The 61,901-nt window shown below is 34.8% G+C and overlaps 5 protein-coding genes and 1 pseudogene across 9 annotated transcripts; 4 read left to right on the forward strand and 2 right to left on the reverse strand.

Annotated features, from left to right (window-relative positions):
- Positions 1-14,021: 14,021 nt before the first annotated feature.
- On the forward strand, positions 14,022-18,250 carry LOC140886524 (beta-galactosidase 8-like; annotated as a pseudogene).
- A 2,575-nt stretch (positions 18,251-20,825) lies between these two features.
- LOC140890561 (beta-galactosidase 8-like) lies at positions 20,826-26,642 on the forward strand. The gene is made up of 19 exons (XM_073298436.1): positions 20,826-21,173; positions 21,513-21,608; positions 21,732-21,844; positions 21,947-22,013; positions 22,102-22,194; positions 22,292-22,435; positions 22,627-22,715; positions 22,828-22,933; positions 23,008-23,095; positions 23,319-23,437; positions 23,867-24,031; positions 24,259-24,434; positions 24,517-24,626; positions 24,721-24,824; positions 24,902-25,015; positions 25,184-25,285; positions 25,573-25,784; positions 25,871-26,207; positions 26,306-26,642. Exons 1-19 carry the CDS (start codon positions 21,003-21,005, stop codon positions 26,411-26,413), a joined length of 2,514 nt encoding a protein of 837 aa, XP_073154537.1. The 5' UTR covers positions 20,826-21,002; the 3' UTR covers positions 26,414-26,642.
- Positions 26,643-27,419: 777 nt separating this feature from the next.
- On the reverse strand, positions 27,420-32,472 carry LOC140890730 (probable pyridoxal 5'-phosphate synthase subunit PDX2). The gene is made up of 7 exons (XM_073298743.1): positions 32,334-32,472; positions 31,380-31,507; positions 29,899-29,986; positions 29,570-29,643; positions 28,760-28,948; positions 27,854-27,951; positions 27,420-27,778 (listed from the first exon to the last, which is right to left on the reverse strand). Exons 1-7 carry the CDS (start codon positions 32,383-32,385, stop codon positions 27,652-27,654), a joined length of 756 nt encoding a protein of 251 aa, XP_073154844.1. The 5' UTR covers positions 32,386-32,472; the 3' UTR covers positions 27,420-27,651.
- A 2,007-nt stretch (positions 32,473-34,479) lies between these two features.
- LOC140887032 (serine/threonine-protein kinase GRIK2-like) lies at positions 34,480-41,207 on the forward strand. Of its 5 annotated transcripts, none has more exons than XM_073294036.1 (12): positions 34,480-34,797; positions 35,178-35,421; positions 35,546-35,929; positions 37,067-37,141; positions 37,232-37,276; positions 37,892-37,966; positions 38,435-38,522; positions 38,601-38,725; positions 39,484-39,579; positions 40,109-40,291; positions 40,449-40,527; positions 40,641-41,207. In XM_073294036.1, the coding sequence occupies exons 3-12, from the start codon at positions 35,612-35,614 to the stop codon at positions 40,790-40,792; spliced, it is 1,236 nt and encodes a 411-aa protein (XP_073150137.1). In that variant the 5' UTR covers positions 34,480-34,797; positions 35,178-35,421; positions 35,546-35,611; the 3' UTR covers positions 40,793-41,207. The 5 variants fall into 5 exon arrangements, with proteins under 5 accessions (XP_073150137.1, XP_073150136.1, XP_073150140.1 ...); XM_073294035.1 differs by having other exon boundaries at positions 35,178-35,362; XM_073294039.1 differs by having other exon boundaries at positions 35,363-35,421.
- Positions 41,208-45,050: 3,843 nt separating this feature from the next.
- On the forward strand, positions 45,051-47,279 carry LOC140890824 (F-box/kelch-repeat protein At5g60570-like). The gene is given in 3 exon segments (XM_073298925.1): positions 45,051-45,314; positions 45,440-46,001; positions 46,003-47,279. Coding segments are annotated over 2 exon segments (1,191 nt in total). The 5' UTR covers positions 45,051-45,314; positions 45,440-45,873; the 3' UTR covers positions 47,066-47,279.
- Positions 47,280-48,976: 1,697 nt separating this feature from the next.
- Positions 48,977-51,052, reverse strand: LOC140891554 (uncharacterized). Its single transcript, XM_073300106.1, has 2 exons — positions 50,757-51,052; positions 48,977-50,646 (listed from the first exon to the last, which is right to left on the reverse strand). Exon 2 carries the CDS (start codon positions 50,574-50,576, stop codon positions 49,185-49,187), a length of 1,392 nt encoding a protein of 463 aa, XP_073156207.1. The 5' UTR covers positions 50,577-50,646; positions 50,757-51,052; the 3' UTR covers positions 48,977-49,184.
- Positions 51,053-61,901: the final 10,849 nt, after the last annotated feature.

Below are 61,901 nucleotides of genomic sequence, written 5' to 3' on the forward strand. Positions count from 1 at the left end.
TTAAAGGATTTGATTGATCCATATTGAAACGTTTAAGGACCTTCTCTGTATAATTAGACTGGTGAACAAAAATTTCACATTCTTTTTGTTCAATTTGTAAACCAAGACAATACTTGGTTTTTCCAAGGTCTTTCATTTCAAATTCTTCCTTCAAGTATAACATCACTTCTTGAATTTCTTTATTCGTTCCAATGATGTTTAAATCATCAACATATACAGCAATAATCACACATCCCGATGTTGTTTTCTTGATGAAAACACAAGGGCATATTGGATCATTTACATATCCCTTTTTCATCAAGTGTTCACTTAGCCGATTATACCACATTCGGCCGGATTGCTTTAACTCATACAATGATCTTTGTAATTTCACAGAATAAAATTCTCTGGGTTCTGAACTTTGTGCTTCTAGCATCTTAAATCCTTCAGGGATTTTCATGTATATATCACTATCAAGTGATCCGTATAAATAAGCTGTAACAACATCCATTAGACGCATGTCCAAGTTTTCAGACACTGCTAAACTGATCAAATACCGAAACGTAATTGCATCCATAACAGGAGAATATGTTTCTTCATAATCAATTCCAGGTCTTTGAGAAAAACCTTGTGCAACAAGTCGAGCTTTATATCTCACTATTTCATTTTTCTCATTTCTCTTTCGAATAAAAACCCATTTGTACCCAACAGGTTTAACACCTTTAGGTGTAAGGACTATAGGTCCAAAAACACTACGTTTATTTAGCGAATTTAATTCAACCTGGATGGCATCTTTCCATTTTGACCAATCCTTTCGAGTTTTGCATTCACCAAAAGATTTTGGTTCATTATCTTCATTTACGATGTCACATGCCACATTGTACGAAAATATCTCATCAATATCTTGTACATTCTTTCGGTTCCATATTTTTCCAGTATTAATATAATTGATAGAGATTTCATGATTCTCGTCAGTTTGTGGTTCTGACAGAATATTTTCATCATCGTGTGTTTCTTCTGGAACACCATTTTCTATTTTCTGATCATCATTTTTCTCTATGTATTTTCTTTTCCGAGGATTTTTATCCTTTGAACCGATTGGCCTTCCACGCTTCAGGCGTTTTATGACATCATGAATGTCTTCATTTTGTTTCTTTGGAATTTCAACTCGAGCAGGGGCATTTACAGCAGGTATATATGATTTTGTTACCCCTTTTGTGTCTACAAATGCATCTGGCATTTGATTTGCTATTCTTTGCAAATGCACAATTTGCTGTACATCTTTATCACATTGTTTAGTTCTAGGATCCAAATGTAATAATGATGGTACATACCATGTGATTTTTTTTTCGATGTGTTTCTTTTCTCCCCCTAACATTGGGAAGTTATTTTCATCAAAATGACAATCAGCAAACCGTGCTGTAAACACATCGCCTGTCTGAGCCTCAAGATATCTAATGATTGATGGACTATCATAGCCGATATAAATACCATTCTTTCTTTGAGGTCCCATTTTTGTTCTTTGAGGTGGTGCAATAGGCACATACACCATACATCCAAAAATTCTCAAATGAGAAATATCTGGTTCTTTGCCAAATACAAGCTGCAATGGGGAGTGTTTATGATATGCACTTGGCCTGATGCGAATCAATGCAGCAGCATGTAAAATTGCATGTCCCCATATAGAAATAGGGAGTTTCGTTCTCATAATCATTGGTCTAGCAATCAACTGCAGACGTTTAATCAATGATTCAGCTAATCCATTTTGTGTATGAACATGAGCTACAGGATGTTCAACAGTAATTCCCATCGACATACAATAGTCGTTAAAAGTCTGGGAAGTAAATTCTCCAGCATTATCAAGTCTTATTTTCTTGATCGTATATTCGGGAAATTGATTTCGCAATTTTATTATTTGAGCCATCAATTTTGCAAATGCCACATTCCGAGTGGACAATAAACATACATGTGACCATCTGCTAGAGGCATCGATCAATACCATAAAGTATCGAAATGGTCCACATGGTGGATGAATTGGCCCACAAATATCACCTTGAATACGTTCAAGAAATATGGGTGATTCCTTTTGGATTTTAGCTGGTGATGGTCTTATAATAAGTTTCCCCAGAGAACATGCCTTACACTGAAACTTATTATTCTGAAAGATCTTCTGGTCTTTCAGTGGATGACCACTTGTATTTTCTATAATCCTTCGCATCATTATTGAACCAAGATGTCCCAATCGATCATGCCAATTTGTTAGTATTGAAGAATTTCCAATAACCATATTTGATTCGATTGGACTTATATGTGTATAATGCAATCCAGTAGGGAGCATTGATAATTTCTCAACTACATATTTATTTCCTGATTTATATGTAGTAAGACACATATATTTCTCATTTCCTTCGGTTATTGTTTTCGTATCATAATCATGAGAATATATATCATTAAAACTCAACAAATTTCTTTGTGATCGTGGTGAATATAAAGCACTATTTATCAAAAATTTTGTACCATTAGGTAACAAAAATTGTGCTTTGCCACATCCTTCAATCAAGTCTACAGGACCTGATATTGTATTCACCATTGTTTTTGTTGGTTTTAATTCCAAGAAATATTTTTCATTTCTGAGGATAGTGTGCGTTGTACCACTATCTGGTATGCAAACTTCCAGTGCATTATTTCCATCTTTGATCATAGCATTTTCCATAATGATCTTCAAAAACAATATGCAATAAAATGAATTAAGAAAGATACATGCAAACAATACATGCAAAATATAATATGTTTTATAAAATAAAAATTACATTGTTACATTCTTTTCCCACCAGTATATTTAATCAATATCTTCGAAATCATTCAAAAAGTAGGCAGCATCTAAATTCATTGAACCACTTGCATGGTCAATGTTTTCAGTAAAATTGGTCTCTTTTTCTTTCCCCTTTATTGAATCTTTATAGAGCTTACACAGATGCTCAGGGGCTCGACAAGTTCTTGACCAATGTCCTGGAGTGCCACATCTATAACAAACACTCTCAGTTCTTTTTGGATGATTTTCATTTTCACCCGTATTATCATGCTGCCTCTTTTGTGGGTGGTTCGTGACGTTCCTTTGAGATGAGTTATTGAAATAACTATCTCTTTTATTTTCAAATCCACGGCCTCGACCACGACCGCGATCATTTCTACGCCCACGTCCACGCCCACGTCCTCGTCCACGACCTCGACCAAAATCTTGTCTATATCTTTGATTTTGGTTTTCATTTTTACTTACGACATTTGCTTCAGGAAATGCCGTTGAACCAGTAGGTCTGGACTGATGATTTCTCATGAGCAATTCATTATTCTTTTCCGCCACGAGTAAACATGCGATGAGTTCTGAGTATCTTGAAAATCCACGCACTCTATATTGCTGTTGTAGAGTTATATTTGATGCGTGGAATGTGGAAAATGTCTTTTCAAGCATTTCCATCTCAGTAATATTATGCCCACAAAATTTCAGCTGTGAGACAATTCGATACATTGCAGAATTATAATCACTCACCTTTTTAAAATCTTGGAATCTTAAAGTATTCCATTCATCTCGTGCGGTCGGAAGTATAACTTCCCGTATATGCTCAAAACGTTCTGTTAAACCCTTTCCACAAAATCATTGGGTCTTTTTCGGTCAAATATTCACATTTCAACCCCTCATCAAGATGTCTGCGTAAAAATATCATCGCTTTTGCTTTATCTTGTGAGGATGATATGTTATTTTCTTTGATAGTTTCGTTAAGACCCAATGACTCGAGATGCATTTCTACATCGAGGGTCCATGGCATATAATTCTTTCCGGTTATATCAAGTGCAATGAATTCGAGTTTCGCCAAGTTCGACATGGTGGTACTAGAAAATAACAATGCATTTTATTAGTTAATTTCCATAAATATGACAATACAAAATAATGGAAGAACGTAAATTACAAGTGCGTATACAAATAGAGAAAAAATATGTGTTGGAAAATCGCTGGTGAGTAAAAGACTCGTGAGCATGATGATCATAGTCGTTATGAAAAATATCCTTATAAATGTCATCATCTCCATCTTCGAAAAAACCGAGGATAAAATATTTTGAGAGAAAGAATGAATTTGGTGTGATTGAAAATGAGTTTGAGTGAACATATTTATAGGGCAAAAACTAGCCGTTTTGTTACCGTTTGTGACCGTTGGGGGTAAAGAAAAAATTGAGTATGTGTTGAATAAAAATTCGTGATAATCATGTAATGCATATAATGATAATCATAATTAAATAATTATGTATATCATATCACATTATTATAAGGTCAGTGTCGTAGACAGCTTTTTATATAATGTTGTGAAATTATACCAATATAGTTAGTATAAAGTCAGGTATAGTATATCATATCACATTATTATAAGATCGGTGTCGTAGACAACCTTTTATATAATAACATGAGATTATACAAATATGGTTAGTATATAAATACACAATAATATATATCATATCACGTTATTATAAGGTCAGTGTCATAGACAACCTTTTATATAATAACATGAAATTATATATTAATATAGTTAATATATATACATAATAAATATATATCACGTTATTGTTTAAAAACCTTAGAGGCTTTTATACTTGTCGTATCCCTTACCGGGAGTGTGGGATGTCGTCTTAACATCCTCCCAGGATTTATAACAAGTTTTGAAAAAAACTTATTTTTTCATAACATGATATTATATATTAATATATACACAATAAAAATATATAAAAAGTAAAATAAAAATTCTTACTTGTTGAATATTTTTGACTTCTTCTTGTATTTTGGAGCGTCGGAAAATATAGAGAACCTTCGAGCGATCGTGCTGATAACGTGTTGTGAAAAAGTAAAAATTTACGGTAAAAAGTAAAAACTCAAAAACTCAAAATTTATAAAATTCTACACTTTATAAAATTTTTCTCTCTTCACAATTGTGTTTTTCTACACAAATGGAGAGACCTATTTATAGATCTCAATTGAAGATTAGTCAAAAATTAATACATCATTAATTACATCATCACACACTAATTTTCAATATTTTACAACTCAATTTTCAACTTTCAACCTTCAACATTCAACAATAAATAATAATATATATTTATATATATTTTCAACACTATGTAATTAATTATTGACATTATTAATAGTTAGAAGACAATAATAATACATGAGAAATAAGACACTATTAGTTGGGGAGGTGATTTCAAATCTTGCAATTCCAGTATATTTAGACTTTAGTTATGACGCTCGGAAAAAACCAAATTTTGCATCAAAGAATTTTAATTTTAAAAATAAATAAGAAATTGGTAACATTTGCATGCATGCGTTGTATATATTTTTCTTTGTTAAAAATTTATTTGAAATTTTATGTAAAAAATCTAACATTATAATAATAATTAAAAGCATTTAGAATGATTTGTCATTAGATTTTAATAATTAAATATAATTATAATATGATAAATTCCAATTTCTGGTTTATAATAAATTTTACGTATGGTTGATAATAAGAGTCAATTGTGAATAAATCCCTAAACCCAAACCTAACTTTTTTGTAAATCCCTACAATAAAAATTCTTTCTTAAAACTCCCTAGGACCATTAAACTTGGTCAAATCCAATGTTTAATTCTTGTACCCAATTTATGCATTTATGTACTCCATTTATGCAATGTTTGTGCTCAATTATGGTACTTGAATCATCCGCAAAAATGGTATCAGAGCTTTAGGTTAAATATTCAGACTTAATATTATTCGTTAACTCATACTTTTCTTTGTTGAGGAGAAGATTTTTTACAAAAGATGACTTCAAACGAAGGTTTGAATCAAGAGGATTTTATTTATATGAAATCCTATAAACAAGTTAATTTGTTCACAATAGATTACTTACGACAGAAAAATGATTTCTAACTCTCAATTTTTAGAAATTACCCCAGATTCCTCTAAACTCTCCGGAGATCTTAGAGAAATTCAAAAGACGGTACAATATTACAGCAATCAGCTGTATGAAATACCTCGGCAGATTGAAGGAATCCTTAAGAAACAAGAAGAAATTCTTGTAACCCTAAAGGATCTTCAAACTAAAATCACAAATCTAGAACAAACTTCAGGTTCTAGAAAAGAAAATACAGGAGGAAGGTTACCACTCTCGTTTGGTACCGAACCGTTGTTACATCAGAAAGATAAAACCAAAATGGTTCAAAAACCTTTAACTGATGATGAAAGGATGATTAATCTTATAAAAGCAGTATCAGAGAAAAACACTATCTGATGACTACTTTAGAGAGATTAAATCTCGAGGATCTACAAGATCTCGCGGATTCTTTTGCGAATCTCAAAGTAGTAGATCTAAAAATGAACTCCTCTGAGGGTGAACAACCCATTGGGAATCCCCCAATATATGTGGTTAAAACAGAAGAACCACATAGTGAGTTTCAGGTTGGAGAAAATTCACATCCAGCAGGAACCAGATCAAGAAGGAGTAAAATCCCACTCCATCAAACTCCTTACGGAAAAACTGTTTTAGATCCAATACATCCTTACGGGATTATGTTAAACCTTGATGTTTTGGACTTCAAAAACAGAGAAGATCTTATAGATGATTGGACGTCAGCTATGAGAATTGCAGCAGGGACATTAGATCTCAATAAAGAAGGATTCATTAAACTTCTAGAAATGAGTCTAATGGGATCTGTCAAGATTGCTTGGGAGATGACTATGCTAGATACGAAGGAATCAATCTTAGCAGGAGAATCCCTCAGCGAAATTGGAGAAAGAATGGCCACCCTATTTAAAGCACAATTCATAGGAGTAGACTATTTCAACAATCAAGATACAGAGAAAAAGAGAAGATATACTCAAGCTCTGTATAGCCTCGAGTTACATGATATCTGTTTAGTTGATGAATACATTATGTTATTCACTAAATACAGATGGAATTCAGGAGTCGAGGAAAATATAGCTATTCAGCTATTTTTCGCAAAAATGCCAAGTCCCTGGAGAGAAATGTTGATTAAAGAATACGTTTCAGGTCATCTTGATACTTTGGCAAGACGCGCGTCCTTTTTGAAAGGAAAATTGGCAGAATTATGCCATATGGCAGCATTACAGAAGAACTACAAGAAAATAAGGGGTATAAATAAACGTACACCTTTATGTTGTAAAGATAATGATCTTCCAACGATCATTGGAAACAGATCACAGGGATTTAAAAGGAAGAAATTCAGAAGTAATCCCTACAATAAAAGAATGAAAAGTTCTTGGAAACCAAGAACAATTTGGTCCAAACAAAAGGCCAGATCTTATAGGTCAGAAAAAAGAAGTGGACCTACAAGAACATCCCCAGTAACAAACTCATCACAAAGCAGGGGAAGAACACCATCAAGAAGAACTTTCAGAAGAACTCATACAAGAGCAAGTGAAAGTTTCAAGGATTGCAACTGCTGGACATGTGGAGCAAGAGGACATATATCTACAAATTGTCCAGAAAACGAGAAAAAAGGAGTTAAACTCTTTGAAGCAACACCAGATATGGATGATGCGGTCTTCTTTCAAGATCTAGTCCAAGTATATCAATTTGAGGATATCCTCTCAGATGAAAGCATATACGAAGAAGAGATATTGTTTAGTCAAGAAGATTCTGAGGATGGATCAGAATCAGAATCAGAATAAAGAAGAAGTATTTCGGCATGAAACACATGAAAGTTTGGCTGGATTCTTTAGCCAAACTACGATATCTCATAATATGGTCCAAAGGATTATGAGAGAAAATCCAACGTTACAAAAGTACCAGGGATTTTTGGCAGGACAAGTAGAAAGAGTCTTAGGCAATCTAGGGCTTAGACAAAGAAGACATAATTTGATTTACAAAGTATCCATAAGGGAAATGGCAATCCCCATGGAGTTAACAAGTAATCAAATAGAGATGCAGTTAATTCCTTTTGAAGAAATAAGAGAGGAATTGCAAAAGTTGAAAGATGAGGTAGCAAGGACGATGTTTTGGATTCATATTGGAGCAATCCAAATAATGATCAACGCAACTTTTAAAGAAGGAATAGATTCACCCATAGATATCGTAGTATGCGATAAAAGAATGGAAAATATTCAAGATGTTGTCCTGGGTACTATCTCAGGAAATCTTTGTGCAGAAAAAATTGTAGGAGTTATCTATCCAAGAATAGCCTACAATTTAGCTGACAGGAACTTTAGTCGAGCCTTGACCTTGCATCAAAACTTCAAGGAAAAGAGACTGATGAAGGAAGGTAATAGACCATATTCTATTACATATCAAATTTCATATGCTCTTTCTAATACTCATCATTCTGAATTATTTATTAGAAATGAGTTCATTGAAATTCCAGAGATCTTTGGAAAAGTTGCTCATGCAATATACCCAGAAAGAATCGAGTTTCCTTTAATTCAGGAAACAGACATTCAAATTCAAGACAGACCGATTCTATATAGAGACCTTAAAATAGAACTTCGAAGGTTATCTTTTCAAGGAAACCGAATGACAAGTAGGAGATGGGACAAATCTCCTATTCAAGAAATTCCACCAGAAGAAAAAGAGTTTTCTATAATAGGAAAACTTAGATCTCCAGAAGGATGGAAAGAAGTGAAAATAGTATTCGATATTACAAGTCATCGGAACCAGCTCCCTTGTAACTCGATTTACTATTTGGAACAACATGAAAAAGTAACTTACCAAGGATTGATAAATATTGGAGAATTGGAAGTTCAAATATGTGGAATTCCAGGAAAAGATGTGGATCAGCTCATTCTTGGCCTAGAGTTTCTGGAGGATCATAAACCATGGAAACGCCTTGAAAAGGGAATAGAGTTCATGGCAAAAGAAAAGACTTGGAGGATTCAATAAGAATTCTACGAAATGGAAAACCAAGAGAATTGGATAAGGGACAATCCCTTAATCAGATTCGAAAACTCTGTTTACAAACAGAGGAAGAAGCAACTGTTGAAATTAGTAAGTCATGAACATGATTTACTAGAACGCATTGAAGAGGTAGAAAGGAGTAACCATACTCTACCTTCTGAAGCCTTAGGAAGACTAAAGGTGAATAGTCTTAATCGGATTACTGAGTTACAACACAGTCTATTAAAAATGGCAGGGCCATTTAGTAATCCCTTTAAAAAATGACAATAAGTCCTTTCTCCATATACATTCCGATAGGGATGTTGTATGAACGATATAAGGCTGAATACTTTGCAGCTTATATCGATTCGGGAGCAGGAATTTGTACAGCAAAAAGAGGAGTCTTCCCTGAAGAATGTGAAGAAGATTTGCCAAAAATTGCTGGACGAGATTTCTCTCGAAGAATTTTAATTCTTTGCAAAGGAATAAAACAAGCAGAGATCCTTATGGAAGGAGCAGGGCAGACACCTTGGTACAAGGTAAAGACACCACCAATCTATTTCCATGATACAGGAGCTGATATCCTGTTAGGAAATAACTTCTTACAAATGTTTAAGAAGTACACACAAGACAATGAGTCAAGAAGACTTATGTTCACTACAATTTGTGATCATAAAATTATCGTTCAAAGACTCAAAGTTGCTTTTTATCGACAACTGCCGATAATATTTCGCAGCCAGCGTGGTGATAAAGGACAACTTTTTCAACCAAAAATGAAAGATCCAAGGAGGTTTGGAGAAACCATGTTGAAAATAACAACAGAACAAGAACTCCAAACAGAGGATATGGAGTTTCTCAAGGTAACTCTACATCACAGAGATATAGAGTTAGAAAATAAGGTATCCCTTGAAGATGTCAAAAAGAGGCTCAAAGAAAGTTACAACGAGCACCCTTTGGCATGGTGGGATAGAAATCAACTCAAAGTCAGTCTTACTCTAAAGGAAGGCAAAGAGTATGAATTCGTTAAGCCTATCCCGATGAACATAACAGATCAAAGGGATATGAGAATGATTATCAAGGAACATTTGGACCTTGGTCTAATCAAAGAAGGAGTTTCACCATATAGCAACCCAGGATTTCTGGTCAGAAATCATGGTGAAATAAAAAGAGGAAAACCCAGGTTAGTTATTAATTACCGAGGTAATTAATAAAATCCTGGAGTTTGATGGGTACTTCATATCCAGTAGAGAACATTTAATTAGCTGTGTACGAAATGCTAGAGTGTTCTCAAAATTTGATTGTAAGTCTGGATTCTACCAGATAAGAATGGAAGAAGGCAGTAAGAAATTCACAGCTTTCTCTACTCCACAAGGACACTATATTTGGGAAGTTATGCCTATGGGATTGGCCAATGCACCCCAAATATTTCAAAGAAAGATGGATAATCTTTTTAAAGATTATTTCAACTTTATGTTTGTTTATATTGATGATATTCTTATAGCATCAAAAAACATAAACGAACATGTTAAACACTTAGAGATTTTCTCTAAGATTTGTAAAAAAAAAGGACTGGTTTTATCTGAAAAGAAAGCAGTCATAGCAACAAGGAAAATTGAATTCCTTGGTATTGAGATTGATGAAACTGGAATAATTCTACAACCCCATATTGTGGAAAAGGTAAAGAATTTTTCAGATAAACTCAAAGATGTAAAACAACTCCAGAGTTTTCTAGGAGTAGTTAATTTTGCAGGGATGTTCATAAACAACCTAGCAATGTACAGAAAGGTGTTCAGTCCTTTGTTAAAAAAGGATGTCAGGTTTATATGGACCGATGACCATACTAAAGGGGTAAACCAATTAAAGGAGATATGTAAGAATCTCCCAAAAATGGTTATACCCATAGATGAAGATGATCTGATATTATTCACAGATGCCAGTGATGATTGGTGGGCAGCTGTCCTTACCAAGATCACTCCAGATGGAGAAATACCATGCAGATACTGTAGCGGTCTTTTTTCAGAATCAGAGGCCATCAGATGGCATATCAACGAAAAGGAATTTTATGCAGTTAAAAGGGCTTTTGAAAAATGGCCATTATTTTTACTTGCTAAAAAATTCACGCTGAAGGTTGATAACACCCAGGTAAAAGCTTTCTTAAGAAATAAGATTGAATCTAAACCTGAGAAAGCTAGGTTATTAAGATGGCAAGCATTATGTCAAAATTATATTTTTGATATTGTTATTATTAAATCTCATGAAAATATTCTTGCAGATTTCTTAACAAGAGATGGAAGGCAGTGACGTGGATTCCATCATGAAAATACAGAGGCATCTCAGGGAACACCTTGGGTTGCTTCAAACCGAGTTCAACCAGTTAGTCATTAATGCTAAAATGGCTGGCAGGTTACAACAAGCTGATCGGATCAAAGTATCTAATCGAATTACTGGATGTATGCAAGTTCAAACTCAACTATGGGCTGCTATTCAAGGGCCAATTGTTAAGGCTATAGAGAAACCATTGGTTTCTCATAAACAGAAAAAGTTAAAACCATTGGTTTTACAAGAAGAAAAAACACAACCACTGGTTGTAGAACAAAGGGTTGAAGATTCCAAAACCCAAGAAACAAGTGCTAATCTATCATCAGCTTTTGATAAATTGGATGAAGCAACAATTGATGAGAATAATTCATCAAGTCAACCCTCCGCCTCTGGGGTAAAAGAGGAAGAGATCAATTTTAGGCCCAACACTGATAAGGGTAAATCTAAGATTTATACTAATCCAGCTATTATTTCTCCATTCCAAGTTTATCAACAGAAGTGGGAGAAATTAAAGACAAGGAGTGAAATCAACCCAAACACTTGCAGGGTTGATGTTGCAGGAATATATCCAAGGGTTTGGCTAAAAAACAATGTCAATCCTAAGGATGTAAAATTCTGGTATGAATTTGGGGCTTTGGCCTCAGTTTATACAACGTCACCAAGCTTTCCGGAGATATCACAGTTACCAAAATGGATCCAGAAAGCAGTCCAAGAAATATGGACAAATAATGATCATTTGTCCAGAGGAGATGTGCTAGAACTATATTTCTTCAGTACAGCTCCAGAGCCAATAGGGAAAGGATCACATGAACCCTTTCATTTCATCAAGCTAAGGAGACCTGATATGACGGGCCATAAATTTATCAAGGATCCTAAAGCTGAAGAAATACCTTTGGTGTCCACTTTTGGAGAAAATGAAATCTCAACCAGAAGGGCAAGGGGTATTTGGGTCAGTCTCACCGAGATGGACAAAGTCAAATTTCCGTTCAAATTCTACCAGAATTCTGTGAATGGATCGTTCCTGTTAAATACAATGACAGGAAAAACTACAGCTTTCGCGGAAGAACTCTTCGAAAAGAAGAGAAACTTTTTGTGGAACAACAAGCTGCCGGGGAGTAAAGAAACTCGCCGAAAATTTTGTAACATGGCTCACATAGGAAGATGGTCTGAGGTTATCTGCCCAGAATGTCCTGATCAGAAGGAGCCAGAGTTCGGAAAAACATTCAAACCCCGAACGGATCGAAAAGATTTTTCCGAGACAAGCAAAGGTGGACAGGGACCACCAAAGATGCGTTTTTTCAAGGGACCACTGCAAAAGCAGAAGATGCCCCGACAACAATAAAGAAGACATGTGAGGAGCATAAATCCAAAAGAAAAAGGACGACATGTGACTCCTCCACCAACAAACGATGCCATCAATAATGGCATAACAGGACAAGGTGAATAACGGGTGACTCATCCACTAGCTAAAGATGTCATTAATAATGGCATAAAAGGACAAGACAAACAGCTGTAAGATTCCCTGAAGTTTCTCGGTGAAACGAGTGGAACCTCAGCTATAAATACAAGCGTTCAAGGAAGCTGAAGATATCGATCATTCCCTTCAGTTTTCTTACAAATAAATTGTTGTAATATTTCTCTTTCTATTGATATAAGTTTTCGTTTATGTATTTCAAGAACAAGGCTACTATGAGTAGCTAAACAAGTTGTCTTCTCCTCTTCAAAGGAGTTGATTTATGTAATAATATTATGTTTGAATAATTTTTCTAAAGTCTCTTGTTCTTTCATGCTCATATTTTATAATTAAATTCATATATCATACGCCTTAAAGTAAAAAATGAATTAAGGCTGTGCTGAGTGTCGTTGAAGGAGCTTGTGCAGAAACCATCTGTTGCGACTGCGTGGTTGGAGTGTGAGGAGCACTTCGTAAAACTCGACATGTATGACCCGACGACACTATGGTCAAAGAGGTTTTTGAATTTAATTCATCTTACGGAAGCATGTTGGACCCTAATTCAGAGTATCGGCTGGAAACCTTGCGTAACCGATAGTTCGGCTTAGCCTGAACTGGTTCGATAGGTAAAACAATATCACGTAGAAAGGATTAAATGCTAAACACTTTATTAAGACAAATTTGGGGACCACTAGGGAGTTGAAACAAAAAAATTGGAGTGTAGGGAGTTAAGAAAAAAAAATGTTTGGGTTTGGGGATTTTAAAATAATTTGACCATATAATAATCATTTGCATAGATTATTTCATAAAAGAATTATATTTTAATTAAAAAAATAATAATAGTAAAAGAAAAATCAATTTCATCCTCTCGTAAAAAAAAAAAAAAAAAAAAGTTCCAGGCATGTTTTCTGCACCGGCGACTCGAAAAGGAGAAAGAAAATCTTATCGAAATACAGATAGAATCATTCCCCATTGCAGTAATTCAATGCCGTCACGAATGTGCCACCCCTCGCGTACGTTAGTATATAGCACTGTGCTTAAGCTGCAGAGAACAGCACCAGCTGAAGAAGAAGATTATTGTTGTTGTTTAATTTCTGTAATGCAATGCGAAGTTTGGAAGTGAGTCCAGAAACCACGATGCAATAAATCGTACTGGGAATATTGGGAATATGGGAAGTGCCGGTGGGGGAATGTCGGCGGTGGCGGTGCTTCTTTTTTTTGAAACTCAGAATTTTTTTTTCTTAGATACATTGACATGGAACATATACTTTTTATTTTGTGGTTTTATTAATCGGGTAATTTTCTTGCCCCCTGAAAATCGTTAAAATGGGAAATTTCTTCTATGGCTTATATCAGTGGATTTCCCCTTTGGTTGCATTTCATACCTGGGATCGTGTTTCGAACTGATAATGAGCCATTCAAGGTCATATTGCTGATTCTTGAACTTTTTCCTTTATTGTTAAAAATCTGTGTAATGCAATTGATTATATGAGGATTTTCTTTTCAGGCTGAAATGAAGCGGTTTACAGCTAAGATTGTGGACTTGATGAAGGGAGAAAAACTTTATGCATCCCAAGGAGGGCCTATAGTTCTATCTCAGGTATTTTTTCATAAAACAGGAAGTTTTAATTAGCTGATTGAATAACAATTGTAATGAAAAATTGGATACTCACTTCCAGATTGAAAATGAGTATGGAAATGTCCAGTCTGATTATGGCAGCGGTGCCGAGCCTTACATCAAATGTGCTGCAGCAATGGCTGTTTCCTTGGATACAGGGGTGCCCTGGGTTATGTGCCGGCAGGATAATGCTCCCGATCCTATTGTGAGTTGTCTTCTGACTTTTTTCCGGTTTCACCTTAGCCCAACTGATTTTATCGGTTTAAAATGGACTAGTGACTAATTGATTTCTTGTACATGTGTTTACAGATGAGTACTCTGGAAAAAGAATTTTGAAACTTAATGTGTAAATTTTCGAACTATAAAATTCATTTCCCAACATCTTTAAAATCAGGCCACCTCGACCACCTGGTCTCATGTCTCCCCCCATCCCCCCTGTTCTATACCTCGTTGATTGGTGTCTGGATGAACCTTCTATTTATCGTGTTGAATGACTACAGATTAACACTTGCAATGGGTTTTACTGCTATGATTTCACTCCAAATTCAAATAAAAAACCAAAAATGTGGACAGAGAATTGGAGTGGATGGTACGGCATTTCATATCATATTCATTTCAGTTTAATCATTTCTTGTTTCAAGATGCTTATGATTCATCTTAAAAACCTAGGTTCTCTACTTTTGGTGATCCTGTCCCGTACAGACCAGCAGAAGACCTTGCTTTGGCAGTGGCACGTTTTTACCAGCGCGGTGGAACCTTGCAGAACTATTACATGGTAATTACAATTGACCATTTCCAATATTTAATGTTATGCAAGTATAAAAACACTAGGTCAACTTTTTCAATGTTTTTTTCACAGTATCATGGCGGGACGAACTTTGGCCGGAGTACTGGCGGACCTTTCATTACAACAAGCTATGATTTTGATGCGCCGATTGACGAATATGGTATCGGGTTTTGCATATATCTCTCTCTTATTCTCGGTGTTTCAGCAACTAAGAGCATCCTACTGATTCACATCCAAGATTTAAGTTTTCATGGTTACTCAGTTTGAAAATAGTTTAAACAAATTGCCCAACCCATGAGACAATATAAATCAACTGATATTTCAAAATGATCGTTCTTTATATGGATATTTTCGAGTTTGGATTTTATTGTGTTCTAGGCCTTTTAAGGCAGCCAAAATGGGGTCACTTGAAAGATTTGCACAAGGCTATAAAGCTTTGTGAAAACGCAATGGTGGCAACTGATCCTCAAACTATTTCTCTTGGTTCAAATTTGGAGGTATAACAGCTTTCCACATTTCTTTTGTTTTTGTAACGTGACATTCCTAGAATTGGCTTATTTTCCGAGGACAAAACTTCTAATAGGTTCCAGTGTTTTATTCGAATCCTCCACCTGAAGTTCAAAGAGAAGTTTAGAGATTTTAAACTCCTGTTGTCTTTTGTCATCTCTTTTCATTGATACTTTATCTATGCCAGGCCACTGTTTATAAAACTGAACCAGGGCTATGTGCTGCTTTTCTCGTAAATGTGAATACTCAATCTGATGTGACTGTAACATTCAATGGCAATTCATACAACTTGCCTGCTTGGTCTGTCAGCATCTTACCTGACTGCAAAAACGTGGCCCTCAATACCGCAAAAGTATGCTTCATAATCTCTGCATTACGTTTTCCTATCCAAAGTTATTGAATATCCAATTCTTGTAGTCTCTATAATTTGTATCCTCCAAAAACCTTGGAAGCAATAATATAGATGTTGATACGAACTAAGATACAAGTATTTTTGTCCAAATGGCAGATTAATTCTGTGGCCACGATCTCAAAATTTGCTCGCCAACCCTCAAAAGACGGTAGTACAGCTTCTGATGCATTTATATCAGGTTGGAGTTGGATTACTGAACCAGTGGGTATATCTAGTGCTAATGCATTCACAAAACTTGGGTTGCTGGAACAAATAAATACTACAGCTGATAAAAGTGATTATCTATGGTATTCTTTAAGGTAAAAAACCATTTGGAAACACTATTCTTCTGCTACAGACGTCAGGTTTTGATGTTTCTGATTGTCTCAGTGTTGAAATCAATGGAAATGAATCAAAGACAGTTCTTCACGTTGATTCTCTTGGCCACATGCTCCATGTTTTTATCAACGGAAAACTTGCAGGTAAATTTGGAATAAATGCTGCTAACTGAACCTCTCTGTGTTATATTTTCTCTGTTGTTTAACTCAGCCTTCAAATTCGTTGAAAACTGAATTTTTGTGTGATGTTATATAAACATGGTTCTAAAATATGGTGTGTAACAAGAAAAAAACACATTCTAATCTAGGCAATCAAATATTTAAAAACTTGAGCTTTTATCACTGGAAGATGGGAATGATGCCACCTGTTAAACAGGGGGCAGGAGAAGAAGCAATAGTCTTCGTGAAGTTTCAATAGATGTTCCTATCAGCCTTGTACCGGGGCAAAATAAGATCGATCTGTTGAGTTTGACCGTGCGGTTACAGGTGCTTGTTTTCGGGGCAAATTCTCGTTGCAAACTATTATTATTCCCTAACATAAAGCTATGCCGATTTAGAACTATGGAGCATACTTTGATACAGTGGGAGCCGGTGTTACTGGCCCTGTGCAGTTAAAAGGTTTACAAAATGGATCTACAGTCGATCTATCATCACAGCAATGGACATATCAGGTATTAATGTAAAAATTTTCTTGAATAGCCGTACCAGTATTAAGTTAATCATACATTTGATATAGTTAAACATACATACGGACATTGTCTTCCGTGATCATCAATGATTTAATGTGTGGTTTAATCTGTTGTTATTTCATTTTGGAATCCGTGGCAACAGATTGGTTTGAAAGGAGAAGAATTGGGCCTATCTAGTGAAAGTTCCTCTCTTTGGGTTTCACAGCCTGCTTTGCCTAAGAATCAACCATTGGTATGGTACAAGGTAAATGAACACATATTTTCTCTGTTCTAGATCATGTGTTTAAATCTAAAATAACCAAACGCCAAACTTATTCTTCTCTGTTCTTTGTGATATAGACAACCTCTGATGCCCCAACCGGAACCAGCCCAGTCGCTCTGAACTTCACAGGAATGGGGAAGGGTCAGGCATGGGTAAATGGACAGAGCATAGGGCGTTATTGGCCAACTAACACGGCTCCAAGTAGTGGTTGCACTGATTCTTGCAACTACAGACGTGTTTATAAAACAAGTAATTGTCTGAAAAATTGTGGAGCAGCAACTCAACAGCTGTATGTTTCGTTACCTGAACTTGTATTCTAAAATTGTTCTACTTTTCATATTTGATATGGTCGAAAAATCATGCAGCTATCATGTTCCCCGTGGTTGGCTACAGCCAACTGGAAATGTCATCGTAATATTCGAGGAAACAGGAGGCGATCCAACGCAGTTATTTTTTCGTTACAAAAGAGACGCAAAGTGTATGCTCAAGAATTTCGGAGACTCACCCAATCCCGGTTGATTTGTGGACTTCTGACGAAGAAACAAGGAAGAAAACTGGACCAACTTTGTCACTTTATTGCCCTTTCCCGAATCAGATCATATCCGAGATAAAATTCGCCAGTTTTGGAACTCCTCGTGGGCAATGTGGGAGTTTTAGCCATGGCCCATGCAGCAGCAGAAGGGCCCTCTCAATCGTGCAAAAGGTTCAATTCTGTTGATCCATTTGATCAGGCAAAAATCTTCGGGCGCAAAGACGCGGTTTTCCGACTTACAATTTGCATTGTTTGCAGGCTTGCATAGGATTGAGAAAGTGCAGCATTGGAGTATCAGTGGATACATTTGGTGATCCCTGTTCAGGAGTGGCCAAAAGTTTAGTGGTTGATGCCTCCTGTACATGAACAAAATAGCTCACTATATAATACCACAAATTAATAAAAGCTTGATTATATTCAACCTTAACACTACATAATATTTACAAGCCAAATTTTTTTATCACTATAAATCAAGAATCACCAATATTCTAGCTGTTATCAAAATCCTCTCCTCCCAAGGGGTTCTTAAAAATAGCCTTTCTGTATTAAATGTGATTGTACGATTTAATTACCCTTATCAATCTAAAATTCTCATAATTTCATCAACGGTTAATTATAATTCAGTCCCCAAACCTAAACAAAAATTAGTGATCAGTCCCTGTCAGAAAAAAACTTTGTTTAAACTCCCTGGGCCCACATATTTTGTTTCGGATAAAATTCGGTACAAAACATGAAAAATATGGTACAAGTATATGATATTTGAGTATCAACTGTTTCAAATCTAGTACTAATATATGATTTTCGAGTACTAAAAAAATAGTGATATTAATAAAATATTTATCTTATTTGGATGGAAATCGGTACAAAACATTAAAAATATGGTACACATATATGATATTTGAGTACCCAATGTGTTAGATCTGGTACAAATATATGATTTTTGAGTACTCAAACATATGTTGCAAGTTTACATTAATAAAGATGTTTAGATTTTATATTCAAAATCTTATTTTTTGTACTCGATCTTGAATAATTAGTGCTCAAATATCATATAATTGTACCATATTTTTAATTTTTTGTACTCAATTTTATCCGAGAAAAATAATGTGGGCCCAGGGAGTGCAAACAACTTTTTTCTGACAAGGGACTGATTCTTAATTTGATTTTTGGTTTAGGGACTGAAAACCAATTCACTCTTTCATCAAATAATGATGTGATTCTTTCTGACCAATTACACGCGTACACGTAAAGGTTCGTAACTACGGGTTTAGTACGTCACCCGCAGGGTACTACCCTGCGGGTGACGTGGCGGATCATGAGTGGGTAAAATCAGTGGGTCCCATGTGGGGTCCACTGATTTTACCCAATCATAATCTACCACGTCACCCACAGGGTAGTATCATGCTGGTGACATCGACCTTACCGTAACTACGGACTGCCATTTATATGGAAAACTTTTGAATTTTTAAGATTAAGATTTAACCATTTTATGACAGGTTTTATCCCTATATGTAAACAAATAAATATTTATCAATTTTTTATGACATTTTTAATAATTAATTTTGTTTGTATCATTAACTTACGTGATATTTCGTACTTTTTATTCAACATATGAAGTATTAATAGATAAATTTGGAGAAATATATATAAAAAAAATTATCGTGTACCGCACTAATTTTATGATTTTTTCCCCTCGATACATACTATGTATTTTACTTTTATTCTAAAATAGTTGTAAGAAATAGGTCAATGTTCAATTAGTAAATTGCTTAAATAAAGACTTGCCGTAGCATACGTGCTGCTCTTTACAATTTATGTAGTACGTTGATTCTTGGATATTTAGCAATTTAACGTGGAGTTATATATGTAGCTTTGTATGTGAGAAAAACTATATCTTTAGATGTATCGTCGAGGGATTACTAGCATGAAATTTTATTTTTTCCTTACGTAGGAGATAGTTGATTTTATGTCGACGTAAAGGTTTATATATAGTCAAATCAATTAAAATTGGATCTTAAATGTAATATAACGATAATATAAATATTTATGCTAACATCCCATCAACCTTTTTTAAAAAATATATATATCCCATCAACCTAAAACAACATAAGATTTTTTTAAAAATTATCATCTTATTAAAATAACTGTGTACATTAATTATTAAAAAAATAATCTTAAGCTCTTAATTTTAATATTTAGCAGCGATTCGAAGCACACGATGCATATATAACATAATAATAAAAAAAAAACTACGTACGTAACTAAAAAAAATTGAATAAGATTAAGAATAAATAAATATATGAAGTAGAAATTAGAATTTGATAACAGTTTCTTTAATTATATTGGAGATGATAATGAATTCTAGATCATTAGAATTTTACTTTTTGATTTTTAAAAAACAAGTTGGAGCTAGTATGCGTGTTATGTTGCACACTAATGTACATGTTAGTAACACTATATATATTGATGTATTGATGCACGTGTTGCATGATTGTATAATATTAATTATATATATAATTAATTTGATTTATATTTAAATAAGAGTAATATCATAGTTATAAAAATTATCAAAAGACTAAACTGTAATTTGAAATGTCGAAATATATATAAAAAAAACAAAAGAAAACAAAAACTTAATATCTATGTGACAATTTTGGTAAAAAAAAAATTAAAAACAATTTTGGTATTAAAAAAAAGTAATAAACATAAAAAAAAAAAAAAAAAAAACAGATAATGTGTAAGGGAACATATTCTTTATATACAAGCTGCTAGTAGAGAGGTAGATATATATTTATCGGATAAAGTGTAATTTGAGGCGCGGTAAATGAACGAAGTAAACCACAAATATAGATTAATTTTGGATGAACATAAAGTATATTAATGTGTATTATATATATTCATGAAGAACGGATCATCAAACGTACGTAAGTTGATTAATAAAACAAAGAGATGCAAGAAAAAATGCGCACCAAACATTCAGAGAAATTCACTCCCCAAATTCCTATATAAAAAACCACACCCCCTTTCTCTTATGATCACATGTAATTAATTAAGTCAGCCGTTTTGTCAGCCTGTTGAGTTTGTATATATCGATCTCAAGAGGCTTATAATAAGCGCAAAACGACTACGTATCTCCTTTTTTTTTTCCTTGTAATTAATATATATTCAATTTGTGAATAAAACAATATATAAATTTGTGATATATATATTTGTATTCGAAATGGGAAGCAATACTATATCGCGGGCGCTGATCGCGTCTCTTGTTCTGGCTGCAACGGTGTCGCTTTGTATAGCCGTGGACGTGACGTACGACCGGCGGGGGCTGGTGATCGATGGCAAGCGTCGGGTTTTGGTCTCTGGTTCCATTCATTATCCACGCAGTACCCCAGAGGTAATTAGTGTATATATGGATTAAATATGATTTTTTTAATTAAAAAAAATACATACGAAAATATAATAATTTTAAGCTTCATTATAGTTTATTTAAAATTCGTAGCTAAAATGTACTGTAAAATAATGCATGCACAATTATACTTTGAAGCGAATAGCTAGATATGAAATTATATCGAACTTTGAAGTATATTAATTAAACATTTTAAATATTTGTGACATAAAGATTTTACACAAAATATCGATTTCATTTTGTTTGATAACTTTATAATTAATTTCAACTAATTCAAATCCAAAATATGATTATAATTAAGACGTTGCATGCATGAATTAATTGCAGATGTGGCCAGATTTGATCCAGAAATCAAAGGAGGGTGGTTTGGACATCATCGAGACCTACGTCTTCTGGGACATGCATGAACCTGCACGAGGCCAGGTGAGATAAGATGATTAGTTCTCAAATGTTTTTTTTTTTATTAGATCATATTAATTCGATTTACAAATTAATTGTATCCCATTGGAGTAAAATAAAATATAATGACATATTTCGATCTTGCAGTATGATTTTACTGGGAGAAAAGATTTGGTGAAGTTCTTAAAATTAGTAGGTGAAGCTGGTTTGTATGTTCATCTCCGAATCGGACCTTACGTTTGCGCTGAATGGAATTATGGGTAAGCAAGCGCTTCCATTTTTATTTTTATTTTTATTTGTTCTTCCTTTATGATTAGAGATAGGTTGCTTATTGATTTTATGGTTTTGTAATTGTATCACAGTGGGTTCCCTCTTTGGTTGCATTTTATCCCCGGGATTCAGCTTCGAACGGACAACGAGCCGTACAAGGTTTCTTTTTATTTTCCTTCCCTTTCTTCGATTTGGAGAATCAATTAAGTTATTGTTTACAAATGTTCATTGCATGAATGTTTTTTAGGCGGAAATGAAGCGATTCGTGACCAAGATTGTGGAATTGATGAAGCAAGAAAATTTGTATGCATCCCAAGGAGGACCCATCATTCTGTCTCAGGTATGGTTAATGAGAGATCTTGATACAAAGAAAATGTCTATTAGTTTCTTAGTGCTTTTGTTTTGAGGAATATATTTAATGAATCTCTGAATGGCAGATTGAAAACGAATATGGCAACATTGATTGGGAGTATGGCCCAAAAGCCAAAAGTTACATTGAATGGGCAGCAGAATTGGCTATATCCATGAACGCTGAGGTTCCATGGGTGATGTGCCAGCAAAATAATGCCCCTCAATCTATGGTGAGTTCTTGATTTCTTGGAGCCTACGTCCTCGCGCTAACTAAGGCGATGCAATCTTAAGTCTAGGCTAAGTGGATGGTTCTTATGAAAATAATAATGAATTAAATATTTTGTCCCTTCTCATTGGATCTTGGTTCCGATTTGAGTCGTTGTTCGAACTAACACTTACTCTTGTCATATCTGTCTTGTAGATAAACACTTGCAATGGCTTTTATTGTGACCAGTTCTCTCCAAATTCTGATCAGAAGCCCAAATTTTGGACAGAGCTCTGGAGTGGATGGTAACTTGTCAATCCCTTGAGATGCATGTTTTATTTTAATTTCGCATACATTTGTGCTCAGATTTTGGTATCTGATTGCTGATGATTATTCATTGGTGTCATTTGTATTTAGGTTCACTTCATGGGGTGACCCTGTTCCATACAGACCTGCGGAAGACGTTGCTTTTGCCGCTGCGCGTTTTTATCAGCTCAATGGAACCTTAGTCAATTATTACATGGTACTTCTGATTTTCGTTGTTGTTTATTTGTGATAATTAGAACTTTCTTGCTGATTTCGGTTCCATTTATGCAGTACCATGGTGGAACAAACTTTGGCCGGACTTCTGGTGGACCCTTCATCAGTACAACCTACGATTATGATGCTCCTATTGATGAGTTTGGTATGCCTCTCATGCACACTGATTGCTATTTGATGCTATACAAATTATGAGTGTTTCTTGTTTTGAACAAAGCAGCATAAAAGTATTTAAATTTTCAAACCAAAGTTTAACATGAGTTTCATGGCTTAATGTCAAATTAAACTTGGATAATTGATCCCAATCTCCTTAAAATCCTCCTGGTTTAATCTTGAGGTATTTGAAAATTTGTCCATGTCTATCTCAGGACTCCTGAGACAGCCTAAGTGGGGTCACTTGAGAGATCTACACCAGGCCATTAAACTTTGTGAAGATGCAATGGTGGAGGCCGACGGAAAGACCAGTTCTCTCGGATCAAATGCGGAGGTAAAACTTCAACTTTGATTGTCTATTGATTTTGATGCATGAAGTTATGCCCTGTCAATCTTCATAATTCAGCTCAAGGGAGATTCATGTTCTGAACAATTATCTTGGGCTCTATAGATCTTTACTTGGAACTATTTACTCACAGCAAAGTATAAATTTGGACAAAAAACAAAAATTCCATGGGTCTTGATCATGAGATCTGCTATTCAGCTTTAAATCTTAAAATTTATGCAAGCGGAATAACGGTGGTAGATTACTTTCCTTGGCTCTGTAATTTGATGTCCTCCTGTTGCATTAACTTGATGTTTCAAATGACTTTAATGCTCTAAATTCTCATCATTGTACTGTGCATGCATTATTTTGTTTCGCAAACTCCTCATATTTTATTGTGTTTCAGTAGTTTTCAACCTGCACTTTGTATTTTTTCAGGCCACTATCTATAAAACTGAATCAGGGAAATGTGCTGCTTTTCTAGCCAATATGGACAACCAGAAAGATCAAACCGTATACTTCAACGGCAATTACTATGACTTGCCTGCTTGGTCTGTTAGCATCTTACCAGACTGCAAGAATGTCGTATATAATACCGCGAAGGTTTGCCTCATAGACCTTTATGTTGTGTCTCTCATGAAACTGTGGATCCTACTTGTTACACGTAGATTTCATATTCTTTAATGCTCACAGTTTTTCAAGTTTTATGGTAACATCTTGAACAATGTCTTAAATCAAAGGGTGATTTAACATGTTCTTATCACTGCAAGATTACCTGGCATATGTATCAACGCAAATTACTTCACTGATTTTATTTTTTCAAATTACAGATTAATTCAGTAACAGCAACAACAAAGTTTGCCACGTCCGGTGCATCCTTCTCAGGTTGGAGTTGGTTCCGGGAGCCTGTTGGTATCTCAAGTAACAGCGCGTTTCAGTTACTTGGGCTGGTGGAGCAGATTAACACTACCTCTGATAAAAGTGACTACCTTTGGTATTCTTTAAGGTATATACAATTTGATCACAAAAAACTTGTAAGAAATTTTTCTTGCTTGTTACTTTTTTGACATTCACTATTGTGTTTCCAGCACCCAAATAAATCCAAGTGACCCTTTGCTTCGAGATGGCTCTCAGATTCTATTACATATCGATACACTTGGTCATGTATTTCATGCCTTTGTCAATGGAAAGCGCATAGGTATGGGAAAACGATTGCTACCAACATAATTTGTCTTAGATCTTCTTTTTTCCATTCTATGAACTCAGCTTGCTTCTGGATCGGGTGTTTGCAGGTAGTGGAAACAGTCACATTAACAAGGCTTCCATAGAGGTTCCTGTGACCCTTGAACCCGGAACTAACAAGATAGACCTCTTGAGTGTGACCGTGGGATTAAAGGTTCCAAACACTTCGAGTACTTTCTTTTAAGCAATGATGGAGAACTATTTTCTCATTCAATTCCCTTCCTGATTCAGAACTATGGAGCTTTCTTTGATTTATCGGGAGCGGGAATTACTGGTCCAGTTAAGTTGAAAGGTTTAAGCAACGGTTCAACCATTGATCTCTCATCAGAATATTGGACGTATCAGGTTATTGGTCTAAACTTTGCAACACACTTTATACTGTGATGGGACTTGTTCTAACTGAAGACTATTGTTAAACTGTACAAGTACTGAGAAAAATCTTTGTAGAGCATTTAATAGATTTACAGCTTTTCATCATTATAAACTTTCTCACTATGAAATATTCCTCACCAGATTGGTTTGAAAGGGGAAGAATCAGGGCTTTCTACAGGAAGTTCCCCACTTTGGTCATCCACGCCTGCTTTGCCTAAATATACTCCTCTGACTTGGTACAAGGTAACGGCATGCTTTTCTGTGTTCCATGTCTCTGATTGTTTGAATAGTGACATGCAAATTATGCAATAACCCCTAAATATCGTGTTCACAAGAGCTTCGCACGAATAACTGGCTTCTAATACAACACCATAAGATAAGCTTTCATCACCTTTCATGAAGCAAAAAGTAGTCCCGAAACTTGAAAGCTCTCTTCTCTGGCGTGCTTTTTGCTTTCAGCTTTCCAGCTTTAGGTTCAAATTGTTCATGCAAGACAACATGATCTGATATCTTCTGCTTTCTTGATCTAGGCAACTTTTTCTGCTCCCCCTGGAAATAGTCCTGTTGCCATGGAGTTCAAAGGAATGCAAAAGGGTCAGGCCTGGATAAATGGACAGAGCATTGGACGTTACTGGCCAGCCAGTATTGTTAAAGCAGACGCCAAGTGTAGCAATTGCAACTACAGAGGAGGTTATGACCAAAACAAATGTCTCGCAGGTTGTGGAAAATCAACTCAGCAATAGTGAGTATATCAAATTTCGGCCCTGCTACTTCTAAGTTCTTTCGCATGCTACCTGCATTCACGTCGCCTGAGTATAATATTTGCAGCTATCACGTCCCTCGTTCGTGGCTTAAACCGAGTGGCAACGTCTTGGTGATGATGGAAGAAATTGGTGGCAATCCAACGCATGTGTCTTTGGCTACAAGAGAGATAGGACCTATATGTGCACGAGTTTCTGAAACTTTCCCAGCCCCCATTGCTTCATGGAACTCTAACCATTTGCAATCCAATGCCAGCGTGCCAACACTATCACTAGAGTGCCCATCACCTAACCAAGTCATATCGGAACTACAATTCGCGAGCTTTGGAAATCCTCATGGAACCTGTGGAAGCTTCACCCAAGGTCGTTGCAGGAGCAGACGGGCTAGGCGTGTCGTCCACAAGGTTTTGTTTTGTTTTTTTCCCTGAATTTTGAGTTTTTAAAACAATATTATGTCCAAATTAAGATGCTTCTTTCTCACCGTCATGGCAAATGTACACAGGCTTGCGTTGGGAAACCAAGATGCAGCATTGAAGTCTCTGTGACGAATCTTGGTGATCCTTGTCCAAATGTTACAAAGAGTTTGGCTGTACAAGCTACCTGTGCTTGAGAACCTAATTGTTGCGCTATCGGCTATTCGGATACAAGTCAATCACATAATTTATGTCAGTTAGGATTCGAGAAATTTTTTATTTTTCTCAAGTCTTTAACATCTGTACATAATCCTTCCCACTCCATCTTGTACATACCATGATTTTTTTCATGATTATATATAATGTTGTATAAAAGAATATTTTTCGTATTTATGTGTTTTAAAGATGTTATATTGTGATCTAAATATTTGAAAGTGCTTTTAAAAAAAGTGTGTACATCCTTTTCTTTACAAATAAGCACTTTTTTTAAGCATCTAGTTGAGTTGATCTTCAAATGACGTTTTTCTTTTATCTTTTTTGAACGGTCAAATAATATTCAGTGAGGCCAAATAACAACATATTTAGCAGCCACATTTGAGGGTTTTTTAAACCTGCAAACCTGGCAAGAAGATGACTAGCATATCCTGGCCTCTATGTCTTCCCAAGGATTCCCTCATCAAAGTCTGAAAACTCGAAAAACTTCAACTGTGTTTGTCTCTCCTGTCGAGCAAATGCACCATGAGAAGGTAAAATTGATAGTTATGAGCTCCGTTTTCTCCTTCACCAATAGGCGTCGCTCTCGTATCCATTTCGACTACGCGGTTTTGTTCATGCGGGCTACGTGTAACCCCATGGCATCATTGTTTCTTCTATTGCCACTACCTTTTCGCCACCTATACTTCTCCATTACGCCTCTCCATCTGTGGGAACTTCTGAGTTATTTGTCCCATTTTACGACAGTGGCGTCTATGTCATTGCGCAATAATAAGTTTATACAAGGGAGCAAATATTTAGATTATTTTTCACAAACTTCAAATACGTGTTGATATAGAAAAGTCGCATTAACGTTTTTTCTTTTTCTAATTCTTCACTGTTAGTTTTTTTTTTTTTTTTTTGAGAAAAATTCTTCACTGTTAGTTGAAGTTGTATAAATACTTTCTTTCATTGTATCAAACTTTCAGATGAATATACGATTTCTTCATTTGTTTCTCATTAACAATACGGAATACCATAAAACTAGCAATTTCTTAAATATATGTACACGACAACTCGAGTACAAAATAGAGGCTGCAAACTACTTTTTAAAGCATTGAATCTCTGCTAAAGAATAAATAATGTCAATCAAAAATCAGAAGCTCATAGAAGACGACATGCGATAAAAGTTTCATCCACCTTCTATAAACCCACTTCACACGCTTAAAATGCCATTTTTTGGTCACTGTTGATATATTGGAAGATCGTATTTAGGCGGTTGGGGAAGGCGAATAATTCCAGCAGACGAAGCAGTACTACTTGAAGTGTCTTCGCTGGTTTCTTTCACCATCTTCAAAAAATAACTATGCCTGTACAAGTAAAAGGTCGTTAGGAATCAATTGCAGAGTATTTTTGGTTGTATTGTATATGCTCAATATGCATACCATCGAGTGTCAGCAGTCAATTCCGGGTGGAAAGCAGTGGCTAGCAAGTTTCCCTGTTTTACAGCAACAATCACCTTCTTTTCAGATCCAGGAATTTCCTGATGCATGAAAATCATAAATTATATCAAAATGGTGAGTGCAGAAATAAAGAGAATCAAATACAGCCCACCAACAGAGATCTGTCACGGAACATAGTATTAGTATCACGTACTTTAAGACTTTAAAAGGGGCTATAATCATATATTTTCGGCATACAAAATATTATCATGCCAGAAGAAATTGGAAAGAAGAAGAAACCTAATTTACCTACATAAATCTTTTCTAAGATTGGCTTGAGCGTGGCAGTACTATCATTATCCCTTGTCGTAAAATTCTTATAAACATCATTATCCCCCCATGTCCATGCAAAGTGTTATGTCAATTTTAATTATCAACAGTCAACACCCCAAAGTAAATTATCAACAACTGTCTTTTGATCAGATGAATGGGAGGATTGCGAGGAAAAAAGTTAGAAGGGATACTACATGAAGAGATCCATAACAATATGTTACGTGCATGACAATGATGGTGTTCTGTCTAGTTTATTTAAGACCGCCCAGCATTGGAGGCCTTAATCTTTCCAAGGGGAAAAACCAACCTCTATCCAGATTTGATAATGATATGACTTAGATTTTAGATGTAAATCAGAACACCAAAAAGTTTTTAACATCTTTCATATTATTTCTTCAAAAGTAGTTGCTCTTAATTAATGGGACTAACATCACTAGGTTGAAGTACTTTTTGGAAAGATATTCCTCTTTAAGTAGACCATGCGTGTGAGAGTAATAAAAAAATAATAAAAACATTAGCAGTAATAAAGTGAGTATGAAGAAGTGAAGGCGAAAAATGAGAATGATCAAATTCGACCTCTGAACTTTCAACTGAATCAAAATTAGCAGTTCTGTCAGAATGAACTGCCACATCGGCCAACACTTGTACTTCTGGACCTACTTCAAGAATTCCAGGGGCACGAATAAAGACACCACGAAAGTTTGGTGGGCCTCCTTCTGTGGCTGCAATCTCAGGAACTGAAACGTCCAACTCAAAGCTTTGCAGCTGAAAAAGCGACATTGCTTGGATAACAGATATATTGATTTTCTTAAGAAAATGAGAGGGAAGGAGGAAACTAAATTTGAAATCAATCGTAAAACTCAATTTGACAGAAAAATACATCCTTCTACATCATATTCATGTACTTATATCCTCCCCTACTGTTCACAAATGTCCTGCTTTAAAGTGTGAATCCATTCTCTGAAAAGTAGCATGCACTCACGCCATTCTACTGATCTCACTTAATCATAATACCGATAGATGACTTGGAACTGCTCTTAGAATTCACATTCACGAGAGTTGAAACATTGGGATTTTATATCCTGCATCGATGAAATGAGAAGCTATTCCGAGAACCACATTCAAAATGAAAAAAACTAAATCATTAAACAATCATGTCCGTGTCTTAAATCCAATACAATTTCTTTTTAAGGAAAAAACCGACAAATAGAGAAGATAAAAATCAATTTATAAGAACCTGACAATAAACCGACATCGGTAATGATAACAGTCATGAAGAGGAAGAATGCAATAAATGTATATTTGCATGCAGTTGATAGCTAATATCTTTTGGTTTTCCTTTTGGTGAAGTTTGAGAAATGTAGTGGGAAAAGATTGCTACGATACCTGACTGCCAAAGAAGTTTCTATGCACAGTACAATTAAGGCCACCGATCAATTCCTGCCCTCCACTTTTTTGCCCTGAAGGAAAGGACATATAAAGGAAATGTCAAAACTGAAAATATAAACTCTACAAGCATCTCATTACCCACTTTAATGATAAGAATGCTTTCTGTATGCTAATTATGTCAATCCATTAGCAAAGCGAGAACATCTATTGTATGATGATCCATTAGCAAAACGAGAACATCTAGCAAGTGGAGAAAATCTATCGAGATTCACAAAAGTGTGAAATTCAAGCCAGTGCCAAGGAAATGATAAAATAAATATACTAACCAATTGCTTTGTCAGCCAGGAAAATGAGACCAGCACAAGTTCCCCAAACCGGTTTCCCCATTTTAACAAACTCTCTCAAAGAAGGGAACTGTGGTTGAAAAAAAGTTTAGCACGTAATAATTTTTATATGCACATTGTTGCCAAAATAGATGCAGATAGAGCGCCACCATAGTTACTACAACAAACTTTTATACAAGAAAAAGTAGTTGAAATTGGTACAAGGAATTAAGGGTATCAGGTTTGAACAAACTTTCTTTTTCTTTTGATAGCTACAATGTGTTAACCCAATATTTCAGTAAGGGTATTCTAGAGTTCATTAACCTTGAAATAGCATGATAGATGAAATTAGAATACAACTATCTACAACCAGTTATAAGGAATAAGAGTCTGAAAACAGAAATTTTATCCTAAAAGCATTTCTACCATTTTCTTTTTTTTTTTCACCACCTAGTGGAGGACATAATAATTACTAATTTACTATGCATTTCAAAAGTCCTAGAGAGTTTGAAATAATGATTTCAATAGATACAGCAAGCTAATCCCTTTTCTTATTGGTCACGCTCAACCATTTCCATGAAATTAAAATGACATTATTCATACAGACAAATATGTAGATTGGTGATATCCATCATCCTATACCTACTCATCCTGAATATATACCACTTGAAATGGCCTAGGCCGTGTGAGCCATCACCCATTTCCAACAAACCAGAAATCAAAGATGGAGTTTGAACCAGTAAGCTTCTTTCACAAGAAGCTTGGGCACAATTGCAAACCAAGAATTGTTATGTGAATGATATACCCAATAATGATATCACAAATTTTTAATGACACTGTCAATCCAGGAAACCGTACACATGCTTAGCCACCTACTGTGGAACACTTCCTCCTAATTCTCCCCATTGTAAACTGCTTTCTTTTCTTCACTCAGATGAACTGACAGCAATGGATATGCAAAGGCAATACCTTTCTTCCATCCAAATAAGTTACATAAAAACTCCCATTGAAACTCAGCCCATAAATTCTTGCTTTTAACCTTATTGAATATTCATTGAGCCAACAGATCTACCTGTCTCTAAAAATTTTTGTTTTGTCGACTGAATGGCCTTCACACCACGCAAGCAAAAACATGACATAAAACAGAATAATACAGGTCATCATTAGAAACGCCACTAGAACAGTTGCAGATTAATATGGACAGCAACTTGAAAATAGAGATTAGTGGAAGAGACATATGCCCTTCGACCTCTTTTTCTTAGAATTCTAGTTTAACCATCCCACACAAATAATCCCACCAATCAAATTCCTAATTCGTCTCATGCAAGCCACCGGCAATTTACTTTGAACTCTGCTTCTCCCCCTTTTTCCGAATACAAAATACTGATCACTAAAAAACTATTTCACGAACCATAAAAGTTTAAAACCAACTGAATTCCCAACCTTCACATATCTTGTGCATCAATTAAAAAAGAAGGACCTACGAGGTTATGATACCCGGCAAGCTTAGCCATGGTGGTGCTCTCTCCGCCCGGTATAATAAGCGCGCTCACATCTTGCAGCTGCTCCGCCTTCCTTACCTCCACTCCAATCACACCCAACCTTTTCAAAGCTGCATCATCGAATCCACACAAAACAATCACGGACCCGTTTGCATGGATATGCATGCTGAATAAATACATACCCTTGAAATGGTCCAAAAGTAAGCTAATACAACATACAAAAGCAAAAATAAAGCTGTGTCCAACCAAAAATTTCATTTTAAAGCAGCTATATTCTAAAATAGTGCAATTTCTGCACAAAATATAACATTCATGTCCAACCCACTTGCTTCAAATCTTTTAGAATATTCTCGAAATATTCATTTTACTTTACTTTTTTATATTACTTTTTATTATTTATAAACATATATATATATTTATACATTTGCATTAATTAATTATATTACATTTAATTTTTATTATATTAATATTATAATATTAATAATTACAATAATATTACTAAAATGATAAATATATTAATTTCGTATTATTATAATAATATATTATAAGATATTAAACATAAATTACTCCAAATAATGAAATAAATTATACATCTAATTACTTTTAAAATTATTAAATGTTTTTAATTATTATAACACAAAATAATTATTTTTAAAATAATACCTTAATTACAATTCATTATTAATATTACAAATTAGTGTTTCATAACTATTTTTATTTTTATTAATTTAATTTTTTTTGCATTATATAAATAAGAAAAAACAATAAAAAAATTTTAAAAAAAATAGTTGCTCCCTGCGTCAAATTTGACGCAGGGAGAAAATCCATGGATGCTACTTTAAAGTAGCGTCCATGGGTTGGAGGAACCCCCTGCGTGAGACGCTAAATCAAAAAAAAAAAAAAAAAAAGAGTGGTGTCCCAAGTACGAAAACATGCCTGCGATGTGTTCGTTGAAAGATCCCTGTAGAGCTAGCACGCCAACAGTCATGGCGCCAAACCGCACAAATGCGTCTGTTCAGTGATGAGCTCGAGACTCCTGCGATGAAGAATCGTGTCTGCCTTTGCTTCACTGAAAATAATGATAAATGGTTTACAAATTTGTTAAATTGGGTATTGGGCTGGACTTATTTTTGGGCCAACTTGTATTTAGTGTCCGTAAATCAGGCCCCAACCTGGTCAGAAAGGACCACAATTAGTCGGGTTGCTCGAGACCCGACCTATAATCAGATTTTGAAAAAATATATATATCTTTATAATTAATTGAATTTATCATTTGATAAATAAATATAATTTTTCAAAAAAATCCTAATAAAATTCATAATTCTTGATTTGACGCTTGTATTTATCGGACAAAGCAATTGACCAAAAGAAAAATTCACAAATTCCACCGTAAAAATGCATATATCACCCACCACCATAATACTAAAATATTAACCAAAAGAATGATTAATAAGTTTCTCAATTCACGGGTCAACATAAACAACTCAAAAAAAAACAAATAAACAAACAAACAAAACAACACAACAACAACAACAACAACAACTCTTAAAAAAAAAAAGGGTGCCCAAGGGCCCCACACAGAGCCGCTCCAAGCCCCGACGTGAAGGGAGGTAAATTAGGGTTATGCCTGGCCAGGTAAGTACCCAGGGAGAGGAAGGCTCGCAAGCGCGATAAACAAGGCCAAATACACATTTTACGGGATTCGAACACTCGTCACCTTCTTTTTCACCAAAGTCTTTGTCAGTCCAGTTGTGCCCCTGGGGGCAACAACAACAACAACAACTCTTAGATCCTCATTCGAGCGGTCAAGTCCGCTTGGATCTCTAACATCCATGTAATGGGTCAACCTATTTAGACAACTTCTAAAAGTTAATAAAATTTCAACGTGATGTATCTAATTGTTTGCTCGTACTACAAATACAATCTTAATTAATCGAAATTTCAACTTAATCCACTTATTTGGTCAGGCAAGTCAATCCGACAAACTCAATCTTAATTAGGCGCGTTTTGAGTTGACCCGTATAATAGGTGAGTTGACTTGTACATGGTGGGCACAGAGTTGGACATAGTTGGTGGGCAGCCAAAGGCGGAGGTATGTAGGGGCAAAGGTGGGCTCTTGCCCAACAGAATTTTTTGGCTCAAGTGTTTTGTAATTAAAGCTCAATACTAAAGATTTCTAATTATTTACAATTTTTGTCAAATAAATCAACTTAATTCCTTGATTTTTTTTTTAAATATAAATGAAAGGTGCTCAACTCTCTGATCCAACAATTCTTTCTTCCCAATCTTCTTGTATTTATTTCGATTTAACCACTATTTGTTGCTTGTGTTTTTAATATACGAAAATAAAAATTTTTGTCTCACTATATTTTGTGATATAAATTTTAAGTGAAGTTGTCGAACGAAGAGCCAATATTTGAATTGTGATTATTTTGAATAAATTAGGTATTGTATTTCATATCCAAAATAAATTTATCATCTTTTATTTTTACTATTTATTTAAATTATAAATTTAAAATTTATAAGTATTAAAATGGATTTGGAGTTATTTATCTGAAAAAAATATAATATAAGATGTCATAACCTCAAATCTTATATGCATGAAAAAATCTTTATATTTTACTGAAATCGTGCTATTTAGTATTTTTAGATTTATATATTGACCATATTCAAATGTAATGTGCTGCATATTTTTTTTTTGCATTCATACCTATGTTATGAAAAACAAATTGCCCACCAAATTAAAATTTTTTAGCTACGCCATGTGGGCAGCATAGCAAAACACACACACACATATATATATATATATATATATATATATATATATATATATATATATATATATATTCTCACAAGATAACTACTATTCATTAATTGAAATGAATATTTTTTTAAAAAAAATAAATTTATAAAGTGATTGTCTAATGTCTGGATTAAATAAATCGGGGATAATCAGTAAGCATTGTTTGACAAATGGGCGAAAAGGGTCACTTATGGATGTCCGAATTTGAAAGTGGGTTTAAATCGCAGAAGAACCGAGTTCAAATTTTTTTTATTTTTTTTAAAAATCAAATTTCTGAAACTTCAAGTCTTCAACATTGGCCCATTTTTCCCTCTCAATCCTTTTCGATCTCATGCATTAAAATTCATTCCCGAGTTTCTTTATTTCTGTTTCTGAAGTTTGATGTATCACAAGAATATGATAAAGGTGATGGAGGGCTTTAAAATTTGAATCAGAATTCGGATTGGGATTCGAATTTTCGGCTCTTCTTCCCTTGTTCTGATATATCTTTCCGTACAAGTTCATTTTTTTTTTCTGTGGCACCTTGAAAATCAGATCTTCTGTAGATTTCCGAGCTGGGTTTTTTTGTTCATGTTGTTGAGCATCATCGCAAGACAGGTAATGCATGCAATTGTTTAAAATGTTCAGCTTTTTTGTCGAATGGGTCCTTTGTATCTATTTTTCATTCTATTAATTTTATATTATAACTTCCGTTGTGTTATCTTATGATTTTGAATGCGATTCTTTTGACCTTTCTTGAAATTACCCCACAATTGAAAACTTATCTAAAACCAATTGTGTATATTATTACCAAATTTTCGTTATTTGAACAGTAACAGCTCCGTCTTGAATAAAAAAAAAATGCTCATAATATTTTATTTTATTTTTTGTTGGGTCTTCTCTTGTTGGGCGAAAAGGTCAAGACATTTTCCGGAGATGTCACCTCCGAATTGTGATGGTATCGAGTTGATTAACTGTTTCTTTCACTTTGCTTAAAGGTCTCTGGAATGTCAAAGTTGATCAGGCTGCTGAAGCCGACATTCAAGCATTCAAGGCCGTCGTTAACTTTTTTTTTTTTTAGTACAAATTGCATCGAATATCGAAATTACATCATATTGCAACACTAAAGAGTGAAATTTGCCCGTACAACTGAAGCCGTCCTTAACTTTGTTTCTCATTTCAGGTGCATAAAATTCTACTTCTGTGTGTTTTGGCATGTGATTGAGGCATCGAGCTTTCAGAGTTAAATTGCAATAAAACTTTGCACTTAATAGCTTCCAAAATCCACTGATATGGTGTTATTCTTTCTATTGGGTTTTGAGGGACCATGCTGGTCTTAATTTGATTTGTTGTTTTCTTCGTTCAGGACTAAGGATTCTGGTCTGTTAGTGTTTTGTGAATTGAAATGATTGGTTAGGACTTTAGCCTTGTGATGTTTGTTAAGAGGGAGAAGATGGAGAAAATAACAGCAATGGGTTGCTGTGGCTGGTTTGGTTTTAGCTTTGCAAAAAAATCCAACAAAATTAGGGGATTGGGTGATAGCACCTCATGCGAGTTCTTATTGGATAAAGAGTTGGAAGATGAGGATGATAGTTTTTCTAACAGAGATGTGACTGATCATGGGAATGTGGAAGACTGTGATTTCCAAAGCCCTACCAAACGAGCCGAGGAGAATCTCAGGTATTGGCAGCATGGATTCATTTGCAGGGAATTCCCTGTGAAGGAAACCCACGGTGTCCTTCGGTCAGAGGTAAGCTGTGTGACAGCTATTTTTTTATTTTTAAAATTTAAGATTAGCAGTGGCAAAATAAGCTTCTAAAATTTTCTGGCACTCCAAATTATCGTTGAAGGCTGGGACATGGATGAGATTTGTTTCTCAGGACACCTCCCAGAACTCAGAAAAGTGGCAATTCTTTCATGATATCAGATGTTTGTTGCAAACGTGAATGGTGTCACCTTCAATTTTTGGATTTGATTGATGTACTTTGGGGAATTGTACCTTGTTTTGGTGTTTGTATAAATATCCAAAGTGATATATGAAAGTCTTAGACTTTTTTTTTTCCTGAATGACTCCTCCATCCACCAATTGTACTTGGTGTCTTGCACCTTTTTAGTTTATTGGAGAATCACAGAGTTGTTCCTCCAAAACAAACATCGAAATTGGCTCCTCACTTCTAAAAATGTTAAATTCACTTTGTGTAGATATTTGGCTTTGCTTAATTGTTCAGTGCATGTGATTCTTACTTACACACAAGCAAATGACTGTGGTTACCTGAATGTTTAAAAATTGCTGTAGTTGTATGAGTTAAATTGAAGCAGTCATAGTTTATGTTGGGAACTTTTTCATCTAAATATGTAAATTTTAGCCCAGTGAATGTTTTATGTTCTAGTTTACCAACCTAGATATTTTTCCCTTGAGTTGATCCTTGAGATACATCCACTCTAGGCTGCAAGTAAAAAAGTCTTTTAAGGTCTATTATCAATATTAAGAAAGGATAGAGCTCTAAATTTTCTACTCGTTAATTATTGATCTTTCAAGGTTGATAGATTGAATTTTTCTTTATTTTTAGTCATATGGTGATGATGGTTATTTCTACTCAATTTCCAAACTTATCTGTTTTGGATATTGTTAAAATTTAATTTGTCTCTACAATTAGAGCATGTCAACGTGGATTTTGCAATTTACCAATGTAGACATAAAGTAGTAGCTCAAGCTTTATGCTCAGAAGAATGTGATCGACCATAACCAAAACTGACAGTTGTCTCTTTTGTTCATCCTTAAATGAAAGTTGCTTAAATCAGATAAAATAGATATCTACAATGGGACTAGTAATTAATCCATAGCTACTTATCATTGTTCTGCCAATATTAACTCGTCTGATTTCAGGATGAAAATGGAATCAAGACCGTTAATGAGTACGTCTATGAACGCAAGATTGGTGGTGGCAGCTATGGAAAAGTGGTGAGCTTAATGGTACAGATATCTCGCTTTCTAGTTTTCTGTCTGGAATACCCCATGTAATCTTTTTGCCCTGTGTTGTATAATATGCAGGTTCTCTACCGAAGTAATATAGATGGCAAAAATTATGCTATAAAGGTGATGTCTTGTTTCTTGGTTGCTTGGTTATTTACTTATTTAGATATTTACATAAGGAGTTTCTAAATTCTCATACGCTCTTTTCAAAACTTCTTTCGAGTAATTCTCTTATTGAACTTTTTCCTGCTGGGGTCTGCTTTAAATCCTATCACACCCATAAATATATTAGATGCAGCCTTTTAATGTGGATATCTCACTCTAATCTGTTGATCAGCTGACAGCTTTCATTTGCGCATCTACATTATGAGCCAGTTTGGATTTCATTGACTTTTTTGTAAAAAAAAATTCTTTTTTAAGCTCTAATTTTAGGCTTTTGAAAAAATCTCTAAATTTGACTTAAAAAGCACTTTTTTAAGCACTTAAATGACCATCCAAACACCTTACAAACAAAAAAAAAAACATTTTTTTTAAAAAAAAGTGCTTTTCTGGTTTGTCTTTTGATACCTAACGGGGCCTATAATTTCTAATACGATGACAGAGAGCTAGATTTTTCTGTGTTTTAAAAAATATTTTGTTGGTTCTCCGGATTATATAACAAGAACCCATGTAAGAATGAAGTTATTAGAAATGATAGCTTCACATGATATCAGTTATTCTTTTTTTCTTTTGTGGCAGTCCTTTCATAAGTCTTATTTGTTGAAGATACGAGTCACACCTTCAGAAACGGCCATGTCTGATGTTCTTCGTGAGGTAATGATAATTTCTTCTTGTATGTCATCTTTTCAGGTGGTTGCAAGCTTGTTGCTTCATTTGCACTAAGTTTATTTCCAGTGTACCCATAATCTAGATGTGTTTTTGGCTTTCTGACCTGTCATGTAGTGTCAAGTGTGCTATGACCATTAGTTTGCAAAATATCCTCCCGCCATACCTGTCTAAAATTTTCTTATAAAACCAATTGTGAGTTGCCTACAGCCTACATCACTTGATCATCTCCACTTTATTTTTTTTATTTTAAAACAAATATTATTTAATTTCAGACGCCATGTGCATCCATCTTTCTGAGAATGCTTAATCAATTTTATATCAATTGTTGGGGGTATATGACCGTTCTTATCAGCGATCCTTTGATAACCGTAGATGTACTGTTCTGTTTAAACCTATTGCAGTTCTCCTTTCCTCATGTTAGTTTTACAAAATAGATCAATGATATGTTTGCAGGTTTTAATAATGAAGTTATTGAGCCATCCCAATATCGTCAATCTAATTGAAGTCATCAATGACCCTACAAGTGATCACTTCTATATGGGTATTCTATAATCTCCCTTATTTTGTTTCTGCTCCAGCCAGTTGTGGCTTTGTTTACATCAAAGCTACTTTTGTTCAGTTCTTGAATATGTGGAAGGCAAATGGGTCTTTGATGGTAGCGGTCCTGCATGTTGCCTGGGAGAAAATACTGCTCGGAAGTACTTACGTGATGTAGTTTCTGGTTTGATGTATCTCCATGCTCATGTATGATGTTTAAACTTCTGCTTTCTATTTATTTTGTTGATTGAATATAGCTTTGTTATGTTTTGATTTTCTTTCACCGTCTATGTTACTTGATCTTGCACAACAATGTATGATGCTGAGGATGTACGTGTATATTGCTTAATTTTCCCAGATTTTTACTATCACCTTAAGCTGGCTTAGAACTTTTAAAATGTCAATCTATAAATTTCCTCATGTTAAATGTTGCAGAGTTTCTAGTTCTAAACCTCATCATGCTTGTTTATGTCATTTCACCTTATTAAATTAGTACTGTGTGAAGTAAGATTGCAATTTTAGAGCTCTACATGGCCAGTCTACAGCCTATGGTAGTGTCTTTTTGAGCCATCTGAAATGACTTAGGTCATCGTTCTACTTTTATTATTTAACAAAAGCAGCCAAGTTTTATGCATCAAGCTGTGGTATTAAACAATAACATGCACAGATCTTATGTTATGGTTCACATTTTAGGCTTAAAGGAATTTAGCTGTGCTTCTTTGGTTGGTATTTGTCATATGGATCTCATTCTCGTAATTTTTGTTCCGATTTTTAGCTTTTATGGAAGGACTGAATCACGCTGCATGCTCATGAATTGTTTAAAATCGAAATGCGTTTATGATTGGTTGATATGCAACTTGACATGAGTTTCCCATAAAAGAAAAATATTGTGAGCGTGAGTTTGTCATACTTGGTCTTTCAGTTCTGGAAAACTGATCTTAGTATTTATTTGCTCCAAATAACAGAATATAGTGCATGGGGATATCAAACCGGATAATTTATTAATTACTGGTTCTGGTGTCATCAAGATCGGTGATTTTAGCGTCAGTCAGGTTTTTGAGGTGAGCAATTCTTATTTGATCATGTGCAAGGGAGAACCTAAGATGTATTCTGAGACTTTTGCTTCTTAGTGCTGAAATGCGGGCATATCAACCGTGAATCACTTTACCGGAGTAACTATCTGAAATGCATGGACATATACATTCTGTCTATATTGTTTCAGAGAGCAATTTTTTACCACTACATTGCTTTCGATTATTGGCTAGGGAAATTTTTTACTTGATACATCCCAGTAGGAAATTTCAAATTTCATTGTTTGTCTTCACTTGGACACCACCTTTATTTTGGTAGTATTGTATCATTTGTATAAACTATGGCATAGTGGATTCTTGCCTGTGCACTTAATGATCGTGTCCAATTCTAGATTTCATGCAAAGAATATGTCCACATCAGAAAATTATGTTGGTATAGAGGACATTGCTTTATAGAGGACTTGAATAAAGTATTTTATACAAAATAAATTCTCGTTTGGCTTGTCCGGCATTTAACTTTCAGTATCATGAACTCAATTCACAACATTTTCATGTATAGGATGATAATGATGAGCTTCGTCGTTCTCCTGGGACTCCTGTTTTTACAGCTCCTGAGTGCTGTATAGGTGAAACTTATCGTGGAAAAGCTGCTGATACATGGGCAGTTGGAGTTACTTTATACTGTATGGTTCTCGGAAAATATCCGTTTTTGGGAGAGACCCTCCAAGATACGTATGACAAGGTGTGTATAGTTGACTCTTGCTGTTGACACTACGGCTTATAAATTCCTTCATATGCATTATTATACAAGTATATCTCCGACTCCGAGTCTCCCTGTTCTACTTTATTTCGGCAAAATATTGCTCTTTAGTAATCGATATCGAAGTTGATGCCCTCAGATCGTAAACGACCCATTGTTACTACCTGATGAAATGAGCCCTCTGTTAAAGAGTCTGCTCGAGGGCCTTCTGTGCAGAGGTCAGTCTTCCCACTCAGTTGCATTATTTATCATTGTTTTCTTAAGCATTTCTGCATTTGAAATGTACCTCAGCTCTATTTTTGCATCATCGATGAGTGAATCTGTTGTCCAGATCCTATGCAAAGAATGACTCTAGAGGATGTTGCGCAGCACGCATGGGTTGTTGGAGAAGACGGGCCGATTCTGCCATACCTGTGCTGGTGCAAACGCCATGATCTCCAGAAAAAAACGCCTGAATGTAGTGAAACAGATGGTCTCCTTTGACAGCAGTTATGTAATACCGTCATCGTCCCCTGCCCGGATAACTGAGAAAAATTGTGATGCTGAACAGAAACCGGTGTACAACGTGAAGTTCGACTCAGTAGTTGGGGTTTTCCTGGACTGGAGAGAGTTTTTACGGGGTAGAAACTGGAAATTGTACAAGACGGCTTTGATTTCCAGCTTTGGAGGAAGTGAGGATTGTTTTGGGCTGCAAATATGGGAAGGTTTCTCCTTGACTTCTGGAGTTTATTTATAGAGTATAGTTGGAGACGTTCTTTTCTAAAAGGCATCTTATCAGATTGAGCATTTAAATGTGAAATTTTAGGAATTTTGTTTAAGTTTTTGTTCTAACTTGATAAAATGATTTAAAATACTTCATTTGTCTTGTGTAAATTACGTTACATATGGATTTTTTTTTAGTTTTTGTTTTTATAGAGAAAACCCCAAAATATTAGAAATGTTTTATTTCTGCCTCGAATGAGAAAATCGGGTCTCAATCATTCAATATTATTATAATTATTGTCATTTTGCCACACACGTACACGCACATATATTTTCCCACTTTAATATTTATTATTCTAAAATGTATTTTAAGAAATTGGACGTGCTATCAATGGACAATGGGATGGAATTAAAAGTCCATGTCTTGTTCTTTTATAATTCACAATTTCGAATTAAATATCTATGAGTGATAACAAAATTATTTATAATGTGTGCTTAGAAAAATGAATAACCAAAATATTGCTATCCCAATCTCCACTCTCCCACCCTCGGCCGGCTTCCAATTCCCGGTCGGACAATTTGAAAAATTACGCTCATTTTTTAGGTTTTATTTGGACATGTATTTTAAAAATATTTTTAGTGTTTTATAAGCGAAAAAAATTTAAAGTACGTGCATATTTGGATAAAAAGTTTTGCAAAATATTTTTGAAAACTATTTTTTACTAAGTGATCTTCAAGTATAGTTTTTAAAAAACACTTGAAAGATTCTTTTAAATGTTTTTAACATGAAATAATGGAAGACAAAATATGAACAACATGATTTTTAAAATGTTAAAACATTTTTATAGAATTGTTGTCCAAACACATATTTATTCTTAAAACAACTTTAAAAACATTTTATAAAAAGTTTTAAAAAAATAATTTTGTAAAAACGTTTATAAGTACGTGTCCAAACAAAACCTTAGATTTTTATTCTTCTCTTTTTTATTTTGTAAACTAACTTTCATCTAAAATTTTAATAATTTCAGCCTATTAATTCTTCCATATCTTTTATTACACTTCTTCTTCTAAAAATTATTCCATATTCGTTTTCCGCTGCAGCCATCATACATACGGTTTTATGCTATTCTTGTTTAATTATCCTTTTCATTTATTAATTAATGAGTGAAGAACCGAATACCAATATTTACACTTATTAATAATACAAAATTAAAATTATTATCGAACAAAGTCATGAAATATTACTACGTACATCTTCTACCATCCAATTTGTTTACACTTTATTAAACTTGAATAAATTAAAATAATATCAAGTAGGACCAACTTCTACTAAGATTAATTTGTATAAGCTAGATTGATATGCCTTTTTTACTTGGTATATTATTAGTATTTTTTTTCTTGAGTTTCAGAATCATCTGAATGAATAACTAAATAGATGTCAAATGAGCATGCATGCATCCGAGAACTTGGATTCAACAGAAAGATAAAAAAAAAATTAGCTAAAATAATGTTTTTTTTTATTTAATAAAATGACAATTTGCCATAAAGTGTCATCCCAACGATAGTAAAGGCATGGATACAAATAAATGTTAGACTGAATTTAAACTAATAGATAAAAATAATGTTGAAGATTTAACAAAAAAGACGATAGTACAAGTAATGTATACTTTTATTTAAATATTTTAAAATACTGATACGTTCAAAGTTTATATTCTCACTTACTACCAATATGAATGATCACATTAATCAATTTAATTGAAATTAAAATGCATAGGATTCAACAACCACTTTTCACGTGATTCACTCATTATACTCAAAAGTATGTAGGGCATATATATATATCAAAGAACTCTCATGTCATAACATGAAATATTTTTATCATATGCTTGCAAATATATCATATCTCTTCTACCAAAGGAATGAAATAAATAACATGCACGATCAAAGGGCTTAACATTAATTGTAACGGGACTAGTGATAAAATAGAACAAATAGCCTAAAAGGGTTTAATGGAATCAAAAATATCATGCAAGACTTTCCACAAAACAAATCATCCAATGCATCAAAATTATCATTCAATTTCAACATAACATCTAAGAATAAAATGTGTATCTCTATTACAATTTTCTCTTTCTCTTCTCTTTAATTCCTTTTAATTTCCTTTCTCCTCTCTTTTTTTTTTTTTTTGTTTTTTTCCTTTTTTTTTTGAATTTCATTGTTTTCCATCATTTTTTTAGACTACAATGAACAAGCATTTTTCATACTTTTTAATTGTACGCACATATGTATTGTTTTGTTTTTTTATTAAAAAATTATAATCCGGGTGGATATGAAATCCTGGCTAGCTCCACCATTGTCGCATGCCTAGACATGTCTCGGTTATCTGACTTCAGAAGCTTCGATCTTTGAGTTCGGAAGGCCCGATTGTCTTCAGACGATTTGATCTCACCACTTGTCAAGTCCAAATCAATCGACACATGAAGAGCACTCATGTCACACAATTCGGCTCCGAACACTGTTATATGGTCCGTTCCGGTTCACTTCTTCCAAACCAGTTTGGTTGGATCCTAACTACTCGGGTCCCTAGTCTTCCTAAACCATTTTCAGACAGTTTGGAGCTGATTTTTCACTTAGTTTTTTTATCAATAATAACTCCTTAATCATATTTTGCAATTTTAATCTTATAAAACGAAACTTGAGTTACTACATTGAACCATGAATTGGTGAATCATGTAAAATTTTTACATAAAACATCGCTAGGATCAAAGCTTGAATAACTTACACTAATTTGCACCATCTTGAATCCACCCGTTCCGATATCGTTTTTGCAAACCATGGTGTTTCTAGCTTCGGTGTACCTATCCAGTGCTATAACTAAAGGCATCGTTTAGTTTGAGTGATAGGATAAGTAATCCATAGATAAGTAATATAATATAAATTAAAAATAAATAAGAAAAAATAGTTAATACATTATTTGATTTGATGGATAGATTATAATTTATTTGATTTAATTGATGTAAAATTATTAATTAATAAATAGATAAATAATATGACGAAAATAAGGCGAAATTAATTGGGATAAGTTATACATAGATTAATAATACATCAAACCAAACAATGCCGATCGTGATCACCTATTTTTATGCCCTTCACCGGCCGGTTTAAAACAAACCGTACAAACCCTCCAAAATACTATTACCGTCGAGTACGTACACTTCTTATCTACTGGGTTTAAAAAATGTTTTTGTTTCTTTCGAGTTCAATTTAAAAATATTTTTTTGATTTTAGCTCGATAATCTTTTGTACGTAAATTTGAATTTTTGCTCGTTGAAAATAACAAAAAGGAATCTACGTCAAAAATAATATAATAAAAATCTTTACAATAATTGATTTCTCCCCTTCGTATTATGGCCGTACCACTCCCCATGATTTGTGTAAAGTATAATAGACAAAAATTTTAATGCATATAGAAAGTACACACATGCATTAATATTCTTCGTAAATAATAATATCCTCATTAATTTCATGTAAATTTCTCATCATATTATGGCTACATAATTATATGCTAAAAAAGTAGATAATTATTATTAAAATAAATGCATATAAAATAAATCAGATTCCTATTATTATACCGAAGTAGGAGCATCACTTCAATCAAAAAATAACCAATATGCACAAACGACAACAATTATTCATTACAAAACAATCACACGTTAAATAACATATAAAAAATTCTAAATTTAATATGAATTTGAATAGTATATATACAACCGATTTATCATAAAAGTGTTACAAAAACACGACCGTGCAAAAATATCATGTAACAAAATTTTCATGTGCAATTGTGGTTTGAAATTGAGCCAAAAATGGTTTTATTAATAAATGGTTCGTTTTCAGTTATAGGAAGTTTTTTTTGACATTAATTATAGTAAATTAAAAGGGAACTGAAAATAAGCAAAAATGGAAAAGAGCTTTAAAAAGATAGGGCACGCGTTATTAAAAAGTAAAAACACAAAGTTGACCCGTAATACATCAGAAATAGTAATAATTAAGGTCCCAAATTCTGCAGAATAAATTCCTTCACACAACAAAATTCATACCAATTTTCTCTCACTATACTCGCTTTGGACACCGCTTCTGGCGGCGACGCTTGCCGGAGCTCCGTTTCTATGAGCTTGGTGGTGTGCGATTGAGCCCTATTTGTTTCGGGGGCGGAAGAATGTGCCGGTGACTCGGACTGCTGGAAGACCCGACCGATGCTTGCTTCCGCATGATAGAAGATCTAATTAACTCGTGATGACCGGTTAGAATCCGAATCGATTGATCCTTTTTTGGGTGTGTGTGTGTTAAAAAAAATAATTTTTTACGTGCTTTGTAGATGAGTGATTAATTAATTGTTTGTGTTGTAAATTTGTCTGTTTTCTCCAGAATACCTGGAGAAGGAGCTGCGGATTTTGATGGGGTTACGCTTGTTTTTCTGAAAGTTAGAGTCTTTATCGGAGAGACCATTTTTGTATTGTTCGGGTGGGTTTGGAGAGGTTTGAGAATAAATTGAGGATTTTTAAGTCTCAATAAAGGTTGGTTCGCTGATACAGATTGAATGCTTTTTTTTCAACGGAAAAGGATTTCACAAGTTTATGAATAGTTGGGTCGGATTGACAGATTGCGTATACTGTTGCTAGGATGGGATATTTGTATTTGATATTGGCAAAATGATTGGTAAAATTGGAGCTTAATTTCAATAGAAAGGAAAAAAAAAAACATAAAGTTACATCTGGTTTTTTTTTATTAAGTGGGTTTCATAGGTATGGGATGCTATTGATTTGCTAATTTGTTTCTCATTGGATAAGGAGAGTGCTACAATGGATTCAAAAGCCAACAAGCTAACAAAGTTTGTGTTTTCATCTTTTGATCGAAATAAGTCAAGTTTTACTTTTGTGGTTGGAGAAGGTATAAGAAAGATATTGAGAGGAGAAGATGATGATGGCCATTTTCATTATTGAATCAAGTGATTCTTTTCTCCCTGGTTTGCTTGATGACGTTGCATTGACGTGTCTTGCTCGAGCTTATAGATCAGATTATGCTTCTTTGTCATTCTTAAATGCAAGATTCAATAGGCTGATTAAAAGTGGGTATTTGTACGAGCTGAGAAGGCAGTTGGGGATTGTGGAGCATTGGGTGTATATGGTTTGTGATCCAAGAGGGTGGGAGGCATTTGATCCCTTCAGGAAGAAATGGATGAGATTGCCTAAAATTCCTTGCGATGACTGTTTTAATTGTGCTGATAAGGAGTCATTGGCTGTGGGGAATGAGTTGTTGGTTTTCGGACGTGAGCTGTTCGAGTTTGCCATTTGGAAGTACAGCCTGACTCGCCGTGTTTGGGTCAAGTGTGAAGGAATGAATCGTCCTCGTTGTCTTTTTGCATCAGGTAGTCTTGGATCAATAGCCATTGTAGCTGGAGGAAGCGACAAGGATGGGAACGTGTTAAAATCTGCCGAGCTTTACAATTCCTTAACTGGTAAGTGGGAAATGTTGCCGAGCATGCACTCTCCTCGTAGATTATGCTCTGGATTTTTCATGGATAAAAAATTTTATGTTATTGGTGGAATGACTAGTCCCACCGACTCGTTAACTTGTGGGGAGGAGTTTGACCTTAATGCAAGAAAGTGGAGAAAAATCGAGGGCATGTATCCCAATGTCAACCGAGCAGCACAAGCACCTCCTCTTGTTGCAGTAGTTGACAACCAACTCTATGCTGTCGAATATGCGACTAACATGGTGAAGAAGTATAACAAAGAAAAGAACTCGTGGGACGAAGTAGGGAGACTTCCAGTGAGGGCCGATTCATCAAATGGTTGGGGTCTTGCTTTCAAGTCCTGTGGAGATGCACTGCTTGTTGTAGGTGGTCAAAGGGGTCCTGAAGGTGAAGCTATTGTCTTGAATTCCTGGCATCCAAAGTCGGGAGTAAAAAATGACACTTTGGATTGGAAAATTATTGGAGTGAAGGAGCATTCAGGTGTCTTTGTCTACAATTGCGCTATCATGGGTTGCTGAGCCATGATTCTACCTTTAGGTCTTTTCTCTTATTTTCCGACATTTGTTATTGTTTGAATCATCATCTTTCAATTGTTCGACATAATAGTCGACTTATATGTTGGTTGTTTGATTCTGCGTCTTATTTACTCTTGGAACTATTGGATTTGTATTTTGTCTCATTCTGGAGACTGTTTGGGATCACAATTAACTGCATGACACAAAAATATATCAAGTGATGTATGTATCTCTTTTTTATTCTAGTGTTCATTTTTTGTTGGTAAGCATGGTAGTTCATGTTAGTAGCCATTCCAAACCACAGTCATATCTCATGGAATATCATTGACATTTGTTATCCCGAGCATTAACTGAAACCTGGGGGATTTCTATATGGAAAATATTGTGCATGCAATGTATACAATTCAATTATGCTTGTTTTGTTGGTAGCAACCCACTGAATGTTACTTTTTAGGCCTAAAATGTAATGGATGCTGGCAGTAGCACCTTCAACTCCTTGTCCGCAATCGAGTGGTGGAAAATCTGTTTTACCTGCAACTTCATCGTACCATGCATTGTTAGTATTTCATATTCAGTTCTCAGTGCCAACTAAGTCACTGTAAAATCACATCATAACAGAGAACTTACCGGACAGTTGCATTAGCTTTGATTTATGATGAAGACAGTCATGGTTCTTCTTGGGTTGGTTTATGCTACAATCTACATGTGCAAAAACACTCCTCGTGTAGCATGTGTATTAGAACAGTGGGAGTCCTACACATTTTATATAAGATCTATATACATCCAATCCTAAATGCTATGCCGAGTCGTTCTTTCGAGATAGTTTGGATTAAACCGTTCTTTGCTGCTTCCTGTAACACATGTTGAACTTCAACAGGGGGAAGTTGGAATTTTGAATTTGTGATGCTTTAATGTACGAGGAAAATCTTGTATATTTATAAAAATTTTAACATCAATATTTTTTTATCATGTGGAGCTTGGATTGGCTTCGCAATGTTAACAAGATTGCGTATATGAGAACCTAAGACAATCGAATGCAAGATATCGATGGTGCACGAATTGTGCCTAATGGCTAATTTAAGATTATACGAGGTTCAAGGCTATCCCCTGAGGCCATCTTACAAGCAGTCGGCGAGTGGCCATTAAAGTAGCAAATTGAGCCGCCTTGTGAGCTTTTTCGGCCCAAGCATTCCATTTGTATCAGAGAAATTAATACATTTTCAAGCTCAATCTGAGCCTATATTATTTTACCCAATAGCAATTAGCACATGTACTTGAACCAAGTAAATTTGTTAATATCCTGTAAAGATATTATTTTTTTCAATTTTAAGATCCAACTAACGCCAGGCATAGTTCGAGTATTTTCTTAATAGAATTCGATTATTAAATTTGAAATGAAAGAATGGAAATAGAAGACAAATTCTAGATGGAGCCACAATGAAGCCCAAAGCCATTCATTTCTTGAGCTACCAGTCAAGTTTCGAACCAACTTACCAAATTCGAGTTTGAGTTCAAATAAGAAAAGAGTAATATCATTCGGTGGCCATTTGATTTATTTCCAACTCCAGCAATCAAATGAGCCCGACATGAAACAAGTTCCAGTTGATGTAAAAGAACCAAGGATACACGTACATGCTCCTGGCAGGAACAACCACGTCCAAGTTCACCAACCCATTAACTTGTCATTCTATTTCGGTTAACTATCAATTCGTTATGCAAATCGAGTTGGACAAACAATACTAAAGCCATAGCCTATAGCTGCTTAAATCTTAGGCGAACAACAAATCCAACACAAACGGGCTACTAGTTGGCTCGACTGACCTAGTCAGTTTTAACAGCTCTACTAGTCCCACTGGCGATATTTTGTAGTTGCCGAATGTGAGTAACATGTAAATGAGTAAACCAAAGAGCAACCCTTTAAACAAAGCATAGTTAACATAGGAGAAACCTTCCTCCACAACCCAGCGAAGGAAATTACAGGCATCAAATTCAACACAGAATACAGATTCAAATACAATACACGAGAAAGAAGTGTGGATTATGTCCTCAATCCGCCACTTCAATTTATTTTTAACAGAAACAAAGCACACATAAGCGCAAGTTCACAAAAGACATACAGAGCTCAATCTCCCAACCAATCATGGGCATATACCCCACTCTTCCTCAGACTTTTCAAAAGGTTCTTGCAGTCTCCGCATGTGGTTGTTTTGCAGTCTGCAGGATCTGCACAGTGGAGGAAGAGTTCGTCGACACGGCATATTGCTCCGGTTTTGAATAGTTCGACAAGAATGTTTAACTCCATAAACTTCGTGTTCATCATAAGGACCACGAAATCTTCATCTGATACTGTTTCATTAAACCAGAAAATAAAGTCAAACCCTTTTTCATCAATGGGAGCACTCAAATATTCATCAGGGGTGATTTCTGGTGCAATTGAATCTCCATCTAGAGCCGGATGATAGACAAAGGTGATGCCAGGATCTGTAACAAAAGACGAGAGAACAGACATTTTGTGATCAATAACAAACACCTCAAAAGCAGTGTGATGGTTGGAACAATACGGCTTCGACATTTTGGCAATACTCGACTTAGCGAATTCCCCCGCACCGACATTGATATAAACCAGTTTGTTTCTAGAGGAGATATTCATGAAATTGGGGAGATATGATTGCTCCAGGTTGAATTGCCTCGAGTCCTTGTGGGCTAGAGGCTCGATATACTTCATAAAAGGCTTGTTTTTTGTGATGGAAGGACAATCATTTGGAAGTTGAAAATGCTCAAAGGAAGCAAAGTTTCCAACTTTCTTCTTAAATATCACAAGTGTAAAAGATCCAACACCACAAACATGAACAACATCAGAGCTCTTCAAGAATGACGCAACAGTGGTGGCAGACCTCACTAAGCCACCTGAATAGAACTTACGAGCTCCAACAAGCATTGCACCTGTTCCTCCGGGATGCAATACACGCTCAATCTCCAGCACAAGGAGAGCAGGAACTGAGACCTTATCGAGATCTCCTGAGAACACAAAGTCGAAATGATCATCCTCAAAGTTGAGCTCATACACAAATCTCCTCTTGAAAAGGGAGAAAAATGGGTGCTTGTCAACCCCAGAAGCATCAGGAAATCCCAGCTCGTGCAACACGGACACGGAGGAGGCTGATCCTTCTCCAACACATAATGCTCTGGCATTTGATTGCAACAAGTTCTTCTGCATTAACTCTTTAAACACAATTTTAGTCAAGTTTTCACTTTCTTTGCACAATGTGGCATGATCCCTTGACGGATGAAATGAGATATTCGAGAAATTTCCAGCATCGAAAGACGGGTTCGAGCGCAAATTCAAAGGGCATTCATTAACATCAGAAACCATGGGCTCGATTACCCGAAACTCACGGGCCATTTGCATCAAAGAGAGAATAATCACAGCCAGCACAAGCATAAAGGCCCTTAACACCAGAAGCCTCGCCAGTGGCCCCCGAAGCACTTGCCATTTCAAGAACTTGTAGTTCATTTCTTGCAACTTAAATTAAGTCCCTTTAGACCCAATTCCCAGATCTTTCAACTAATTGAAACTATCAGATCTATAACAGCGTAGCGATTAACTCAACTTAAAAGCTAAAGATCGGATAAAGTAAAAATTCAAGAGAAATCCAACAGATAAGCAGAACGAACAAATTAGCGAGTGCAAAACCTGGACGAGGTGTGATTTCCACCCACCAGTAATCCCATTGAAATTTGGCACCCTAACCAGACTCTCGTTGAAATCCTTCTCGCCATTGGTTCAAACCACTCACCCATCCTGATTCAACTCATCAGTTGCTCAAGTTTAGCCAAAATTACATGGTTAAATCGCTAGAGACAGCTACAATAGGTTTGAATTCGTGTTGGGTTTCAGATATTGTATGATCTAGGGTTAGGGAAATGGAACGGCTGAAGTGATTAGCGGTGTGGCTGTGAAGAAGACAGGAGTAAGGGAAGGAGTGTGGGTTGTCGTATTAATTATTGATTTATAATTATTTCGTTAAACTGATGATTGACATCTTGATTATTATTTTAAATTTTAAAATAAGAAAAATAAATGAATAGATTTTCACTTGGACCATTGTATTGTTATTCTTATAATAATAATAATATAAAAATTGAGCTAAAATTTATGTTCATCGCTCATGATGAAAATTAGATAAGTATATAGTTGAATGATCATGAATTTCAATTTTCTCTAAAAACATTTTTTTGATCAAGATTATCGATCAAAGTATAACTAGTACGATTTTCTCCGTCACTCATCCACAATTGTGATTTCTCTCACCAAAAGTACCATATGTTGTGATTATTTGTGGTGTTTAATAAGTTATTAAAGAACACTTGATTTTGTGATTTGATTCGCTTTACAAAGTAGACAACTAGCACTTGATCCAAAGAGAGGATAAAAATGTTCGATGAATAAAATATATATATTTTTTAGAAGCCAATGCTTTAAAAATTACTTTCATAAAGATTAGTTGTGTGTCAAAATCATCGATGGTCTCAAGGTGGGAAAGGATCCTAATACTGTCGGTTCACACAGACGTTGAAGTAGACCATTCGACGGTGATGGGAAACTTAGGTGTCAATTGTCATCAAATGGTCAAGATTTAATGCCTATAAAATATATAAGCTTTTTATTTTATTTTATTTTATTTGTCATTGATTAATTATATATTATATAATAGTGGAAAAGAAGAGGGAGTGACTTATAAATCGCCACTCACTTTTATAAATGCCGGTCCAATTTATGTTAAGGATACGCCTGTGAGACTCGGTTTATATCTGTTGAGAAAAGAACTAGTTTTGATATAAAAATAATTATACGTTTTTATTATTATCGGATATTGATTTTACAAATTAATCCATGAGACAGTCTTGTAAGATTTTTTTTTATTTTTTTAGTAAGTCTTCTGTGTGACGATCTCACAACCTATGCATATTTAAGTAATATGTCTACTCAAATTAACATATATCATACAAAAATTTTCATGACATAACTAAGAAAAATTGATATTTTTCAGGGATACTATAGGCATGAAATAATATTTTTGATGGGTCGAATATTTTCTACTAATATCAACATTATTTCATAATATTTCTTCATAATATAACTATCAATAATAATAATAATAATTTTACAATGAAAATAATACTTTAGACATAAATATTAATACTCTACATAGGCCGGGTAGGAATCTTTTAGCATAATTAATGAATTTTTTAAGAAGAAAAATAATGCATCTTATCTAGCAAAAAATGCGTGAAAATAATTATAACTAGTCACCGCAGCACACGCGTTGCGTGTGTAACATAATATATATATATACACATAAAACTTGTGGATCAAAAATATAATTTTATAAAATAATTATGTATTTTTTTACGGTCGTTGAGTTTTTTTAGTGGAGAAGTTTTGTATAAATTTATTTAAGAGACTTTTGTAAAAAAAAAAAATTTACTTAATAGAAGGGCAAAGTGAAAAAGAATTTTTGGTGTGTTAATGCCACACCAAAAATAGTTTTTCTAATATCATCAACTATTAGGGAAAATTGATAAATTGGTCCGGTAAGTTTACCATTTTTTGATTTTGGTCCGATATCTTTGACATCTTTGATTTAAGTTCAGTATCTTTAAATTGTTTAGGAATTTGGTCCTTTTTTCTACCAATTTGCTGAAGTGGCATTTCTTTCTGGTGACATGAAAATTTAAATTGATGTTTTGGCCACATCACATATACATGTGGATTTTAATATACACGTCATATTAATTATTGCACAAACATCTAAAACCCTCCCTCCCCTCTCTCTGATATGCATTGAACGTACTGAATCCCTTTTATTTTTGTCTCTCGATAAATCGCTTAAGTCCTAAGCAGAAGAGAAGTAATTTTACATCAGAAGATAATTTGTTTTACGAGAAATGCGGATTCGGGCTGCAGCTGATCTTCATCTACCACCACCGAAATATGGTATAAATGTTTAATCTTTATGAGTTTTAAAATTTTGTGTTTTTTTCACTTCCATTTGCATCATCCCTTATTCTGAGTTTAATCATTCTCACATTCATCTACAAGATTCTTGTTTTATGTGGAAATTATTTTTTCTAGGTTATTCATATAATATTCATTTTTTATGTATATGCAGATAAAAAAAAAGCTCTTTACTTTGGTTATTCACTATGGAGGCAAGTTCCACGCAGAAGATCTTCAAGCTTATGTAGGTGGTCATATAAATAAGTTCGATTATTATGATTTGAACATGTTAATGTTGCAGTACTTTAAAATGGTTGCTGAACATGGGAATGTAAAGCATCCAATGAGATGTTATACAAATGATGATATTGGTTTTTATAGTGATCGAAAATGACAAGAATTTGAAGGTAATGTGTGAAAAGAGATTGAAAACTTCTAGAGAAGTGAACATATACATTGTGGAAGAGGAACATGCTATTATTTTCAATAGATCTGTTGTTGTTAAGGATTCATATGTCATTGAGCAAGGGAAAACAAATGAAAGTGATGAAAATGGAAGTGATTGGGCAGAGTTTGAAGATGAAAATGATGGAGAAGGTGAAAGTGATGAATTTAGTGAGAGCTGTTATGATGATGAAGATGATGATACATTATTCAATACGAATATTGATATTGGAGTAGAGTCGATTGGAGATCAGCAATTAAGCATAGGGATATTAGAAAATTCCATGATTGGTGAGTCTGGTGACGAGAATCTGAATAGCAGTGAGGATGATTTGAGAAGTAACAATGGCTCAGATACTAAAACGGAGTCACAGAGGTTTCCAATCTTCAACCATTTGGAGAAATATGATCCTACTTTTGAACTTGGAATGGTGTTTTGCACAAAAAAAGAATTGAGGAGTGCCATACACTCACAAGCTATTAAAGAAAAACGGAACATAAATATTACAAAAATGACAAAACTAGAGTTCATGCAAAGTGTGCAGACAAAGAATGTGGTTGGAAGCTCCATGCATTGAAAATTCAAGGTGAATCTACTTTTCAGATTAAAAAGTATGTATCTACGCATACTTGTGGGTCGAGTTTCTTTAAGAAAAATTTGAAATCTAGTTGGTTGTCTAAAAAATATGCAAACAAATTCAGTTCTGATCCGAAAAGAAATGTCAAAGGATTCAGATTTGATGCAAGCAGATTTACGATGTAATGTTTCTCACTATCAAGCTTATATTGCCAAAAGAAAAAGCTATCAACCAAGTACAAGGCCCGACTGATGAACAATATTCTCTTGTATGGGATTTTGCAAACGAGGTAAAAAGATCGAACCCTGGTAGTACTGTTGTTGTAGGCACAGATGACTCCACCGGGCAAATTAGATTTGATAGATTATATTTGTGCTTAAATGCTTTGAGAGAAGGATTTTTGGCAGGTTGTAGACCTTTCATAGGGATAGATGGATGTCATTTGAGAGGGCCAAGTGCTGGAGTTCTTTTGACTAGCTGTAGGTGTTGACCCAAACAATAACATTTTTCCTATTGCATATGCTGTTGGTTATGAAAGAAACTGTGAGAAACTTGGGGTTGGTTTTTGGCTTTGCTAAAGTTGGAATTCAAAATTGTTAGGGATTATGAGTGGACCTTCATGTCAGATAACAAAAAGGCCTCATCCAAGCAATGCGAGAAGTATTTCCTAATGCTGAACACAGGTTTTGTGTTAGGCATATGCATGCCAACTTTTCGAAATGCTGGGTTTTAGGGGCACAAGCATTCAAACATGCTGTGTGGGAGTGTGCTAGGGCATCAACTGTTAATGAATTTGATAGGAAAATGAAAGAACTAAGAGAACTCGATGAAAATGCCTACCAATGGTTCAATGATAAGGCACCTACTCAGTGGAGTAGATCATACTTTCAAGAATTTCCTAAGTGTGAACATGCTACTTAATAATGGATGTGAGGTCTTTCAACAGTGTCATCTTGGAAGCAAGGGGAGAAAACTATAATTTCTATGTTGTGAATGGATACTGGAGTATTTAATGCAGAGAATGCAAAACTAGTAGAGATAGAGCTGAAGAGAAGTGGAAAGGGATACTTTTTCCCAAGATTGAAAAAATCATAGAAAAGGCAAGTAAAAAGTTGGAGATTGTCTTCCTATTAAAGCTGATGCATTTCATTAATCAAATTTCATGCTTTGATTGCACTTGGAACCAAATACAGTGTAAATTTGAAAAATCATACATGTGGACTGTAGGAAATAGGATTTGTGTGGAATTCCATGCAATCATGCTTTTACGTGCCATCTATACACAAAGGCTGGATTACCATGACTTCACACATGCATATTACAGTGTTGAGACCTATAAGAAAGTGTATGCTCCTGTTATTATACCTATAAAATGGTAGGCATGAGTGGCAAGCTTCGACCTATATTTCTCCAACTGCCACCAATATTGGAAAGGAATGTTGGTAGGCCTAAGAAAGTAAGAAGAAGGGAAATGTGATGAACAACCACAAAAGAGAAGAAAGAGAACTAGGGGTAAACCACAATTGAGTGCAAATGCCAATAAGATGAAACGGCAGCAGCATACACTCAAGTGTAGTCCGGTGTGGAACTGAAGGTCATAACAAGAGAACTTGTCCTCCCACTAGTGTAGTCGAAAATCTGACATATGTCGAAACTGGACTTGATGAAGAGGAACAAATTCAAAGTCAATTAACACAAGATATATCACCAATTTGTGCCAAAAAAATTGCAGGTACGGATATGATTAAATTATTCATTGATATATTATCATGATTAATAGTCCATCGTGTTTCCTAAATTTTATCAATTAACTTGATGATCTAGGTGAGGAGGAAAGCGTCTCTCCATAAACACATACTTATTGGACAATCATCAAGTTCTTTTGATATGTTAAATGTAAGTTAAATTATGGTATAATTGTGTTTATAATATTCAGTTTAATAGTAATTAAAATTTTCAACATACTATCATGATGTTTTTAATTAGAATTTTATCCTATTGACCGTTGCAGGTGTTTGGTGATGCATCTACGGTTGTAACTATGGACAAAAAACAAATATATCCGCTCAAGTTGAAACTGAAATCATAAATACTGTAATTAATTAGTAATATGGTATTCATCTATATATTTTTAAATTAATTGTGTTAATATTCTCTTTTTATTTGTTATTGATAGGTTGAAAAACAATGTCAATACACTCCAACCAACTTTAGCTTCAGGGCGACACTCAAATTCCGCTGATGATGCTGTCCCACCACCTTCAATGTATGCTCAGTTCCAATCAATGCCAGAATCCAGCAAATAAAAATTAATATAAGAGCACCTGCACACATTTTATTGGAGGTCCAATGCCAAGATACAAAAATGCATCTGGAGTTGGAAAAGATGAAGGGAAGAGGAAGATGCATTGATTATGTTGTTTATGGCCCACCTAGTATTCTGTTTTACTTTTGGTATTTTGAGAATTGGATCAAAATTATGTTTGAACAATCTTTTGTGATGGGTGAACAATATCTTGTAATGACTTTGATCCTTTTTGCTTATGAATCTAATTTTTGAATCCATTCTATTTGGATGAATTCGAGCAGTTTGGATTTACATTAAAAAAACGCTTGATGTAATTTGTGTTGATGGTTTGGGCTGTCATTTTACATCATTTATTTAGTTTTAGTTTATTTTATAACTCCGAATTGATTTTTTCCTTGTCAATGATTTTCTTGTGTTGATATAAAAATGCTTATAAAATGATTCAAACTTTATGCATATAAAATGAATACATGGCAGCAATTAATGCATAAATGATTCAGACTATTCTGAATCTTCATGTGTAGTGTAAAATTGACATAAAGCCACATTGGGACTGTGGATTCTGTTCTTGGGATAATCTACCTAGGTTGTAGGATATCAGGTGTTTTTTGTTTTTATTTTTAAAAGATGCAAGCTGTTGGGAAGCCATGTAGCTACATAAGTAAAAGTGTTTATACTGTCTCTGGGCCATTTCATCCATTTTGTGGTGCTGTAGAAATAATCAGGTGTTATTAGAACATAATCTTTAGACAGAATCTTTAGTGTTATTAGGACAGAATCTTTGGAGCGTGTAGAGTCCGCTCTCGCAAAATCAGAAATGGGCTCCAAGAGAGTTTAGGAACTAGTTCAAAGTAATGAAGAGCTTCGGTCTGCTCTTATTACATGGGGCTGCTTCAAGGTTTCAGCTTTTGTTTCTATATAACATACAGTTAGCTAGTGTGCTTTAGATTCTTTATTTGATTTGTTGGTTTTAATCGATTTTTATGAACTAAGAATTGTGATCTTTTTGCGAAAACAGTAGGATGTTGTGAATAGAATATGTAGAAAGAAGACAAATAGGGCGAAAGAAGAAAACTGATATAAAATGAAAAACAAATATAAGATATCATTACTCATTTGATGGACCACCACCAATAATTGATTTATAATGATTACAAGTTTATACACTCATACTCAAATTTTTGACCAATACAATGCTACAAATATTTGTAATATATTCTTGGAGCCAGGATCACAGTTCAGTTCCTTCACACTCATGGAAGTGCTTGAACTGAGTTCTTGATCATTCTTATGGAATTTGTCAGAGTGAGTAAATCCATCAAACTTGGTAGATTAAATTGGACATGCATCTTCCTTTCCCCTGTGCTAATGACAACATAATGAAATTCAAATTCTTAGATTGCATTCCAACATCCCAAATCTCATGGACCATTTGCAGACCAACAATTATTTGACGATGGCACACACCAATACAGATAAGAAAGACTTGTGAAATACATAATAGTTAATAACGTATACTTCCCATTATTTTCAACAAAAAACACCAATTACAAATAAATCTAATATAACTCAAACCCAGTTTTATATTGTGAAGTTTAATAACCCAATACATTCATTACAGATAAATTTAGTCTCATACAAAACACCATTGTTAGATGATACAACTCAATCATTATAAGGAAGTATACCATTTAACACCAAAAAAAAAAAACCAAATCTCACAAAAAATGAAAATCAACATTTATCGTTATTTTGGGGCCACACTCATGCTCAATGCAAGCTCTGCCACCCCCATTAAGATGTGGGAATTGAAGAAAAGTGCTCGGCCACCCAAATAACCACAACAGTAACATTATCGTGAATGCAAACATGTCCATATTCACAAAGACCTGAGGAAAAAGTTGCTCCCAAAAACATTTCCTCCCGTCTACCAGTCTTTACGTGCTGGGCATCTCAATGTAAATGCTATAATCGAAGAAATCGGAATAATCTGACAAGAAAATCAGTAAATCGCCAAAAACCATGGTAGTAAAAAAATGGGTAAAAGTACTTCCTACGAACAAATGGTAGGCGATTAAAATTCATTAAGTGCCCAGAACGGCCGCCAATGAGATGGAAGAAAGCAACCAGCGCGGTCCAAGAGGGGATGAGAACTGAGCTTTCGTATATGGTGCAATATGGCGAGTATCCTGTAGTCGGAGATGGAACAACGAAAGAGGAAAGCAAACTAGGAGAAATGAGGACGTGAACCAGGGCAAGCTATATAAACGACAGTGATCGCGAGAAATCGAGTGTAAGGAATTTCCTTATCTTCTGTCTTTAGAAAAATTAGGGCTTTGGTGACGAGAGAAAGGGGATTTTCATTCGGATCTGGTAGATGCGTGTGAGGAGCGATGGAGGGGTTTTAAACGTTCTGTATGTATAAATTAATAATTGACATGTATATTAATATATCACACGTGAATATGTGGATGTGGCCCAAAAACGCCAATTCAAAATTTTTCATTGTCTACGAAAAAGAAATGTCACTTAAGCAATAATTGGTAGAAAACAAGGACCAAATTCCTATAACAATTTAAAGATACTGGCCTTAAATCAAAGATGTTAAAAATATCCGGACCAAAATCCAAAAAATGTTAAACTTAACGGGACCAATTTATCAATTTTCCCTCAACTATTAAAAAATGAGTTGTGTTAGTTAGTAGATAGATAGCCGAAGGCACCACTTGCTGGCTTCACACTGCCACTATGATCTCTAGCGCTGTTTTTTGTTATGCATAAATTGTCTCCACGCCTAATGTTCTTCCACGATTATTTATCTTAGATTTATTTAGTGACTGACTCTAGACAGATTATTTTCATTTGTCACTCAGTGTAATATATAGTCATTAGTCTAGGCATAGTATTGCGATAGTATTCTATATGTCTATAGTGTTAATGCTCTTTTAGTTATTGTTATGACAATTTACTATTATTAAAACTGTTTAATATCATTAACTTATTACATATTTATTTTTATTAAAATCTTCATTTAAACAAGATAAAAATACGAAATTGATTTTGTAAAAATTTATATTCTCAAATTTTTTGTAATCTGGCCATGAAAACATATATAATAGATATATGGGACGGAGATATACTTAATTTGAAAATTGTATAATTAATATATATAATAATAATATATAATAACTTTAAATTTCAAGATTTAAACTAACAAAATAACTAGAAAATAGGGCCTTCTCATACAAATTAGTTCCAGCGTCCCTATTGTGTTATAAGAGATATTTAAAGATTATATTAAATAACTTCACCGGAAGCCACTTGAAAGACAAAACCCTAAACCCTCCGATGGAAGTGCTATAGCGATTCTCCGGACCAACAGATACCCGCCGAGAAAAACAGTTCTCTTTCCTCCGAGGTGATTAGCAATGTTCCAGATAAGCGGAAGATGAATCCGAGCCTGGAAATCTGAACAACAGAACTTGTGGTTGGGAAAACAACACCACATCTTATTGTGCTCCTACTTTCTGAGGTTTGATGGCTCGTGCAGCCACGGGGATTCATGCATGGTACTGCCCAAACAGGTTGAGGCGGAGCTGTCGAGCCTAGGACCCGAACAATACTTGGGCCCCCATCTTCCAGAGCGGTGCAAAAAAGATCGCCAGAGGACAGAAACTAACGGAGAAGGAAGAGAGGGAGAGTTGTGGACAATTGTTTAATGATGACGGATGGCGTTGGATGACTTGGAAGGTGAGTGGGAGTTCTTCGGGTATTATCTCCAAATGCTTGGTGAATTTACCGATGAAAATGGTCTTGGATAATTTTGAAGAACTTTCTGAGTGAACAGGTCAGTTGTTTTTTTTTTTCTTTTTTCCAGGTATTTAGTGTTGCATTGGTGAATAATGGGAATGTGTGCGAAAACTTTTTCTTCACATATAATGTTAGAAATGCTGTCTCGAGACTTTTCCATTTTTCTTTTGGAGTGTTCAAGTTACTGTTTTTTTTTTTTTTTTTCAAATGGTTTTTATCGCAAAGCGTTGTGATATTCGTGCGTTATGATGATTATGATTTCTGGTCGCTCAGAACAGGGAATTCTCTTCAACTCCGGCCCAAGAAATAAAGCTCAGGCATCTGTATGTTGGGGATTTTGGTAAACTTTTGAAAAGCTACGGAACAAGTCATAAACTGCCAGTAATTGGTATTCTTTTTTACAGGGTTTAGTTTAGATAGTAATCTTCTGGGATACTTTTAAGCAAGTGTTAGAATTTTATGTAATCTGTGTTATAATTTTGCAATGGCTATTGATATGGGACAATCTTTTGCAGAAATATACTAGGTATTCTGAAGGTTTCTGACGTCTGTTCCAAGGTCTTTTTGATGTAATAAAAAAGAGGTAAAGTCGCTAAGGTCCTCCTAACACCACACAGCAAGTAGAGTAATCCTTCACAGGCTCGTTTAGATGGTTCGAATGTGAGACTGCAAACAGTTGTTGATGATGTTGAAGCTCAATGATGATGGCAGTTCAATTCCAAAATGCTTCAGATTTTATAAAGGGTAGAATGTGTCCGCGAACTGCTCGTGGACTCCTTTCGCTCACATGACATATTCTCATCTCAGATTCGAGACGCAAGAAGAACTCCTTTATATGTCAGAATCTTAGAAATCATTAGTCAGTAAATTTGATATCTTCTTCATTGGTTGTTCTTCGTTTTGCTAAAATTGTTTCCTTTTCATTTAAGCATTCTCATTATGTGTGTTTTGGACTGTGTTATAAAAAAGAGTTGTTTCGCAATTATCACTATTTGAAGATTTTATAAAACGACGTACTTGATATTTTGTAGACTAAACAATGTGCGGATAGGCTTTGTCGAATGGAGTTTCAGTTTTCCGAGAATGGATTCTATGAAATCTAAAGAAATTAGGTGTGTTGTTCCGACCTTGTCTAAGAAATTCATTAGAGAAATGTATCATGCCAGAATAAATTTTTGCCTTTTGGATGTCATTTGGATATCTAAACATTTATATTATTATGTTACAAAGGTTAGTATGGGATCCCGTAAGGAGGGCGGTACTCTTTTATTTTTTCTGGAAAATCTTGCGTTATTCATTTCTCACCGCAATTTAATAGCAGATGGTGGACTGGGGGCCTCATGATATAATCTTTAATCTGTTACAGTGTGCTGGACATTCAGGTCGCCTCCTCAGGTGAGTTGGGTGGGAGTTTTAATGTGAATGGAGTCGCCTCTCATTAATGGATACAGAAACAAGTGTGAATTCTCTGTTGGATATTCCTTGCAAGGCAAACCTACTGTGGGATTTTACTTGGGAATTTCAGGTCGTCTGCTATTAACCAGATATCGTAATAAAATTGTCAGTGTTTGGTTCCACTTAAAAGAATTGAACAAATATTATAGGGAGGGTGTGACTGCTGTCGAGGAACCTGCGGACTGCCCAACGTTTCTAGATATCTGTCAAATATGCTGCTATTTCAAGATTTTCTGCAGCATT

This window comes from Henckelia pumila, chromosome 3 (assembly GCF_033568475.1).
Source record: "Henckelia pumila isolate YLH828 chromosome 3, ASM3356847v2, whole genome shotgun sequence".
Classification (NCBI taxonomy): domain Eukaryota; kingdom Viridiplantae; phylum Streptophyta; class Magnoliopsida; order Lamiales; family Gesneriaceae; genus Henckelia; species Henckelia pumila.

What these genes read in the sequence shown, in the direction of transcription:
- LOC140890561 (XM_073298436.1), top strand. Translation starts at nt 21,003, where the DNA reads ATGGGAAGCAATACTATATCGCGGGCGCTGATCGCGTCTCTTGTTCTG. An exon ending in CTCTCGGATCAAATGCGGAG is followed by an intron (nt 23,438 to 23,866) that starts GTAAAACTTCAA and finishes GTATTTTTTCAG; the next exon opens with GCCACTATCTATAAAACTGA. An exon ending in CAGAATATTGGACGTATCAG is followed by an intron (nt 25,016 to 25,183) that starts GTTATTGGTCTA and finishes ATTCCTCACCAG; the next exon opens with ATTGGTTTGAAAGGGGAAGA.
- LOC140890730 (XM_073298743.1), bottom strand. Translation starts at nt 32,385, where the DNA reads ATGACTGTTGGCGTGCTAGCTCTACAGGGATCTTTCAACGAACACATC. An exon ending in TTTCAACGAACACATCGCAG is followed by an intron (nt 31,508 to 32,333) that starts GCATGTTTTCGT and finishes TCGATGATGCAG; the next exon opens with CTTTGAAAAGGTTGGGTGTG. An exon ending in CCTGGCTGACAAAGCAATTG is followed by an intron (nt 29,644 to 29,898) that starts GTTAGTATATTT and finishes CCTTTCCTTCAG; the next exon opens with GGCAAAAAAGTGGAGGGCAG.
- LOC140887032 (XM_073294036.1), top strand. Translation starts at nt 35,612, where the DNA reads ATGTTTGTTAAGAGGGAGAAGATGGAGAAAATAACAGCAATGGGTTGC. An exon ending in GCGTCAGTCAGGTTTTTGAG is followed by an intron (nt 39,580 to 40,108) that starts GTGAGCAATTCT and finishes TTTCATGTATAG; the next exon opens with GATGATAATGATGAGCTTCG. An exon ending in TCCAAGATACGTATGACAAG is followed by an intron (nt 40,292 to 40,448) that starts GTGTGTATAGTT and finishes TGATGCCCTCAG; the next exon opens with ATCGTAAACGACCCATTGTT.
- LOC140891554 (XM_073300106.1), bottom strand. Translation starts at nt 50,576, where the DNA reads ATGAACTACAAGTTCTTGAAATGGCAAGTGCTTCGGGGGCCACTGGCG.